Source organism: Hippoglossus hippoglossus, chromosome 4 (genome assembly GCF_009819705.1).
Source record: "Hippoglossus hippoglossus isolate fHipHip1 chromosome 4, fHipHip1.pri, whole genome shotgun sequence".
In the NCBI taxonomy this organism is placed as follows: Eukaryota; Metazoa; Chordata; class Actinopteri; order Pleuronectiformes; family Pleuronectidae; genus Hippoglossus; species Hippoglossus hippoglossus.
The window spans coordinates 17,711,153-17,772,100 of NC_047154.1; the positions used below are offsets into that span (position 1 = coordinate 17,711,153).

Sequence of the window (60,948 nt, forward strand, 5' to 3'; positions counted from 1 at the left end):
GTAAAAAAAAGTCCAGGGAGTTAAGTGAGAAAAGAGGGGCCACGGGATTGTTTAGAGAAGTGATCTGGCAGCAAAAAGCCTCAAATAATCTTAATTTAATCTGCATGGGAAACGTTAGCCGGGTTACGTCTGTACGAATGAGTAAAAGTCGACAAACCTGAAACTGTGGGACGTTTAATAAGACGTTGTGTCCGTTGTGCTGCCGGCCACATGTTAGCTTGATTAACCACACCCAGGAACTCACCCAGTGTTCCTGAAGGCACTGACAGACAGACGCCAACACAAACACATGTACTGGGAAGTCACAGCCGCTCGCACGAATACAGATGCATCATTGTCGCTGCTCTGCTCTCGCAGGTGGAGTGTTGGCATTTAACCAGTCAGCAATGCCCCGCTGAGCAGATTTGCGGTTCATCAGAGGGTCATATCTCTCCCACTCTCTCACTCTCTATTCATTCATTTACTTTGCCCCTAAACAGCAGCATAGACCAAGACTAGGTAATACACTGCCCCCTAATGGAGCATATCTGTCACATAACAAATAACCTGTGTGGGCCCACATCTCTCAGCTAATTTGAACCACTAACCTCTGCGTGAACCCGGTGTCATTCAAAGTTCACGGTGTCTGAGTTAACAGCTAAGCTTCTTTTTATTTTCTAATAATAAAGCTTAGACACATGTCTGATACACCACTGCAGTGGAAAGCTTTTGTTCGTTCTGAGCATCCTATTCATTACTGTGGGCAGCGTTTTCAAGGCTCCCAGCGTGAGCTGCTACTGAGGCTCCACTCACTTTATGGAAAACATGCACAGCACTGACAGAGAATACAAAAAAACATTCTGTATATTTAGAATATTTCTTCTTATTTACTTTTTGTTAAATCTAATTTTCAGCACATCAGATTTTTCAGATGTATTCATGGGCATAAACAATCATGTTTTTGATGAGATCTAGGTTGTTTTCTTAAATATTAACAGTTTTTACCTACTAGTTGATAAATAAGTTAGTAATACTAATAATGTTAATAATGACAAATTCTATTTACATTTTACAATGGTACAATGGTCGCATCTTCTTTAGCAGCAAGTATTGTCAAGGTTAGAAAATGAAGCCTCTGAGTTACTTTATTCTTAAAAGTATTAAATCTATAGTTTGCCTGGGTCATTTCAGGTGTTTTAAAATTTCATTAGCAACAAAAAAAAAGGAGAAGGACCAATATAGCAGGTCTGAATATTAATACTGGTGGTTATATAAGAAGCATATTTCTGTGCAGAAGATTTGGTAAATCTAGCTGTCAGCTTATAACGAACCGGAAAGAAGACTGAACACACTCTTAAGAAAAGTAAATCTCAACATTTATTTTTTCAGATGACACATTTCATACATAAAAGTTAGAAAAGTTGTAAACATGCACTACTTTTTGGGCGTATGTAGAAAACACAAAAAAGGAAACAGTACAATTTTCCAAATAGAAAAAACTAGAGCTAAATTGAAAATATCTTTATATAACCTAGTATAGCTGCTCTTTTCTATTGCTCTTTGAAATCATACAGAGGAAATCTGTTTTTTTTCGTTATTCGACATTTATTAATACTGGATTAACAAAAGGTTATTTAATTCAATTAAAAAAAATGTTTGCTCTAATAATTCTTAAATTTAATGAAATTGTCGATTTCTTTTTTTATAACATAAAATATAACTTCTCATATCACTTGAGTGATGTGACAAACATTCAATTCCATTGTAATTAAATGTGCTTTAGAATATCCAGAATATCTTTGCTTTAGGTTTTTGCCCTCAGTAACGCTTAAAGGTGTAGAAAGATGTCACTTCATTCGATATTAATTCATTCATAATTCATTAGGGGAAATATAAAAGTGAAAAAGAAACTTTTGTAAACTTAAATTATATTAAAATGTGTCTTAATTTGTAGGGTGTCTATTGCTTTTTCATCTAGTGACCTTAAACTATTTTCTGAATATAAAACTGACAAAAAATTACTGTTCCATCTTGTGCTAATATTTGTAAAAGCAGAAATCTAAATATTATTATAGTTTAAACAGTAAAAACAGTAAAATAAAAAGCAAACTAAATTGTAATAGTGGATGTCACATTGTAATCCAGATCTTTTTTTTCTAACACTGTTGACATAAGTGAGCTGACCTGGAAAATAAGTTTTAGTTTTGAATTTTACAGATCAGTTGTTTTAATTGTTTCAATTGTTTTTATTGTTTTATCTTTTTATTTTGTGCAGTCTGCCGTGCTCGACCTACTGGCATTAATTCTGCTGTGTGGCCCTCAGCAAAACAGGCCGGCCTGTTAGTCGATCTCTTCCACATATAAACACGAGCGGCAGCAACATGGCTGTGAGGAAGGGGGATGGAGGGAACACACTGATGAGCATGCTCAGTGGGAGTGTAAACGTGATGCACTGGAAAGACACAGTTATTCAGCACGAGAGAGAGAGAGAGAGAGGGAGAGCGAGAGAGAGAGAGAGAGAGAGAGAGAGAGAGAGAGAGAGAGAGAGAGAGAGAGAGAAAATGGGCCACAGCCTCTGAGTGGCCTCCCTGAAAGCATGTTCACATAACAACTGGTCTGCTTTCGTGGACACTCTTATCTTAATGAGGCCCAATCTTTTGTTTAGCCCACAGCGGATCCACAGATAGGATTGTTTCTAAATAAGCCCCCCCAACCAATGTTCCTCGTGCACCTCCGTTGGCTCACTGCCTGCGCGGCATCGAGCCCGGCGAGGGTCGCCCTCTGCGTCTCAACTCCCGAGACATGATACATCAGTGTCAAAGTTGTCGTATACTCTGGAACTAAAAGCCTGTTAGGAAAGATCACTCCGGTCTTCTTGAGGGATTGACGCAGAGATTTGGCATAACTGTCCCCCTCAGCCACCCCGACGCATATTCAGGAAAAGAGGATAAGACAGTGCTCTGAATATGCTGTGAAAACTCATCGAGCCGGCTCTCCGGGTCGTCTGGGATGTTACGCATAGAGAGGAAGTTGTCAGTTGTTATGTCTGTCTGTTTCCTGGGCTGGAGAAAGTCAGGGACAAGAGGGCTGGAGATCAAGAGCCCAGTAAACGCGGTACAGAATGGCAAAGGTCGGGAAAAGGTCAGGGCTGCTCCGCTGACTTTTATTGTGACTGCAAAGGCCTGGAGGACTTCCTCTGTGAGCGCATGAAAGACGCATTTCCCCATGTATCTAGGGCACGGAGTCATGTATTAAATGTACAGCAAGACCAGTGTCTGCTCATATACGTACTGTATACTGGAAGACTTCCACCTTTACCCCGCTACCCACTGATCTCAGACCACTGTAGTCCACCTCAGTCCCTGTTCTCAATGCTGGCGGCCATTTACAGACAACGACCTGGCGGCAAGAACATGCGGTGAAGAGTCCATTTGTGTGCGGCACCTCAGACCTTTTCTCCCTGGGTGTACAACACTTGATGCTCTGCAGCACTGGTGCCGAAAACTACGCAAAAAGTTAACTAAAGGACATCATGTGCAGAAAGAGAGCAAAGAAAAAGAAACCCTATGAACAGTAAACCGAAGCTTTTTATTTTGTATGAAAAGGGGGAAATTACAGTGAGAGATATTAAAGATTCAGATGTGTCTCGACCGTACTTAACATTTTTCCAACGCCCAGACAGTTTATATTGGTGACTCTCCTGTTCCGGGTCGTTAGACTCAGGGTGCCTGGGAACACTTGACTCTGCAAGACTCCGTTTTCACAACTTCACAGTTAAATGGTCAGACGCTACATATCGTCTCAGTCAAAGCATCACGTTACATTACAGTCAGTATGTATTCATTGAGTTAACACGGATTACTGTGCTGATGAATGGATCTGAAAGTTGCATATACTGTTAGAATAACGACACATCATTAAAAGATATTATAGTTTGTCAAAAGCATAGACTGTGGTAACACTACTTACTAAGTTCTTATATATTGACTGCCACTATAGGAATATTTAATTATATAAGGCTGGGTATGTATACAACCAAAAACAAGTGTATGTACAGTGAGTAGGAAACAATGGAACATGTGTTAAATCCAGTTTCATTACATCTCATTGTGTCACAGCAACTGTTAACTGGATTTCTGTTAAGCAAGTAAATAAGACTTTAAATAAAATGCATTATGGTACAAAACCCTTTTACCACAGATATTACGTCAATGACTCTCAGCTACTGTGAGACATGATACTTTGTGTTAGATTAGAATATATTAAATCTACTTGTAACTTTATTAATTTATTGTTTTATGTAAGTATTTATTTATTCATTATTACAACTACTTAGGTCCCCAAGGATAAGATAGAAATCACATCAGATTTACAAATGTGACCAGTTGTAAAACAAATGTTTTAATTATTTATAGGCACTTGTTTTTTTTTTCAAATACTGGTATTACCAAATCAATATATCAAGATATAACTGTCCGATGCCACCGGGGTCTCCCACACACAGCCAGAGACGAGCGTGCTGCTTTTCAGCATCTTTATTATTTACTTAAACAGGTGAAAACATAAACTTACCACAACCTAACTTGCCAGCACTTTCTGCCAGCGTCCAGCTTTTCAGCTCGGCTCAGTTCAGTCTCTGTCTCTGTCTATGTCCCTGTCTCTGTCTGTCCTTTACGAGCTTCTCTCATGTGTGTCTCAGCCTTTGTGTGTCTCTATCCCACGTGTGTCTCAGCTGTGCCCTGGTTCAATTGTATTATATTATAGTAGTATATTGTACAATATGTATATTTTTGTATTTATAGAATTGATAGGAGTTATGTAAGAGACAGTGATGTTAATCTTTGTAAATTGTGTGTTTGTAATTCCTACATTTTATATAAATATAGATTTCTCAATATGAACTTTACACATCCACAGTAGTATGTACTAAGTAAAACAAAAGGACAGAACAGAACAAAACAAAATATACAGCAATTTACATTTAATCCACATTATTTATGTTGAATAAAAATAAACATTTACATAGTATACATATAATCATAATAATATGACATTTATTTATAATATTTATGTGCCAAAAGCCACTTTTGTATAAACTCAATACTTGTTTTTGATTTTATTGATTTGATAAAGTAGTAGTTATTATTGAGTTGATATAGTATTAGTTCTTATTGAGTTGATATAGTATTAGTTATTGGATATTTTCGATGGCTTTTCCAAATTACAAATGATGACACATTTCTTTGTTTTTGTGTAATAAAGTCAGAGGTTCTGTGGATTTCCAGTGCTTCAGTATCAATTTCTTTAAATCAAGTAATGAAAAATAACAAATCTAAGTCTCCTGTAACCTGTCCTGAAATATAGGAATGGATGGGTTAATTTTAATTTTAGCAGTTCATTTATTGTTTCTGAAGTGAATATAATTTCCTATGAATCACTCTGTTATCCAAATATGTGTTTGAAATAAGTTGCATATAACAATAAAAGTCTTCGAGTTCTCTTTATTATTGTTTTATTTCCATTGATTTCAAATTACAAATTCACAATCATGTAAAGCAGACACTATTATACATAAAATTATAAATATAAATTAAAATATAAATATTGTTTAATTACACTCAAACTTATCAGCAGCATGTGAACAATATATGTATATTTTTGATAAGTAAATATTTAATTTAAAAACATCTTTCACTGTCCGTTCAAATTCATCACAATACAGTGGGACTTCAAATCTCTGCTGTCTCCTGTATGAGGGAAGAGACCCTAAAAGCATTTCTGTTAGGAGGAACTCACTCTGACCTGAGGAACAGATAACCAAAGCGGCTCCTACGGACATTAAAAGTCATTTCAACTGAGGATTGTCAAGATATAAGAGCCCCTATAATCTGCATACAGACCCAGAAGCAAACCAGTAAATGTCTAGATAAAAAAAAAAGTAAGGACGAGAAGATAAATGGGAACTTGGGGCGAAACCAAGAGTGAATGTTTTACAGTCACTGATAAACGCACTTGGAGATACACATGTAAAGCTGAGACATTATAAAGGCTAAGATCGGAATGCAGATTTTAAGAAATTAAGCACAGCACATGAAAGCAAATGAGTCTGTTTAATGAAAACCAGACTCGACAAGGTCGACTCTCAAACTTAATATTATGTAGCTTCATTTATTAATTTATCATTTGAGACCTAATTTGTGTCAAAACTGGTCTTCCAAATTCAATGCTGTGTCTGAGTGAGAAAAATATCATTATTAATTCAGGTAAATGCATAAAATAAACATGATGAAGATTTAAAGCAAATAAACACCTGTTGCTTGATAGTTATAGTCAATGATCATGATAGTTATAACTTGTGTTTTAGCTCCAACATAAATGCTAAGACATAATGTTTCTATGTTTACTATAATTACTGTGCTTGCTTCATGGCAAAATGTATTTATTAGTGATTTCTGTCTTGATCTAGATTTTTATTTTATAAAATATTATTTACTTCCAACCCAGAAAGTCCTTGACAGTTTATTTGCTGCCTCTTCTCACTGGAGTTCAGCCTTAGTTTGTGTTTCTGCCTGGTTCCTCTTCATTTAGTTGATTTGAAAATCAGACATTAATATTTTAATAAAATGCTCAAGTACTACATGTCTGCTCTCAGACAGAAATGGATTTTTTCTCCAGGGCCCTGAGTGGATCAGGATTATTATATATGTACTTTAGAAAAACAGGAGTTCCTCAGGGCTCTACTCCAGGCCCTTTGCACTTGTCAAAATGTATTTTACAAAGTTCTAGTTTGGTATTACTTTATACCAGTTATCATGTGTAACACTCAACACTACATGTGATGTAGCTGATTTGTAAATCTGTTATTTAAAGATTGTAATTGATCGATACTAAGACAATTACACACTTTTAAGTAACTGTATTGGGGAATACAAATAGAAATATTTAGTTAAAAATACAATACCAGGGAAATCAACTTTTAGAACTTCAGTTAGAGAAACTGTGGGACATACAACTGCTTTTAAATGAACAAAAAAGTACATCCAAAGGATCTGTAGTAGAACTGTTGAATTAATTGGATTCATTTGAATTAAAAATGCCAAGATAACTTGACGATATTACAATTTTTAGGCCTTTTAAAAATATCTTCCAGACCTTCAGTATAGCCTATGGAGTCCTGACTGTTTTAACCAGCCCTGCTTTTCCAGACATTACAAATACAGTAAACTACATAATACAGTGTCCAGTCCATTGTCCTTTACTATTTATAAAACATATTTCAATGACCACATGCAGCTGCCCGGTGACTTTTTAAAGAGTACGGATTTGATGTCATGTACTTTCTACGCACTAGTGTGCAGCTGTATCCCCTCGTCACGTGACTACAAAATGATCAGTTGTTCAAGGCCCTTTCATTTATTTTGAAAATCCATTGTTAAGTCAGTTCTAGAAGAACTTGTTTTTCAAAATTGAGGTTTTAGGAAGAGGCTAAAATACCTTAAAGAAAAGGGCAGAGGACTTGGACTACAGAGGATAGAGACTTGATGCATGAATCACGGATAAGGGACAGACAGTGGAACAAGAGTTGGAAAAACAAAGAGCATTAGAGCAGCAGTGTTGTGACAGTCTGCGAAGTAAACAAGAGTGAAGTCATAGATCACCAAACCAAAGGAGACTTCATGGGGAGAATGACTAAATAGTGAAAGTCTCTTATAATCCCTTCTTGTTTGTTTGCGCCCAAAACCATTGCAGTCAATTTCTGACACAACAACATTATAGAGCATGAAAACTGGAGAAAAACGATTAAGTTGAAGTGAAATGGGAAACTGTGGCTGGATTATTGAATCCAGGAGGGTTAGGGGCATTTGTCTGTGGTTAATTTTTTCTTTTGTGAAAGTTTAGAGCGAGGTTACTGAGGGGCCACAGCGGGGTGGTGTTATGCTGTGTAATTGTGTGGTATTTGTCTTGGCACCGCTCCGGTGTGATTGCACTGGTGTTATCTCAGCGCCGCATGAGAGCAACACTCTGCCGTAGTATTCTTTAATTTGACCGGACGTTAATTGGCCTGTTTTGCATAGCGAATGCTCTGCGACGTGACGGCCGTGACGCAGAATGCCCGGTGCCCTCGCACCTCGCTGTAGGTGGACGAAACCGGAGAGGTCGCAGGTGACAGCTGTGGGCGTGCGGCGAGACGGGAGAGGAGTGAAAGAAAAGCAGAGGAGTGGGGGAGTCTCACGGCCGGGTCAGGGGTTCAGAGTTGGAGTTTGTCACCTGCTCGGCTTGGCACGCAATCTTTGCTCTGGAGCAGTAGGACTAAAGCCCCACCGCCCCTGCACCCCCTCTGCTCTGTCTCCCTCTACCTCCCCCTAATTGGATTTAATGAGCGATTTAACAACACAGCACTGCCCGATCAAATCAAACTACTACTGTCTGCCACGCTTAATCCTGGGTCACTGCTTTGTAAAGCCAGCGTGTCCCAGGACGCTCCTTTCTGCGAGGCTCCTCACACCGTCTCCCCCCCCTCCTCCTCCCTCACCCCCCTGTCTGTTTCTCTTACCGCCCACCCTGACGAAACCAGGACAGGCTTGAGAAAGACCCATATCCATAAACTGCACTAAGTAAGTCTTTTCACCAGGCCACTGGTATTTGGAGAAGGACGTCCTTGACTGTCTGTTGCTGAGCAGAGGGTGTGATCACACCTATGGGTCAAAAGGATTCTGATCTCCGACACCTCGATGTCATCTCCAGAAGTTGGAGTTGGTTGGCGACGTGATAGACGAATGGTGACCTTGAGCAAAACGTTTATCCATCTACATGTATAGAAGAAGCTGGAGTCTGTGAGCCTTTACTTAAGTTTTTAATCGAGAAATAGTTTTACGACTTTGGGTTTTTCTTCTGTCGATTATTTATATTCTATAATAGGCAATAAACGGGTGAGCAACGCTTCCTAAAACATGTGAGCTGCCTTCACGTTCCCTGGATGCAATTTCTCACCCGACCAAACGAACTGAGCTGAAGTTAAAAAGTAGAGTTTGTACAAATATATTTGACAGGAATGCACAAAATAATTCACCTTAATGCTATTTTGGTATTCTGAGCCATTTAATAACCTGTCATCTCATCATAGCGTTAACTTTTAGCTGAAGGACTAATAGTCCCTTCACTACACATGAACTTCCTTTACAATTCATGCAGACCAGTGCTGCATTATTGATGGGAGGCAACACACTCACGACTTCTCCAATCAATCTACACTTAAAACTGCATACCCACGCAACGATAAGAAACTTTATTATCAGTGCAGACTTGATGTTGAATGTGACTGAATACGCAACTTGAAGCAAGTTTCACTAGTCTGAAAATTGATTTCTTTTTAATGCCATGGTGGAAATGGATGGAAACCAATGGCTGCCCTGTAGAGGGCCGAATGTGGCCTTAAAATAAATCTGGACTACAGTCATTTGTCGTTGGTTGTTATGAGGAGCACATGCGATCTGAAGTAAAAGGGATAAAAAGGGCAATTGAAGACACATTTATTCGCACATTGATGTTTGAGCTTCAGCACGAAGCATCTAAACACTCTGTCCTCCACATGTTTCCATATTTTCTACTTTCCTCTGACTTTCCTCCTCCAGTCTTAACTTCCAGTAGATCCAGGCTTCTGATTACAGCCCAACCGTGACTCAAACATGACGCCAAAGCTGCAGGTTCTTTTCCTCCTCGTTAAAATTTCTCACATTTATGACATTAAATCAAAAACGGTCGGCTTATGAAACACGCCCAGCACTTGACTGTTTGTGAGATTTTCCCACTCCCACTCTCACAGATGTAGGATTACTTTCTCAGTGGGATGATAAAAGATTTTGGAGTTAAAGCGGTGGAGCCGGGAAGCATCCAGGCATCGCGAAGGACGAAGATGGTGGCAGGCTCACGGCGAAGTCGTGGTTCAGCTGTGAGAGATTTGTCACCGCAGATTGGCAAAGCTGCTTCTCAACTTATAATGCCAAAAGCAGCTTAATTATTAGGTCAAAGGAGAAAGGCCCAGGAGCTCGGAGAGGGAGGGACTTGTTGGGGTTGTTGCGAGGTTCAACATGTCATTATCCCTGCATTTGTTTGGGGGTGTCTTTGCAAACGCACCAAGGTATTATTTTCTGAAAGCGTCCTAATCCGTAACAACTCCTCCACCCCACCACAGACAGCCATGTTATAAATGCAATCATCTACACCTTTCATTTTACACTGTAAAACAAAATAAGTAGTTTTTTGAAGGAAACCTTTTGTTTGTCCTCTTTCTTGGCTCATGTTATTGAAAAATTGTATATGAATATTCTAATATATTTGGAGGAAAACCTTTCTGTATTAAAAAAAACTGTGCTAAAGCAACAGTGTTATTTTTTATTTCATTTTATGAAACAAGGACAGTGCACAAAAACATTAATCACAAAATGAAAAACAGATCATTTCCATCTGCAGTCTTTGGGCAGGTTAAACACCAAATACTAAAACATTCATTCACATACAACACCATCAAAGTCTCTATCACACAAACAGTTATACAGACAAATCTACGAGTGCAGATCAACATATTCTAGCACATTCCTTCAATATATCAGGAAAATTGCAATTCAACACAATAAAAAATCTGAATCTCGATCAGATTAATGTTGACACAGGTTCAAATTAAGATTCTGCACCTGATCTTGTGGGGGGCCTAACCGGAAAACCTTTCTCAAAATTAAAATGTTAAGTTAAATAGGAATGAACTTACAAAGTAATGATTATTTCATCTGCCAATCCAATTTATCGCATGCTTAAATCCAAGTGAAATTTTATCCAGTGCTTAAATTCACATATTCCAGGGTAAATCTTATTGAGTGCTTCAATTTGTAAAGTAGGTGACATTTTATGGGGACGCTTGTAGACGTAATAATTTTCTATAAATATTCCCCCCCCTCAATTAACTGTATTATCAGTGTCTGTGGAAAACCCACCCTGCTGCAATTGTAGTAGATATTTCTAACGACGGAGAAAAGCGACGCTGCAGTTTGTAGTCACAGTCTTTCACAGGTCACGGCCATTCGCACCTCAGACAATCACAGCCACACAGATGATCAGTGGTCAGTCACTTTCATTTTCTTTCAATTACAAAGTTCAATGTGTCAAATTTTCTAGTTATAGTCCAAATTTACAAATCACACTTTGCCTCATAGGGCTAAAGTCATGTTGAGCAAAAAATTTATCTACTTGTTTTACTAGAGTGGCATGGGAAGTACGCAGTTGATGTCTGGCTTAATCATCAAATGAAATGTGTACAGGCCTATATTTCATAAATCGGCTCGTTACACCTATATTGTAGAAATGAAATATAAAATGTCACTGAACTATTTCTTCATTCAGGCGCATCAGAGCTTATAGATTATAAAAGTAAAGCCACAGTGGCCCATATTCTATTTCTGGCATTTCTACATTGTAAGCTAGATTGTGAACACACAGACGCTGAAATCCTGCCGGACAACTACAATATGTCACAAGCAAAATACCAAGGCTGGCATTACTGTTGTCATGTAGCTGGAGTTGACCTTTCAAACCGAGCCATCGGCTGTGACACATAAAACTAGATTTTCAAATGCATCTCGACAAACAGCCATGTTTGCCGGCTCGTCTGTGAGGGAGGAACATTATCTGTGGCTCAGTACCGAAATAAAAGAACATGTTATATCGATTTAAACCTAATACAAGAAGCTCAAATGTTATCTGACGAGGAATTTTATTGTATTTAATTATTCAGAGCTTTTATATGTAAACGTGTCTGAATAAATGTGTACATATATGTAGATGCTAATATTTAAAAGGGACAGGCATCATTTGAATTTTTCATCAAGTTTGTAATTCAAGCAAAAGCAGAGCAGTCTGTTGTGCCTGGGACAACAAACATAAATGAAATCTTCTCACGTAATGAACATTGTTTTCATTATACATTCCCATCTATAAGCTACGCTCCAGTTCATACTGTGCAGCAACATCTGCACGCTCTTCTCTGTGTGATTATAATCGTACTATAGTCGTTATACCTCAATCTTTCATGTCCTCTGTTGTGCACGGAAGATCTGAAGAAGCCACTAAAAGTCAGAGCAATTTATGTTTATTGTGGGAGCCTGTATCGCAAACCGACGCCCTGTTTTCCACTGCAGTAGAACAGAGAAAAATATTCATGTGCATATATTAACTGCTCCTGAGCAATCTACGGTAGAAGCCTCAAGCCGCCTTAATCTCCCTGCCATTGCCCTGTCTCTCTTTTTTATTCTCTTTGCACTCCTCTCTCTCTTTTTTTTCCTGGATGCCGTTCTCATCCGCCCTCCCCGAGTTTGCCCAATTACCCCTCGGTTCAGCGGCAGGGCACTGGGTCATGGCACTGGCTTGATTTCACACTGTTCCTTCTACTGAACGCCACGTCAAGTTAATCAGGGTTAACAATTGCGGCAGTGCCTTGCTGAGCAGGGCTCCCATCGGCTTAGCGTGGCCTGGCTCTGGTGATACAGATGGGCTAGTAATCTGTTCTGGGAGGCAGAGGGGACAGATGAGGGGCGGAGGTACATCGTGGTTTGCTGGGTGGGTGTGGGCGTGTGGGATAGTCCCGGTCAGGACACAATTTAAAACACTGGACTGAGGAAAGTTTGTGATGAAAGTTTAAGATCTGGAGCAGGGCTGCACACAGAGAGGAAGGCCGTTGAACGGGAGTTGCTGGTAACCCCTAGTTTTTGAGAAATACTGTTAGCGTTGTAAAGTGAAATGACAATGAAAGGCAACTGTGCATAATTGTACAACAATGATGTATTTTGTAAGTTCTCACTGTTAAATAGCTCCTGCCTCCCACAACATCTGCTTTTTGGTTCCAGTTACCAACATTCACCTTAAGAATGAGCTACTGTAGATGCCTCAATAACAGACAAGTTTCATGTGACCAACTGTTGGGGTAGACGTGTGGGTATGTATCCATCTATCTATCTAATCTATCTATATTCTATCTATCTATATTTCTTATGTTTGAAATCTATCTATTTATCCCTTATATCCATCTAGAATAGCTGCATCAGAGAAATGGGTAACGGTGCAGTAATGAAAAGCAGAAATCAGTATTCTCTTCCTAGAGTTTGAAACTAATTAACCAGTTTTTGAAGGTGTAAAAAATAAAATAAGAGAGACATAAGGATTTCAGATCTCTGCTGCTCTCATCCCATGGACCACACCAGTCAGGGACTTGAAACAGAACAAGTGCGATGTCAAAAGGTCAAAGAGACCATCAGAATTACAAATCCACACTAAGTGTATGATGTTACGGGATCAAAGTGTCGGGGGGGGAAGAACGCAGTTAGAAGAAGAAGAAAACTTCCTGTGCTGAAGATGGCTGAAGCGTGACCCATCTGGCCAAACAGAACTCTTAGAGCAATAGCAGCTGCCTAGCTTGCACAACACGGCCCAGGGTGCACCCAGCTATAGGCCACGCAGAGTTAATTATTCATTCAGTCAGAAGAGGCATTACACTCTGCTTTCCAGACAGGACCAATGAAGAAGAAGAAAAAAAAACTTTGCTTTTCACACAACCCTGGGCGACAGAAATGGAGCTGAGTCGGCCGTAGGACTTCCGTGTTTTCCAGGAACCAAACAAAACTCCCACTCTTCACTTGACCTTTTCAACTACGAAGAAGCCGGCCTGTAAAGTCTAACTTTGGAGTGTGAGCGTCGGGTGTTTTAACCTTAGTTACCGCAGGTTTTCTGTACCAGTTTACACTTTCACTCCCCCATTATACCACAACTCCAGCACTCTGCTTCTCCCATTTCTTCCAGGAGCGCCTCGCTTTGGAGATGTCGCACCTCTTCGGAGTGACGCATGTATTATTAAAGCGGGACTCGAGTGCGATCCGTGCAGGGACACTCACAGACTTTCACGGGTTTCTGTCACTGCCACCATTTTGATTTTGAGCGTGGCCGTGGCAGTTTTTTGCACAAACATAAGAATTTGTGACACCAGAGCACAAGTTAATATTTCATACGCCCGGCAGCTCAAAAGCTCAGAAGTTCTAACTGAGAGCACTTCTCTCCATTTGTTACCCATCTCCACTCGCTTCATGAAAGTCTTATAATGACCACGTTGATGGTATTATTCTTGAACTGCTAAGTTGTCTCATGAACAGGGGAAGGGTCTTGTAAAGTGCACGAGAAAGGGCAAGAAAAAAGGGAAGGAAATGTGGGAAAAGTGGTGCCTGGTGCTACGGTGTGGCTCTGTCCACACTCCTGATTATAAATATGTATTCAAGGCTGAGCCGCAATGTCCCATAAACCCAAGTGTCGCGGTGCATCATCCAAATTCATCCCTTCGCTACATCCCAGCCCAGAGTGTGAGGGTCAATCTGTGATCAGGCCCCGGGAAACGAGATTGAAGGGAAAACAAAACCAAACAAAAAACATCAAAGTCCCACTGAACTCCACTTGCCCTCGTTGGCCCTTGCAGTCGAACGAAAATACAGTTCACCAAAAGTTCACGTCTGTTATCGTTGGCGATCTTTTTGGCTGTATGTGCCTCGTAACCATATCCCTGTGATTGGCAGTGGAGGAGGAGGAGCGAGCTCACCGAACTTACCCTGACAACTACTGTTAATATGACACACGGCGTGTTCTCCACATCTGACCCTGATATGCAGGGTCGCTGTTCGGTCAGACTGCCGCTGCAGGCCAAGTGCGGTGGATGTGTGTGTGGGTGGGGGTGTGATGAGGGATGAGTGGGCAATCCAGTTAAGAATTAAAAAAAAAAATCTAAACCCCAAAATATCTCTGGTACTGGCTGTGTCATAACGTTTCTGAGTCTGCCCCACCCAACATCAAAACGGGTTCAACGAGAGTTCACTGGGAAGGCTCCGCCCTCTCGCCACTACGTCACCGGTGAGATGGCGTGTTGTCATGGGCGAGAATACCTCGGTAACGCTCTCCCTGCTGGTTCCGTCAGCGAGGCCACAGCGACCCACCGTGGTGCCGCCGCCTCCGCTTGATGAGGCCTGTAAAAATGTGCTGCTTCGAGTAAGCACTTTAAAAAAATACAAATATAATTTTTACAGTCTATCAACTCTAAAAATATTGCATTTCTTGTTGCTATTATTTTTTTTATATGTAAATAATTATTAAATTCAGTTATTTTATCAGCAACTAAAAATATCATATACACAGTGTATGAATGAACTACTTTTTGCCTATTTAATAAAATGTATGTGAATATGAAAATAAGAGTTGTGTTTTTGAAAATTATACTTTTGGAATATGATGTTGCAAACACTTCGAATTTTAGAGATTTTTTAATTATTAATTTAAGTCAAACGTATTCGGTTACAAGCTGACAATATTTTCCAAAGGGAATTATTTAAACTTGCTTATAAAAATGGTTTACAGTAAATACAAACAAAGGAGTTTGTCATAAGAATATTTTTATACTATTTCATTTTAAAATGATAAAATTTCTGTTACATTTATATAATTTAGTTAAATAATAGAAATTAAACAAGTTAAAACCATCTCTGGTCAAAACAACCATTGTACTCGGTCATGTTGACGGACTGAATGGTTCCAGAAACAACAACAAGGCCAGTGTTTGATTACTTTACTTTAGTACTTTTTAATTTGTATTTAAATACAAAAGAAACGACCCCTAAGATTTTCCAAATACCATTTTGTTTTGAAATAATACAAAAAATATAAAATTGTGCTAAATTATGAGTGCAGATAAGCTCTGAACTATCCTTGAAATGATTTATTAAAAATAATATCAAATATGTTGTGCATGGTTACTGAAAATAAATCATCAAATATGAACAAATATGAAAAAAATAAATTATTTTTAAAAAACTAATTAAAAAATAAATTGGATGAAGTAATTGGATAAAATTTGTTTGATGACTAAAACAGGCACACTTTATTTTATCTATTTAGAGCTTTATTTATGGATATCAAAAACACCAAGTATTTTATTTAATATAGAGCAATCAACACAATAAAGTATTAATTAAATATTTCTTTGACGGTTTTATAAAAAATGTTTTGACACATATTTGACTGAAAAAATTATAAAAAATGTAAAGAGGTAGTGTGAACATTTCATGATGGAAACATGTCAGATACCAATAAAACACCCAAATAATCAAATTTTAACATTTTTTATTGATTTTATTATAATACAATTATATACAAGTATCGTTATTAATATAGTATTTTTTTGATTTGATTTTGTAATTACACAAACTCAGTTTCCACAGAGAAAAACCAAACACACAAGCCAGTGAAATATGATGAAAGTTTGTTTTTGTAAAGACACGAGGAATAGGAAAGTTAATGTACATGTTAGGTGGCCATAAAAAACTTAATAAGAAATATGTGACAAATAAAGAAATAAATACTCACATTTTTGTGAATATAAAAGCTAAAAAGAATTATCAAGGTGTACAAAACAAAATACAGTGATTGACGCATTTGTTTTCCTCTCCAAAAACTAAAAGACTATTTTTACGCAACAAAAGGTGCCAATAAAGATTTTTTTCCCCCAAGTGTGTTTTTGGTAAAAGTGCGCAAACTAAATAACAAGAATCTTGATTTATCACATCGGACTCATTAGTTATGGGAAACACATACAGTGGATTGAAACAAAGACTAAGAGCGCCCACCCGTGTTAACAATATGTACTACACCCCAAACAAATAAATCACAGATTTGTATTTGCCCTGCTCAGCTCTTTTCAAAGAAGAAAACCTGTTTTACTATTTAACAACCTTTATCATTTTAAGAGCCACTTTCAATTAAGTTTGAAATGAATATCTGTATATGGTTTGTATATAAATGGTAGAAGGTCCCATTATTTGTAGATTTAATTTACTAATAGATATAAATGTAACATCACTTACTGTGATCAATTTTTGACACTAAGGACTACAACTAACTCAACTTTTCCCTGAGTCCAGTTGTGCATCAAAGCTTCGAAACAGCATGTTTCATCATCACCACACTGGTAAAAGTATATTAATTTAATTATGTGTGTTAGTCATTCTTGTTACAGAAGATTGTATGCAACACATTGCTCCAATGGATAGGTCACTCTGAAAATGAAATAATAAATACAACCTGCAAAGAAAATTCTGAGTCTTTTGTAAATATTTTAGGTGATTTCAAGCAGATAAACATATCACACGTAGATGAAATGGACGTAGATTGAAATATTTCATCAAAGTGAAACCATTTTTAAAGTCTCTGTTAAAGTAAAACTCTAGTTCAAACCTTTAAAATTTCACTTTCCAGTCAACTTTTACAGAAACTCGAAAGAAACTACTACAGAAACACTGCTTATTTTATTTCCAATGTCTGTTTTTCCAAAATATAAAGTAACGATTAAATTAATAAAGTAATAAGATATATATTGCAACACAAGGTCAGTCAACTAAACCCAGAAACATTTAGCATGTGAAATTAATTTAACAGTAATTTAACAGTTAAAACATAATTTTGGATTCTGCAGAATCCTAAAGGACTTCCGAGGCTTGCATATGTGGTGTACTGTGACGCTATATTTTCCATGGGAAATATATAAATGTATATAAATATAAAACAGTACTTTCATCGCCTCCACACACAAAGTCCAGGTGGTGACACGTGCTGTTGGGTGTGTGCCAAGAAATACAGGATAAGATGCAGGAAGAGGGGATATACAATACTAGTGGTATTTTACCCCGTCTTGTACAAATCATATTTTACATATTGAAAAAATATATTATTGTTTTTTACGAATGGTGATACAAAGTCCTGAGCACTGCATTCGTTATCATTTGCAAACAGCTACCTTCCATGTTGATTGTCCCTGTTGGATACGCACCGCTGGTCTGGGCCGTCAGCTTCCTCCCTCAGCAGCAGGTTCAACCATACGGTCGAATGAGAACGCCAGCATAATCTGCGTTTCAAATATTAGATCAGAATTAATACAATGCAAAATGTCATGAGCTGGTTTTTGAATATCCCTCCCCCAAAGTTTATCTACAGATTGAATCAAAGGTTTATTTTCCTCCTTGACTTTGAGGTTTTAACGAAGAAAACACAAAGAGGAGAAACTGAGGAAAAATACTAAAATAAATAGTCAAACCACGATTTTTGCAAAGGCATTTCACACAGTCAGCTGCAACAGTCTCAACCTCTTTTTATATTAATACACGAAGGCAAAGCCACTTAAAAAAATACAGAAAAATGGACAAAGCCCATTTCTATCAATTTGGTGAAGTGAATCCTCAAAAATGAAATACTTTGTGAACACTAGATGTTCACGGAGTTCCTGTTGGACTCAATTTAGCAGAAAAGAACTGCCGAGGGAACTTTTTGTACCAGTCCAGCTTTTCTCCTCTTATTCTCAGTGACAGTGGAAGCATTTGGTTGTCGGGCTGTGGTTTCACCCCTCACGCTTCATTACAAGCTTTACAAGCATTTTGTTATGGCTTGTTTGTCTCACTAATCGAGAGGGAAGCTGCTGGCCATAAAATGTCAACCTTCATCTCCTGATCCTAACTTTAAGCCCCCTTCTGTGGTTTGTTGTGTTTCTTATTTGTTCCAATTAGAGTCTCAGCCATTGTTGTTCAGAAAAGGAACAAGATGCAAGTTTACACAGATTATGGTGCTCGGCCGACATAGTGCACATGGGCAATGAGGGCAAATCTATGAGCGCTTGCAATTTTTATTCATGCGCCCATAAACAAAGAGTCGGCTTGAAATAGGGTCGATGGTGAATCATCTAACTTCTCAGTGAGTCATATCACTTGTACCATCAATGAAAATTAATGAATCTACTGGAGAACAGAATTTAGGCAAATTAATGATCCCTTTGTATGTTAAATTTGTTTGTTATAAAATAAAAAAGGTTTTCAGATAAATTTCAGGAAAAAACTAAATCTAAGAATCTGAACAGTATTCGATTGGGTCGAATTTGTGCACAGAAATAATGTCAGAACTGCAAAAACTGAGTGGAGATTAATTTCATTTAACTTTTACATGTTTAAAATATGAGAAATTCCCCCAAAACAGTAACAACCATGATTCTCCGTCTCATCTACGTTCACTCACCGTCAGCAGCACCAGCAGTGCCATCATCACCCCCAACATGATATAAATGTTCTCGGTGAGGCCACCAGCCCACAGAGGGCCCAGGATGGTGGCTAGACCTCCCACTGAGCGACGCACTCCCTGACAGAAACCTGCAATCACCCACACGAGACACAAATCCTCACAAACTGTACACACATTAAGGACACGCACACTAAGAACACAGTGTAAGGGACTTTTTTAAAGTTACATGTTGAAATGTCAGTGTCCAGTGACACCAGATTTAAACACCTCGAACGAGCTAGAAATAACAAAGGGACAAAAAAAAAGAAAATCAATGTTGCATTGCTTCTTCTAGATGGCGCTGTTTCTCACCTTGTGTTTTCTCACAGGTGATTTTGGAGAAGAGGGAAACCTGGGCCACAGCTACGAATGGCAAACCCAGAACCTGCAGAAACACCCCGATGATGAACTCAGTCAGCGGCCAAGGATAACTCCCTACAGAAAACAAGAAAAACGGTTAATTAAGAATAATACCTACTCAACTGGCGGTGATTTTGATCTACTCAGTCTCTGATCTACTCAGTCTATGGTGTACCCGGATTTACAGGTTTTTCATTTAAGTCTGTATATGTGCCTAATGGAAAGGTCAGTGAATCATTTGGCAGCTGGCAGCATCATTTACTGCGGCTAAAGATTTGGAATGTGCAACAACTATGCTGGGTTTGTGCAAATTCTGTGCCGTCTGACCTAGTGGGGTCGCCAGGAAGATGAGGCACCAGACGCCAGAGATGTTGCAGATGGCCAAACCCACGGCCAGGACCACCCGCTCCCCAACACGCCGGCTCAGCCAGCGCACAAAGAAGAAGCCAGCGATCACCTCCACGCCACAGAGGCAGTACATCACACTGTTCTCCAGCTCCCCGTAGCCAAAGTACTTCTGAGTCAGTGGAGTCACCATCGTCTGAGGAGGGAATGGTGAACATGTCACTGTCAATTTTAACTCATGGTGCAGCAGAGGTTCTATTGTTTTATTTCAATTAGTCGATATCTCATCAAAGATATTGGACATTGCTGCACGAGATAAAAAAAAGGTGAAATCTGTCCACAGAAATATAAAGGGAACATAAATGAGTTTTATCTCTCTCTCTGTGTGTGTGTGTGTGTGTGTGTGTGTGTGTGTGTGTGTGTGTGTGTGTGTGTGTGTGTGTGTGTGTGTGTGTGTGTGTGTGTGTGTGTGTGTGTGTGTGTGTGTCTTTGCTGCACCTCCAGCGCTGTCTGATTGAAGAGGGTGATGAACTGAGCAGCCAACAGCACAACCACCTCTTCTCTCAGGAACTCTGCAGAGAAACGAGGAGAAATTCAGAGAGAGATGGAGAGAAGAGTTTTAAGGACCAACCACAAAGTCAGAGCTGAGAGAGAGAACATGGAGCTAAACAAGTGATAAATTATGTTTTGTGCAGGGTACAAGGTGAATTATACAGTAGAGCCTGAACGATATGGATTTTTGAGGGCTGATGCGGATAATGGTATTAGGGAGTAAAAGATTCCCAATACCAATAAATCATCTGCTATATTTGTATTAAAAAATGTCTTATGTCAAAGAAATATTATTGATATTTTACAGTTTAAACATTAACTTTATTATTAATATTTTTTAAGAAAAGCACCACACAAACAAATGTATTGAATTTGAATTAAAAAAATATATTCTTTCTCTGGAATTCAAATATAAATGCATATTTGTTTATTCTGTGAAATACATTTTAATTTCGGTAAACATAAATGCCAATTATTTCATGTGTGTGACAGGCTCAAATCAGTTGGGCTCCATCTACTGGTAGACTCACATACTTACACACCATATGAATCAAAATATTAATAAATGGATAGAATCTGTCAGCCATCTGGCATGGAGGGGAAATTCACCCAGAAACCTAAAACTGCACAGGATGTATTTGAAAGTGGTTAAATTGCAAACACATTGTAAATTATATGGTCTGCAGTGAGGAGTTCAAGCTTGTGAACAAATTGGTTTGATCCTCTCAGAGGAAAATATGTGCAATTTATCTACTTTGACGTTCTATAAACTGGCAGGATGCCAAATCCAATCTCACACAGATACAGTCACACGGCCACCCACCTCGAGAGATGCTGAATTCCTTGATGGGGCTGGAGGAGTCTCGGGTCTCTGATGGCGGGTGGTGAGGGAGGAGGGGAGACATGGACTCAGCGTGGAGTTAGAGGCAGCAGAGACGTTGTTTCTCTTGTGGTTGGGTGGCACCACTGAGCCGTTAGGAACCCACCAGCTCCTGGGACGTCATTAAGGGCTTTACCTCATCGTTGTCCTCCTCCTCGTCTTCCGTGAGCCCTGGCTCGCTCTCCTGGTCCCCGCTCTTGCTTGTTGTTGAACCTTCCTGTGCTTTCTTTCTCTCCAGAGGTGGCAGGTCCGAGTACATGAAGAGCACCACCAGCTGAAGGAGGATCCACATCAAGCACATGAACAGCTGCAGGAGGCGGAACGTGAGTGTTAGCTCTTCTTTGGTTTGGGGAAAAAGAAAATGCCACGAAGGTCAAACTATTATATGTTGGTCCTTACCCCAGGTGAAGTATATTTTAAACTACAAAAGGTCCCAGTTGGAAATCACACAGCCTCAGGAAGATGTTAAATGCTGGACCTGCGTCAACGGACAAAGACAAAATGGACAGGCTTTTAGGATGCTTGTGATATTGAATGCGTTTAAGAATGCAAATACAATCCATTATACATCATAAAAATCTCAAATGATCAGCAGGGAGCAGAGGAGCACTGACCAATCAGAAGGCCGGCCTGTCGACACGCCATCACAGCAGCGAATACTGTGGCCCGGTCGTCTGGAGCCGTGCTCCTGGTCAGGAAGCCGAAGATAGATGAGCCAGCACCTGTGCCGATGCCTGAAGAAAAGAAAATCATTATAACTGGAGCTCTGCTCATTAGTGAGAGGGAAATATACATCCTGATTATATACTTTATACCAGAATATCTTTAAAACTACACAAGAGCAGCTAAAGGTTAACTCCAGGCTCCAGATAATAAGGCCCTTTTTAAACATGGTTTTATTTACCTATGATGTTGGGTGTAAATGATTAATAGTGGGTGTCATTGTGGTGCAGTGGTTGGTACTGTCGCCTCAGCAAGAAGGAGTTTGCATGGGGTTTCCTCCGGGTACACCGACTACCTCCCACAGTCCAACCACATGCAGTTAGGGGTAAATTAGAAACATGTGTTACACTGAGTGTGAATGGTTGTTCGTCAGCCCTGCGACACGCTGGTGACCCGTGTATGTGCCAGGATTGGCGTTGTACTTTCAAGCAAGAGCAGTGTTTACCCGGCAACCACAACATGGCGCTGCAATGTAATCCAAATTCAGAAATACCTCTATTAAAATAATAACGATAAAAAAATGGACCCATGACAACATTATACCAGGTATACTGTTCTTGCTCAATAGTGGACTGATCAATCATTTGCATCCAAAAGCATCAGACAATTACGCCCAGTTTACAAAATAATCGCTACTACAATATATTTGAGAGTTCAGTATTTATCATTTATAAAAACAGGTAAGAAAAAGAATCGTACTTGAAAACCAGAATCTGGTAGTAGACTCACCTGCTACCAATCTGCTTGACAGTAAGAGCCACTTGGAGTAGCCCATGAAGTACATGAAATTACCTGGAGAGTGGAAACAAGTGGGAAAGTAAGGTCAGTGCTCATACACATAATATTTCACATAGGTACTTCAAATGGAGTTTGATACGGGATGTGTCAAGTGCATGCTTTGTTTTGAACTCTGAGGAAAACATCAACAGGACGAAGTGAGTGTTAGCTACAACTGTGGAGGTGTAAGTAAAGAGAACACGAGTGGAGGAGGAGGAGGGACAAACCGATTATCTCAAAGAGGTTGGCGAACAAGATGATCTTCTTGGTGGCTTGTGTTTTGTCGGACCAGTGGCCGAACAGCGGCCCCGACAGGAGGCCACTCAGGCTGAATGCCGACAGGGCCAGACCCAGGAAGTAAGGCGCTGCATCTAGAGTCTGCAGGTACCTCCATATTGTGGGAAGAATCACAGCTGAGGAGACAGAAGACAGGGACACTCAAATAAATGCTAAAGTCACTCAAACTTGAGGCAAAAAAACACTTTTCTTTTGTTTAATACATTTAACATTATAGTCTGTAAGCATAAGAACTATCATCTTATCTGCTGGTGAAAAGATAAGCTGTCACATGTATTAGCTATCTCCTATTGAAAGAGATGCCATGGTTGTATTACAATGTTCGTATAATTCACAATACTACTCCCTGCCGTGCAGTGTTGTCCTAATGCAGTAACAGTTAGTTCCAGAAACTGCAGGAAAGCTGTTACTCATTTTCTTAATCCCTGAGAAGGCATGTTTTCTACTAATTGAATCAGTGGTCTCACACCAGTCGAGGCTCCCACAAACTGTTTATACAACGTTTCGGTCACAGGCGCCTCTTCCTTTCTTCCTACCTTTGTACTTTGTAAGGTTTGTCCTGGATTTGATCGAAATAGAAATATGGAGGTGATTTAAAACTTTTAAAACTTTTTGTATGTCTTGAATGAAAACCTAAAAATAAGGTGAGATGAGGGTGAAACAAGGCGTTAGATGACGTCTGTCTGAAATCTTCACCACCAGGAGAACTGCCTGAACACACTGCAATGTTCAACTTGAGCTGCAGTCGTAGCATTGCCGTTCGAAGCTTCCAGCCTTGGCGTCACAGAGACAAAGACTAGTGCTTATCCAGTACAATCCAAATGAAATTTGTGGGTCAGAAGACACACAATGCTAGGCAAAAATTCCAGAGAGGAAATAACTTTTCTTGTTGTCTGAGGGAATTCCCACAGTTGCACTCTTGCTTCTTTGTCCCATGTTTCTAGGAAACATGAAAAACCCCTGTGTACTGTAATATAATCGAGTAGTTCTGCAAATAATACTGTTTCTCTTAATAGAAAGTACTAGGTATTGACTTAACTCTTTGCAAAAAGGGGATGTGGTGCTGTTCTATGGGACTTCATTTGATCATAAGGCGTCTCCTGTGGATGTGCTAATCCATACAGTCTGTTAGTGAGAAGCTCCTTTCAAAATAAAGCCTCAATATATATTAACACGAGTCAAACACAAATTAAGTTGTAGTTTCAACAATAAATAACATGTGTTGTGCTATAAGCAGCATCTATAGCAGGATTTTTTTCATTTATTCTATAACATATTGCAAACCGGATTATTGCTAATGTGTAAAGGGAAACCCCCACCATGGTTTAGAATAAGTCTACCAGAGCAGGTTTCAGGTGAGCACACTGTGACCGGTTTGTTGTGTTTCTAACCTTCAGTCACACAAATTACACAAGAGAGGTCTATAATAATGTGACTGTGTGTGTGGGGGGGGGGGGGGGGTGTTTAAACAGCCTGATCATACAGCCTCACATGTCTGTTTTAAAACATGTATTCAAAACAGATGAACAGAGACTTAAACGGTTAAATTACAAAACCTCCCCCCTAGACTCAAGGTGTGCCAGGGAGATGGACATTAATTAACCACTAATCAAACATCACGTCCTGTGTCGTTCTGCGCCACCGCAGCCTGACATGTGTGTTTATGTTGACGGGGGGGGGGGGGGGGGGGGGGGGGGGGGGGGGGGGGGGGGGGGGGGGGGGGGGGGGGGGGGGGGGGGGGGGGGGGGGGGGGGGGGGGGGGGGGGGGGGGGGGGGGGGGGGGGGGGGGGGGGGGGGGGGGGGGGGGGGGGGGGGGGGGGGGGGGACAGACAATCGAACCCTACCATACTCCACACCGCTCAGCAGGAACAGCAGCCCTATGCTGCAGAAGGTCAGCCTCCGTTTCCGTCGCTCGTCCTCTGCCGCTACGATGTCCGAGCCGCGTCTGAGCTCGATCATCCTGTGGACACGCGCGTAATGCTCAGTGCGCTGCTGCCAATTAGAGCCCGGGGAGAGGAGCGCTGCTGCGAGCCGGGGACATGCTCCGCACGGGGGGGACCCGGGTTCTTCTGTTCCTCCAAAACCAGCACCGACCTGAAACCCGGCGGAAGTTTGTGTCTGTGACGCGCCGCAGGGAGAGGTTTAAAGGTGGGGGAACCGGGGAACCGACAACCAACCACACGGCCCGGTGGTGTGATCCTGCGCACTGCAACTACATCACTTCCGGTAGAGTCCAAATGCAACCTGACCCACTGACAAGCACTGAGCCTGGATCAGTTTCCTCTCTTCTCCTTCTTCTACATTGTATGAATATATAGATACATGTTTTAAATAAACTACATGTATACAGTTTTATATCTACATGCTGATTTCTCTGTATATATGTTCTAGTATGTACTGTTCATTTATATTTTTGTTCAATATAAATATTATAAATAAATATTATATTAATAATAAATATATAAATGACACAAAAAAAACTGCACTGAGCCCCAATCAGTCCTCCATGGATTTGACGCAGTAGATTAATTAATTTTTTTTTTAAATACCTAACTTACACCAAACAAAAGCAGCTTTCATGTGTCATTTTGAACAGATCTCATTTGATTTCCACAGCAACATGAATGTAAATCATTGAAAGACAGACTGGAAATAGCCAGTGGTGTTGCAAAGTAATTCTTTAGTAAATAGATCAATAGAAGGACTTAGTTATTTTCATTAAATGTTTTGTTTTGTCAAAGTCAAAAGAAAGAAATAAGATTAAAATGTACACGTAAATAGTTTCAAAGATATATACCTGCACATGGAGTTACAGTGAACACTTCAACAACTATGAGATCCAACACTGATGCCTGGAAATCCTTCGGTCACATGTCACAGGAGATCAAACAATCTTTTTTGAGTGTGACCCAACTAATCAGATTCTGATCCATTTTCTGTTGGATTCACATCTGTCTCTGGGGCCACACACTGAAATACACCGACCTCATCGTCATGTTCATGAAACCAGTTTGACTTTTGCTCTGGGACACACTGCATTATCATGTTGGAAGTACCCTTGAGAAGATGGTGAATTGTGGCCCTGAAGCGATGCACAATACTAAGAACAACAATAATCAGCAATAGCATAAAATACAGCTCTGGTTGCAAAGTATAAAAAAGAACAACAGAAGCTTATACATATTAACATGTTAATACAATAAAGATATTAAAACAATAGAATCTTCAAAATTATGATTGTCAGAATTTGGGCCTCAGTACCAATCAATCATAGTTTGAATCTATCCACAGTGTTATCGTGGATGTGATGTGTAATTTGACTTGGTATCATATCTGAGTTTATTCTACAGAACCACTAAATTCAAATGTACTTCCCGATCCGGTACACATCAGGCGACTGCGTGAGTCACTGGCAGTGTGTTCCTCACCGTCCTGTGACAACCATTACCACTGACACTGAGGAGCCTGTGTCGCACACACAAGCGGCCTCTTCTCCCATAATTCAATTTCAACTTCCTGAGTGTCCACACTTTAGTTTGCTGCCTTCCAAGCAAATATAGAACAGTTGACTGTGGCATCCTGGTGAGTAATGTCCCAACTGGGAGCTGGGAGCACATTAATTAGATTTCCCAAAAATACTTGCCAGAGCTTCAAGTCAACATCTCAAGTTCAAATTGTTTCAGTGCTGAGAGGCTGTTTGGTCTAAGGATTGTTCATGAATGGAAAGCAATGCACCCATAGTCCTTCACCAGGTACGTATGGTCAACTGTGCCATTGTAGAAGAAAATACGTATACTTATTTTTCTCTTGAGATTTTCTTTCCGCATCCAGATCAAGTTCCTTCATTTCTACATGACATCAAGCTCGTGTTGAATCAATAACTAACAGAACACATCCGTAAATTACCCTGTCGGGGACTTCCTATATGTTGTATTCACATTTTGCTGTCACGCAGACCTCTTAAATAGTCCAACCCACAACCTTGATTGTTCTACTTGCCTTGCTGTGATTTTCTGTCTTCATTATGCAGTGAATAAAAATAAAACTTGGACCTGAATTAAATTGTATTTTTCCGCACTTTCTTTCTTTAAATATAAATTGTAAAAAGGTGAATGTGGACAATTTCAATTGTTCTGAACTGGAGTATAGGTTGAACACCTGCAGTGAGTGAACCATAAACTGTACACAGTCTGTGGAACTGACTTAGAAAAACAACAAAAAACTACTGCATATGTTGCACAATATAAAATAATTAGCTTCTAACTTCATAAAGCTTTTCTGGCTGTCGTGCTTATCAGAACTGTATTTACTATAAATGTCAAAGTATTACATTAATTGGCTCTGGCTCAGAAGGTAAAGCGGGTCATCCACTAACCACAAGGTCAGTGGTTCAATCCCCAGCTCCTCAAGTCTGCATTCTAAAGTGTCCTTGGGTGAGACACAGAACTGTAACTTGGCCCTGACGGCTGTGCTGCTCAGACAGTGTGATAGAAAAAGCCCAACATATACAAGTGCTGTATCAACTTGTACTTTAAAGTGTTTTGAGTGGCTGAGACCAGAAAAGTGTTGTATAAAAAGAGACCTTTTACCACTTATGTTCAGAACACTGTATATTTGATGTTCAAGTTAGTTCAAGTATCCTAGTAAGTCATGACAGTGTGACAGTAAGCCAGCAAGACCCAGAGACTGATCGTAAGAATCACTTTGTATAAAAGAAATCTTTATTTACATGTTGCCAGCAGATGGAGGTTGCAGTACTTTTTAAGTGTCACAGTCTTTAGTCTGACGTCCATCTCCTTGGAAAAAACATTTCTTATCTATGAGAATAAAAAAATGAAATATTTTCTCTACAGCCGCCACGTGTTCTGTCAGCGAGCTCCTCTCGGAGACGACCGTGTGCTTCAGACTCAGGAATATGAATGTTTTCAGTCTGCAGCTCAGACTGACAGGTTGTCGGAGGACCAGGGGTTAGGTGGGTGAGCAGAGTTGGGGTTTAGAAGGCCAGTTTCTTCATGAGCAGGTAAACCCTGGCGTCCACCTCGAAGCCGTGAAGGTTGTTGGCATCTCCCTGCAGCCTCATGAGGAGGCCACCGTACGACACATAGGCCGATCTGAAAGAAGGAGCATGTCCATGGATTCAAATGACAGATACGACAAATGTCATTATCCCAAAGGGTTACATGTGCATACATTGCCCTTAACCTTCCATTACTAGTCAACAAATAGGGTAATAATTGCTTATACAACACCTGTATATCTTTCTTTAGGAAAAGAATAAACAGCATATGAAAATGGAAACTGAAAAGGCAATTTTTAAAGTTATGAATCTTAAATTTATGGTATTTTAGTGTAGTTACAGTAATAAAATGAACATGTTACTGTAGTTATATATATGCACATCACCATGTAGAGGGTGCAAAGCTGCTTGATATCAAATAAGGGCAAGTAACACTTCACATAAAAATAATAAATAAAAATGACAGATACCTAATCACATAAATGCTAAATTCATTAGTCAGTCACTGCTAATTGTTATGTGTAATTATACTAATGGTGTTTTTGGCTACCCTATAAACAGTATAGTATCACTCACAGGCGTGTTGCTGCTTCTGTCGAAGTCTCGTCGCCTTCGATCTTGTAAACCTTCCCGTACATCACATAATCAAACTGGTCCGCTCTGCAAATTTAAACAAGAGAAAGCTTAATTATAAATCAGCCAACAAAACCTGCATACATCAGGGGAGTGATACACTTAGAACACAAGGACAAATGTTATTGGATCATGTAAAATAAAGTTTTCACAAAACATGTGACGGCACCAATATATGAGAAGCAGGTGTCGTACCTGGACGGCCGGTCATCCTGAGGATTATACTCTCCATCATCTGGGGTTCCATCTTCATATAACGTACTGGCAATAACCAGTCGGAACTTATCACCTTAATGAAATGGAAACAAATGACTGGGTTACTATCATATCATTGTGCACTTGGACACTTTGGGTGTGTGGTGAGTTTGTCATTTATTATTATTTGTTCCCTTATTTAATGGTTCTCTCATAGCTATAGGTTTTATTAGTTTACTTTGGTTGGAAGAGGAATATTGCACAGCTTTCTTGAAGGAAAGCCAGAGCTTACAAACAAAAATCAACTGTTGTGGGATCCAGCGAATATAACCAAAAGGTTAATGTGACCAACCATCTGGCTTTACTTTGAAAAGTTTGTAAAAAGTTTGTTGTGGCCATACAGTGTAAACAGGATAGTTTTACATTATATCCACAAAATGAACTTTTTAATGGCTTCAAGTCCTGGACGTCAACTTAACAAAGAACAAACGTTTTCCTTCTTACCAAGATCAACAGGATAGATCTGAATGTTCACATCCAAGATGAGGTCCATCTTGAAAGATTCACTTTCACAATGAAGACGAGACACTGTAGAAAATAGAAACAACCACGGCAGAGATTATCTCATAAGACATTTTAGATTGAAGGACACCACACTATAATATCTGAAACTGAATAAAAGTGAATACTTTATGAATGGGAAATACATGAACATAACTAAAGAAAGAAGCATGATCCACAGCGAACGATTCAAATGTAAAAAACTGAGGCTGCATAAATGAAGGAGTAAACAATATCAGTATGAATTTGGAATTGTGTCTTTAGAACCTGATTAAAGTCAGTATTCACTCCCGTTTTATCTCTGTTTGTATTTGCATTGACAATAAAGAATTGGGGTTTTTAGCTTGATAGGTGCTAGACTTCATGATTTTGTAGATTTTTCTTAAGAGACGTGTCCACGATTAATTCATCATCTTCAGAAATACATTACTAAAGACCAGAGACTATTACAGCATACAAGCACTTGGACGTTGGCTTTCACATATACAGGACTGTCTCAGAAAATTAGAATATTGTGATAAAGTTCTTTATTTTCTGTAATGTAATTAAAAAAACAAAAATGTCATGCATTCTGGATTCATTACAAATCAACTGAAATATTGCAAGCCTTTTATTCTTTTAATATTGCTGATTATGGCTTACAGCTTAAGAAAACTCAAAAATCCTATCTCAAAAAATTAGAATATTTCCTCAGACCAAGTAAAAAAAAGATTTATAACAGCAAAACAAAATCAAACATTTGAAAATGTCCATTAATGCACTCAGTACTTGGTTGGGAATCCTTTTGCACGGATTACTGCATCAATGCGGCGTGGCATGGAGGCAATCAGCCTGTGGCATTGCTTAGGGTTTATGGATGCCCAGGATGCTTCAATAGCGGCCTTTAGCTCATTTGCATTGTTGGGTCTGGTGTCTTTCAGCTTCTTCTTCATAATACCCCACAAATTCTCTATGGGGTTCAGGTCAGGGGAATTGGCAGGCCAATCGAGGACAGTAATGCCATGGTCAGTACACCAGTTACTGGTGGTTTTGGCACTGTGGGCAGGTGCCAGATCATGCTGGAAAATGAAATCCTCATCTCCATAGAGCTTTTCAGCAGACGGAAGCATGTAGTGCTCTAAAATCTCTTGGTACACAGCTGCATTTACTCTGGACTTGATGAAACACAGTGGACCAACACCAGCAGCTGACATGGCTCCCCAAACCATCACTGACTGTGGGAACTTCACACTGGATTTCAAGCAACTTGGATTTTGCTCCTCTCCAGCCTTTCTCCAGACTCTGGCGCCTTGACTTCCAAATGAAATACAACACTTGCTTTCGTCTGAAAAGAGGACTTTGGACCACTCTGCAACTGTCCAGTGCTTCTTTTCCATAGCCCAAGTCAGACGCTTCTTCCGTTGTCTTGAGTTCAGAAGTGGCTTGACCATGGGAATACGGCTATTGTAGCCCATTTCCCGGACACGTCTGTGAACAGTGGCTTTTGATACCTGGACTCCAGCTTCAGTCCACTGTCTTTGAAGCTCCCCCAAATTCTGGAAGCGACCCTTCTTCACAATGCTGTTAAGGCTGCGGTCATCTCTCTTGGTTGTGCAGCGTTTCCTGCCACATTTCCCCCTTCCAACAGACTTTTTGTGGATGTGCTTTGAAACTGCACTCTGTGAACAGCTTGCTCTTTGAGAAATTTCTTTTTGTGTCTTACCCTCCTGATGGAGGGTGTCAATGATGGTCCTCTGGACAGCAGTCAGATCAGCAGTCTTCCCCATACTTGTGATTTAGTTTACTGAACCAAGCTGAGTGTTTTTCAAGGCTCAGGAAACCCTTGCAGGTGTTTCGAGTTAATTAGACGATTCAAGTGATTAGTTGAATACCCTACTAGTATACTTTTTCATGATATTCTAATATTTAGAGATAGGATATTTGAGTTTTCTTAAGCTGTAAGCCATAATCAGCAATATTAAAAGAATAAAAGGCTTGCAATATTTCAGTTGATTTGTAATGAATCCAGAATGCATGACATTTTTGTTTTTTTAAATTGCATTACAGAAAATAAAGAACTTTATCACAATATTCTAATTTTCTGAGACAGTCCTGTAAACACAGCTTCTTCAAACTTGTTTATATACACACATTTCATACACACCTCTGTCAAACTTCTTGCCATCTGGGTCGATGTCTTTTACATCAAAGATGTCCTCAAACAGAATTCCAGCCATCTCTGTTACAGTCTATGAACTGGGAAAGAAAACAGAAAAAAATATACAATTATGTCATTTTTGATGGGACAATAAAAAAGTAAACAAGATCATGACATGCCTCGGATACATTTGCCTTCAATGAAAAGTGCTACTATTTCATCTTGTGATGGAGACTTTATGATTTTACAAAGATTAATAAGAAATCTGCAGCTTTCATTACGTCTGTCATTTAAAAAAAACTATAAACATCTATAACGGCAAAATGAATATAGTGTCATTATAGTGCTATGATTAACATACAAAAGGAAGATCCTTTCATGCTACACAGATACACAATTATTACCAAAATAAAACGATTTATGGACTTAGCACTTGAATATCTATAAGCCACTCTATAAAATGCATTTGTCGGAACAGTCAAACACTATAGCAAATATGACTTCTACTAATGATTTAAATCGTCCACAATACATTGGACAGTTGACAGTGATCTCCTAGACCAGACCCTGATCATTTACTAACACTAGAAAACATGTGTATATAAACCAAAGAACTGAATGAGATGAAGCTACTTTAGAACAGAGGCTGTTCACTCCCACTGAGGAACAACACGAGCATAAACACATAAATAAATGACGGACAACACAAACAAACACACGCTGCGCCAATCACACAAAGTTACTGCTTCTGATTCTTAGACTTTATTATAAGGAGGTGTCTGCAGCTCAGGCTAGCTGTTAGCTTTAGCATGTTGTCCCCCACACTTCCTGAAACTTACCTGGAAAAAGACGCAGCTCTGGTTTTACGCTTCACACACACCGACTCGTCACAGTCAGTCGATTGCTCTCTGTTGTTGCGATGCTGGAAAACTTATTGGACTTGATTTTCATTCATTACAACGTGAACCGCGCCGTGCCGCGCAGGAACAATGTGCGCGACCTGTGACGTGTAAACTGCTTCCGGGTCAATATGACGCTTCTGTGACTATTGTTGATTATATGATTGAATTGGTTATGTGGTGAATTGTGGTCATATAAAACAGAACACAAGCAATTTAGTGAACATGGTAAATGTTATTTTTACCATCGCTATGTCGATTTCATTGCTGAGCGCTGGAAACAAATCGTTACGTTTGTACTAAGCCAATAAATAATGAGGGGACAATTTACCTGAAGGCCCGTGTGACTTTTATACAAATATCACAACTCTATCTTGTTGGTTTATCGGAGAAACACGTGGGACCCATAGTCTGTATAGAAGGTGGGACCAAACGATAAGGGGTGGGCGGCGTTGTCGTCATTTACGACACTCGCCTCCACTTTCCGGCAGCCATTGCCCCGCTCATTTGGTTGCTAGGTGTCCTCGCGTCCTGTTTGTGTACGGTTGCTAGCTAAAGGCTAGCGGCCAACACTGAGAGACAGCGAGCTCAAATCGTGGCAGCTCGGAGAGGCACTTCCGGTGGCAGCAGAAACTGCCACTGATTTGTGAAGGCAGTTGCCACGATATGAGGCAGCTGTCTGTTGGCAGTTGTCTGTTTGGGGGCAACTACCGCTGTTTGTGACTTATTCCCTGAGATGTATACGTGGTGTATGAATGTTTATCAGCGTGTGATTCTTCTGAGCACCAAGAATAATTGATCTGTTTTCTCCACTTGTATTGTCAAACATGCTCGTTTATATCTGGGTGATGTAATCAGTTTCTGATGCCAACGGGAATGTGTGTCTTTCTGTGTAATGTAAGAGTTGAGCTGTTGTCAAAACGATGTACAACAACCTGGTCCTACACGAATGTGGTAGGACTTGGCAGTGATGTCAGTGGAACATGATGCTTAATGAAACTGGAACACTGCTTTCTCTTCAATGAGTTACATAAAAAGACTCAAATTTGCTATGACTTTACTCCTCTGTCTGAAATGATGATGGTGAGAAGCTGTTATTAATGTATCATCAGCCAATTAATGTCCGTGCCTTGTCAACCGCAAAGATTTTTTAATATTAAAGTCACTTTAACCGAGTCCTTACTACAATACCGTTGCTATCTTGACACATGTAAAACCTGCTGTTTGTGTCTGTTATTGCAGCTCTGTAGCCCTTTTTAAGGTCCCATTATTTACATTTACCTTAATATGTCATTACAAGAGACAATGCTATAATTTAATGCTTTAATTTAGTTATTATGATCTCCATTTGCACAAATTACTCAAAGATAAAAGCCATTATTTACACATTTTGAAAGTCTATCTGTCATCAGAGAAAAAAAAAATATTTTTCAAGTTGTACTTGGTAACCTTGGTGACGATGTACTTGAAATTACTGGTTAGCCAGGAAAGTATAAATCACAGTTCCCCAAACACCCAAACACTTGTTGCAACAGTGGCAGATGCCAAACAGTGTGGCATCAAAGACAGCTGCCTTCAACCAGTGCGGCATCTAAGGCCTTTACGGCCAGTGGCAGTTTCTGTTGACACCGGAAGTGCCTCCACGAGCTACCGCTGCCACGAATCGAGCTTGTCCTCACTGAGCCTGTAAACCTGGACGAAAATGGAGTGTGTGTGTCTCAGTTAGGAATTAACGCGATGTAAGTCTTTATGAAGAAGTTATAGACGAGCGACAGAGGTGAGGATGATATTTCTATATAATGTTAACGGTAAGGTATCTATGTGATTAGCTTGTACGCATGTAGCTACTAGCTCGCTGTGTCCCCTCAGGTCGGTGTTATTACTGGAGTTGACTGTTCGAGAGGATGTGGACATCCAAAGAGACGCTCACCGGAGGCACAGATGCAGCAGCTGTGTTTTCTGTGAGCGTCCTGCAGAGCCTGCGGGGGGACAGGACAGCACATGGCCCCTGTTAGCAGTCAAGTTAGAGAGAGTGGAGCACACAATGGGCTTGATCACAAATTGGACTGTGCAACTTCTCACCTCTGTCAACCGGTGAACCCTCAAAACCATGAGCCCTGTAGCTCCTGTCCACACCGAAACTCTCTGGTTACTCCTGCAATAACTGTGATTTTATTTGTTGCACATCTTATATTCATCTTTATTTATTTTAGTCATGTTCCTAACTTTACCTTTTCAACAACTATTTCAATTGTGCATGCTTGTCTCTTTTGTCGTCTTTTGTATTTAGTCTTTTGTTCTTCGCTCTATGTGCAAATGCCTCTGACATGCTGATGTAACACAATAATTCCACAATTTGACATCAATAAAGTACATCTATCCATCTATCCATCTATCTATCTATCAAAGTGCATTTGTGTAAACTTATTATTATACTTTGTGTTTCACATACTAAAACTCAGGTAAAGCTGAAACACAAAGGTCTTAATGCACCATTAATCTTCCTAACCACACAACACACATGTGACATTTCGAGTCTGTGTTTTTAAGGTTTTGAGCTGTCACATGAGTTCACGGGAGGCAGCCAAGATGGGGGACCTCTTGGCAACTGAAACAGATCTTCTTGGGATGATTAAGGAGGTAAATACAATCTAATAGTATTAATACACCAGGAGTAATGCATAGGCCAGAGTGAGCATCAACAGACATAAAATTCCACAAGATGCACACATTTTCCTCAAAGGTTCAGTGTGTAGACTTTAGTGACATCTAGTGGAGAAGTTTCATGTTGCAGCTGAATACCCCTCACCTCACCCTCCCCTTCCAGACAGGACAGAGAACCTGTGGTAGACTTCAGTCGTTGTAAAAACTCAAAAGGTGTTTAGTTTGTCCTACTGTAAAAAACATGGGCGGCCTTCGTAGAGAGGACCCGCTCCCGATGTAAATATAAAGTATTTAAATATAAAGGGCCTGTTCTAGGGTAAAGAAAACAACAACTTGTACAATTCAGAGGATCACACACCAGTGAAAACATCACTAGGATTATTTTATATTCAATTTCTGCCAATAGATCCCTTTCACCTAAATCTTACGCACTTTGTTTAATTTGTAAGATTTGAAACAGCGATCCATTCCGCACTGGTTAAGGTGGAGTTAATGCAACTTGGGCTTGTTATGTGTCTTTTTTTATTTCTAGTACCTTAAGTTTGAGGAATTTGAAGAGACTATTCAAAGTTTCGACAAGGACTGCAAAAGCAAAGGAAAGCTCATCTCCCAGCCTCAAGGAAGCACTCAAAGAGACTCAAAGATTCGGGCCATTCAGGTAAATGATTCAATTCTCAGAACCTGTTGTTTCCTCTGGTTGGTCGATTATTTGTGGAGGTGACACTTGGAGCAGGAAGGTTGTGAAAATTTTTCCCCAAACTGCTAATTATTAACATGCAGGAAATGAAGCTGAAATATTATACTATGTTTTTAATTCAGTTTTATGAAACTCAGCAGCTAATTATTTTTAGTAATTTTACGTCTTATCGCTAAATATTGGGCTTTTTTTTGTCTTCAATTCTTATTGTGTCATTTGTATATCAAATAATAACAAAACAAAGCAACATTTTCTAGCTGATGGATGACATCTTTCCAGCTTTGTGGTTTTCTCCCTCAACCCATTCCTTTTCTTGACTGTGGCTTTTCTAGAAAGACCTCCTTTGCTCTTTTGATGATGGAGATCAACAAGTGTTCTTCGCACTGTGGACTGAGAACATTCCCTCTGAGGTAAAAGACACAGATGCTGAGGCCCTGAGGCTGGAGTTCTACCTGAACATCCATTTCTCCATCTACCCTCTGAGGACGCACCCTCTTCAACATGTATGTAAATCCAATCCTTTTGTCGAAATGATCTTATAACAAGTTTAAATTATTTTGGATTAGATTATCTGCAGACAAAATCTAACTGCCCTGGAGCTACATGTGTAGTATTTCACCCTGTCCACTAAGCTGTGCTGCAGGCTTCTCTGTATGTTCTATCTAATGTTGTTGCACTAGTAAGTAATGAGCTGTACTGCTGTGATATGCCTTTCATTGTGTAGTCAGCAGCTTCCTTGCTTTTTGTTGGTTGCAGAGAAAGTGAGATAATCATACCTGAAGAGAAGCATTACTGAAATATTTTGTTGGGCAAAATAAGATAAACCCATTAACTTGATTTCCTAAATCTGTCTCCAGGACAGAGCCGAGTTTGAGAAGAGGATTTCCCTCCTCAGAAAGTACCTGGAGACTCGAGGAGCAGCGCTGAGTCAGGCCGCAGAGTTTCTGCCTTACTATGCCTTGCCCTACGTTCCCAACCCCACCGCCCACCCCTCCTTCAAATATCTTTTCCATGTGAGCAGTTGATTATTAAACATTATCCAGTTAGTTATTGACAATTAGTTTTCACATTTGCAACATTACTGCTCAGTAAATGATCCTAACTGCATTTGTGTTCAGGATTCCTGGATACCACAGTTGAAGGATAAGCTGGAGCAATTTCTGACGGCGACACTGAAGCCGACCATCATCCCAAGGTTGCTGGATTTATATGTATCCTTTATCATGGAACACTGACAAGTCACTGCTGAGAAAATCATCCGAGTGGGTGACTTTATATTTAGGTTTCTAGACAAAGTAACACCATCATTTTGCTTCGGTGTCTTTGCGGCTTACAGTGACTTGATATGAATTGCAGTCACGTAAATGTAACAGTGTCAAAACCTCTCTTCATTACTAATGACTTAAACTTTCACCACAGCTTAATAGTTAGTTAAAGAAAAAATTCCAGTTAATGAGGCGCTCAATTCAACTTCTGACACGGTCATTGATTTGGTTCCTTGGCAGTGGTGTCCTGCTAAATCGCCAGTTTCGTAACTCCCCGGAACACCTGACAGCCCTCACAGAGGTGGCTTACAAAGCAGCACAACATTAAGTCAAAGTTGTATTGACTCTTCAAAAGGACAAAAAAAGGTCTTTAAAATAATAAATCAGCTGGTGGGGATAAACACAACCGAACCTAGAGGGGAAAAACTCAGGGATTTAACACAGGCCAAGAACAGAGTGTTTTCCATCCCTTCTCACGGCTGAAATCTCAAATAAACAGCCTTTCTGTAGGTGACAAAAGAATTCATTCAAATTCACTGTTGCTGATCTGGTTGTAGTATCCTGCACTCAAATCCTGCCTGATTTGCAGTTATAAATGGCTATATCTGAGCATGGCAGGACCTAATCTGGCACTCACTCACCCTAACCCCTTCACAGTAGAAGGGCAAGAACTGTTGCTTTTACTGGGCACTCATCAGATCAAACTTCCTCCTGGCACATTCAGGAAACTAAACCCTTCCCTTTCTGGCAGACAATTAAAGCATAAATCACATCACAGCCATCATTTTAAGAACTGATACCAAAAAAATAATCGAACTAGTTTGTACATATATAAAGAGTGAGGTTATTTAACATAATCCTTCAATGTGCAAACTCTTCGACAGGCAGCACTTTTGGCAGCTGGTAAATTCTTGCACAGGAAATGAACTGTGGGTGAAGTGGGTGCACGCGGATGATTGAAATGCATGTGAGGAATCAACTCAGTCGTAAACTGGCTGCATACATGCACGCTGAATGACAGCTGTGTTTGCCTTGGGAGTTTTGTCTGTGGGATGTTATAAGAAATAGAACAAGCCTTCCCTCTAAAACAAACAAGTAATATCCTATATCAACACTTGTATCTCTTCAATATTTGAGTGATATTACCGTAATTCTAAACGAATTGTTTCCGTGACGAAGTGTCAAACAGGACGTATCATATACCGTCTTTGTCTTACGTCAATCCTATTCTTGACTTACACAGGTTCATTGTACATGTGTAGCTCTTGATGGGAGAGGTGAGGAAAGATACACATTAGAAATGTTTGACTAATGTTCAGTTGAGTTTTAATGTGTATTCTTTAACATCACCATGCATAAGGAGGGCGGAAAGAGTACAAAAGGTAAATATCCATCTCAATTTTTCATTTTGCAGTGTATTGCAAATACTATATCTGATCCTCCACCATGTTGAACTTGAGAGACACCAAAAGCAGACTGCCTATACAACAAACATTATTAATTGAGTCAATGATTTCTTGAGGAAGAGCCGTAACTGTTGCCTTTCATTTCACTCTCTAATCCATATTCTGGAAAGGAACAAAGGTGCTCACCTCTCTGAAATCTGAACACCACACATAACATTTATAGATTAATATTCCAGGGTAAAGAGAACTCTCCCTACCCAAAAAGACAAAGATGTATTTCATGGCTTTCATTACGTACATCTCCCAATACCGATAAGCGCCAGAGCTGATTCAAATCTGTGGGTACTGCAGAGTCATTTGACCTGGGAATGAATGTCGATTGAATCCATTCCATTGCAGACAAAAGCCGGATGTCAGGGGGAGTCATTGGGTTTTTTGATCTGGTGGAAAAGGCGCTCTAGTTGATTTATATAATGCACATTTCCAATTTTTTATTTTGGTAATTGATTGAAACTGTGATTAAAGAAGATTTGTCCTGAAGATAAATTCTGTCAGTTTTATAGTTGGTTGTAGACAAAGTGGATAAACGTTGATAATTACTCTGACACTTTTTGCTGCACAAAGACATATCACTTGAATGTATTTTATTTCTGTGTTTGTTTTTTCTGCAATCTGTTGTCTCCCTGTGTGTTTGTGAAGAGACCATGCAGCAGTTACAGCTCCAGCTCATTGAATCAGACCGGCGCATCGCCAGCTGTGTGCGGAAGTTCAACAAGATGCAGTCCGACTACCGCAACCTGGTTGGAATCACTGCTGAGCTGGTCGACTCTTTGGTGGCCACCGTCAGCGGAAAATTGGTAGTTCAGCTCGACTGTGGGCCAACAAACACACATTCTAACACACGAGCCACAGACACACACTAATGAGCAAATGAATGGCATACACACGCAAACACTAGACAGATACTTTAGTTAGGCTTTTTCTCATATATGCACTGTGCATACATACATGTTTGTAGTTTACATGACAACTGTTTTTACACACATTATGTATTTACATGACACGTGTGTTATAAAAAAACAAGCTTGCGCTTGCTTCCTCTTCCAACAAAGCTCAAGGGGCACTCTGTGTGTTTGCAGATCTCCCCCGAGTACTTGCAGAGTGTGTGTGTTCGTCTGCTCAACAACCAGATGAGGCAGAGCGTGGTGCAGAGCACGGACTTCACCAGACCCGGCACTGTGAGTGAGCGCATACAGCCTCTGTTTTCCCTCCTTCTCCCTCACACCTCACTGGTAGAAACCAAACAATGTCAATAAAAATGGGCGACGAGACTCTCCACCTCCTCCAGAAAACAAGCCAAATTATCTTGGATATGAATGCAGCCTTTTCTGATGATCACATCAGATTCTGCACTGTAGCCATCAGGGGATGGAGCAGTGTGTTGATGTCCCGCCAATGCTTGCTGTCGACCAAACGACATTAGCTGTCAAGCATGATGTTTCACCCTGTTAAATTTAAAACCAATCTTACTGTAAATATGAACACACGAATATAAAATGACAGAAACCGTCTTTGAGAAAAATATTTTGACATGTCCTTTCCAGCAACTGAGAGCAGGCATGGTTTATGACCTGTCTGTCTTTATCTACAGTCTATGGGTAGAACTAGGCCCCCAAGGTGGAACGGTTTCATCACATTCTTACAGGAGCAGTTAAAGCTACTCCCAGGGGCCGTACGTCACAGATACTTGAGTTGTGTTTGAAGAGGAATTTCAAAAGATGTTTTTAAAAGGAGTTGTCTCGCTGTCATAAAGTTTCCCTTTGCCCTCTGTACATTGTGCTGCTGTGTAGTAATCCCACCACGTAGTAATCCTGCAGTTTAATTCCTGGAAGAAGACGACTGGATCCTGGTTTAGTTGGAGGACCTGCTGCAAAATTTTAAAGACGCAAATCTGAACAATTCCAAACACGAGTCTTTTGAAGTTCGACCATTTTTAAAATGTTACTTTAATTCTAATGGTTAGAATGAAAATGAACCTTTTGGTCGATTGCAATCCGAAACCATCTGGTGGAGCAGCAATATTTAAAGTAAACAGTAATATAGCAAATGAAAAAATAGCATATTTCCGTTGCTGTTTTTCAATACTGTTAAAACTGTGGCTGATATGACACAGATGCACAAAAAGCGGACCCCCAATTGAAACCAAACTTTCCACTCTGACACCTCAACAATCACACGTCCTGTCAGTGGCCGTCATCGTGCTGTTGAACTCTGGCTTGTGAAATTCTCTCTGTTTTGAACTGAACATCTTCTTTCTGTGTGTTTGTGCGTGTGTGATGCTTTTTGTCCACAAAGGGATATTACTCTATGAGTCCCTATGATGATGGCTATGTAAGTTTCATATGTTTTCATCTTTACTCCCTGTCATCGCTCGGGTCCCCACCTCTCGTCCTGCTTGTGCCCCGAAGTGTCTCCTCCACCTCCTCCTCTCCTCGTCTTCATGTCTGCCTCCCTCATCCTGTACTTATACATTTCTTTGCCTGCCTTTCTAGTCAGTCTATATCCCTCACCATCTTCCTCTGGTCCTTACTACATATGCTGACCTTGTTTAACGGGATGTATGCCTTTGTTGTAAAAATGACAGCTGTTGTCGAATCACCAGTTAAGCCGTCACTTTAACAAGGTGCCTCGTCATTACATTCACTTGTTACCAAAGGTCATTGTTAAGTCACCTTATCGGCGACCAGTCGTCCTCTTTAAGCCAAATGTTCTCAGGTTCAGTTTTCTCCCCTCACTGTTTGTTTAAAGGTTCAGTTTTTGTGAGAACTTAGAAACTGTTACAGAACCACAAGGGCCAACACAAGGTGAAGCCACTTCTCTCACGCTCAGGTTGACAGACAGGGTGGATTAAATTACATTCATTTGAAAAGACAACAATAACACTGTGGTGTGTTGTGGTGGTTTATATCAGGCACTTGGGTTCAACATATGATAATGTTAATTGGTATATGACTGATTTATGGTCCTTGTCCTGTCTACTAACATGGAGGAGGAGGTGCGGCCACCAGCCACCAGGTGGGGATTTTAGACGCTTGGGCTCTAATATTCATTTTGATAACTGTCCTGAAAGTGTTATATGAGAACAAAAAGAGCTTTTGCAAACACAATTTATTAGTTGATATTAATTAGCTCTTGATTGCTGAGAGACAGTTGGACACATTGAATGAACATTTCTGGGAACCTGAATATAATGTGTCCCAGTTGTAGCTGAGAGGTGAGTCATTACCACATTTATTCTCCAATAGGCAAGCCACCGTTCCTCTTATCGCAACATAAAACCATAACTGGCCATAATTGTCAGATTCTATTTTGAAGTGTCACAAATCTTTTTTGACACTCATGCTAGAGTTTATCAGGCTGAAGGGAATAAAGCTGCATGAGAGCAGGGAGCCGAGCCGCCTACTTAGACAATTACACTAACAATAGGTGGCCTTCCGTTGTCCCCGTGGTCATAAAGGAGTAAATAGTGAGAGGACATGCTTAAGAGCTAAGCAGGGTAAAGTCACTTCTTGTGTAAATCGTGCATTGTCAGAGAATTCAGGTCAAGCCTTTGCTTTGTGTCAGTGGCTGAAATCTGAGATGTGACCTTAAAAATCAATGTTTTACCCAAAACATTTCAAATCCTCCTGAAATTGAACTGATTTAGGTTGTACATTTGAGTGCTTTTCTTGTTTAAAAAAGCACAGATAAAAGAGAATAATTCTATTTCTGCACTATGTATCTGTGATAAACTTAATTTGGAGACCATTCTGCTGCAGTGTCAGATATTCCAGGGAAACTCATACCTTTTGTCCCCAGGCATTCTTCAGGGCAGCTACATTTTTTTTGTCGAGGAAAGAATCCTTGTTTCAGTGTTCTCCTCCACTTCCATATTACCTGTTGCACAGCAAAGAAAAAATGTGTCTAGACCACCCGAGACCTCAACAGACATAGATCGCTCCCCTGACCTTTCACTGCTTCAGGTTGGATTTCAGGCCTCAAAATTCCTCTTTCAATCCTAAAAAACAGTGGTGATTGGTCGTCATTCACAGGCACACACACACACAAACCCCCCACCACAATAATATACTCGCCAGCGTTTAGTTTTTTCCTGAAATAACTACATACAGCTTTGCAGTACAAGTGAACTGAGGTGTTACAAAAGAAGGGATCACTGTTTTCCACTAACCCGTCCTCTGTGGCAGTTCTTATCTATCAAGTTATCACCTTCTTGTCACTGATTGCATGGGCGATGTTGCCAAACAGTACAACACTGTGTGCCTGGGGATTCAGCATGTACCAAGAGCATGAACGCATGAAAAAAAAAACTAAACACAAATGACTTATTTAGACAGAAGCTAACTTCATTGTTTTACATGGAAAACACAACTGGGTGAGTCGAGCTACCAAAGGGACGTCATGATATAACATGGGTTTTATTTCCCATTTTTTTTAAAGTTCAAAAGTGGTAAATGTAGTTTGAAATAATGAAATACTACAATACATCCTGCTCCTCATTGTCCTTTTCCTCCATTTTCCCCTCTACCCCGCAGGCCTCCTCAATGCTCCGAGCATCCATCGCTCCACAGTAAGTGTTCAAATTGATGGGCTTTTTTTCTGTATCCAGTTTCTTGATAAAACATGAATGACATGTCTTTCATTTTTCATGAATGTCCAGGAGATCCAAGGAGGGGCAGATATTCCCCTCTCTTGACTACGAGAAGCTGAAGAAAGACCTGGTTGAAGGTGCAGACAGACTCCAGTCTCTGCTGCTTCAGGCCCTGCGCTGGGTGAGGATTCAGAATCCGATTTGTCGTACTGCATGTGTCACACATTCACAGTCTTTTATCTGTAATATCTTCAACCTCTGCTCCTGGTCAAACACTGATGGACGAATGTGGTATGTGTTAGGGAAGAACCCATTAAATCTTTGTGCAGACCTGAATCAGGGGGTGGATCCAGGAACTTTTTTCCTCACTTTTTTTTTTGAAAACATTGTGAGATAGGGTGTTTTAACATTTTCAAAGTTTCCTAGGGAATAATAAATGTCTCTTAATGGAAAACATTGGCCATGTTTAGTGGACTGACATCTCTGAGTGTGGGAAATTTGGTGCAACGTGATTGAATTGAAAGCCCAAAGTTATTCAGGATGGATTTAAAAAATGTCTTTCAACATGTTTGGGGAGGGGTCCTCTGCAGTTAGCGTGACAGGATCAGAATCGGCTTTATTGGCCAAGTATGTAAACACACAAGCAATTTGACTCCAGTTAAACAAATGTAATTCTAGTATTTGAAATCGTAGCAAGCAGAGACTCATGGAAGACTTAATGAATCATCCTTGGTCTTTCAAGATATACAATATATTATCCACTGAACTACAGGTAGTAACCCAAACGCTAGTGGGTTACAGCAGGTGTAGGTGTGATATTGTCCTACTATTTTCAAAGGTAGTTTCCTTAGAGCATTGTGGGGAGAAGAATAGAATAAGTTAAGGAGAGTAGAGGCACATTCACAGTCAGTTTGCGAGTCCAGACTTGATTGTTGAGTCGGTTTCTCACGTTTTTTTCAGAGGCTGACTCGCTCGCTACATAATGAACAGAGAGAATCCGTGCTTCAGGCCTATATCAGCAATGATCTGCTGGAATGCTACAGCACTAAAAAGGTGGGACCTAAAGCTTTTAATCTAATGACATTGTGTGGTGTTTTTCATATTCTTTATAGTAGTGTATGTTTTTTGTGTCTAATGTATACAAATCTATTTCTTTAGCACATTTCTCCTAAATGACTTTGGATCTAAGATAAAAGTTTTCTTGCTATTTAGATGTTTGTGACAGAAAACAGAAAAAATAATGGAAACAGCTATTAAAACAGAAGAAAGATATTCTGGTCATAAAACAGAGGGGAATAAAATGAAGTTACATACAAGAACAAAAATTATTTAAAAAAAGGTTTTAAGAAGAGATTTAAGGATGTTGCCTGTCTGATCTCAACAGTTGCCTGTCTGATCTCAACAGGTGAACTGTTCCATAGTTAGGGTGCAACCATCAGAGCCAAAGTAAAAAAATAACTTCTCGTCCACCGACCACATTGTCTAATTAATCCCATGACTCTAATTTCATGCCGATCTGATCTGGTGAATTGGCACATTTTCTTGGTGCACACCACGACACGCCACAACGTGTGGGTGACGAGCAAACTGCATATAGCATCTCAGATATCACCCACATCCTTCTGGGATACTGTACAAGTGATACTGTATTTTATTACTTTAAACTCTGATGTATACGATTGAAAATAACTTAAGAAGGAAGAATGGTATAAACTTGTAAAAACACCGACCAGTGGCTGTTGTGTGATCGTTGTGATCATCCACCACAGATGGCAAGATCAAGCTCTTTCTAATTCTTTACAAAAATCTGTAAAATGTATATTTACTAGAAAATAAAATGTATTTGCTGAAAATGATTGTTAAGAGCACTGAACTCATAGGACATGAAATTGCTTTGACAGTAGTTTACCACCATGTACAAATATTTGATATTACAACAATCAATCGTTTGATTACATTTCTCAAACCAGTGTTTGCACAGATTTACAGGCTGTGACTTTCCTAGTTGATGTTTTGACAACCAGTTTAGCAAAATATGATTGATTTAAGAATCTAATGAAAACATTTTCGTTATCTTATTGGAGATTTAAGTAAAATGTTCCCAGCCACAGATTGAGTCGCATTCTTGAGCAAATTGTCTATTTTACTTTTAAAAAAAGGCCAGAATACAAAACATAATATAAAAATGTTCACCCTCTCAAAAGGTTTTAAGAATCACTTAGAATCTCACGTTCTTCTTCTTCTTACACACTTTATTGTTTTTTCCCTTTCACGTTCCCCTCACCTAGCCTTTAGCCCCGGGGCCTTGTGTTCAAGATAATCCCTTTAACACAGAGTAACTGATCCTCACCTCACACATGGTTTTTTTTGCCTATGTCCCTGCCACGGTGCTCCAAGCCACCTAGAATCGTTTACTGCAGAGAGACACAATAACAGTGTTCGAGTGTCACTGTCTTGTAATCAAATCACAACCGACCACACAACTTATGTAGAAATAGTTCTATGTGATCACAGCTTTGCATTAGCTTTAGTAATTTTCCGCTTTCCAAATGTCCCTCCATCTGTCATCTGTCTGCTATAATGTCCTTATGTGGAAAAAAATAGATACATAAACAGATACGTAATTCACTTTAATAAACCTGCTGAGATACAAAGGAGGAGAGATTGGCATTTGGCAGAAGTTGTGACATTATTGTTCTTCAATATATGAATAAATTGTTACTATGTCTTTAAACTTTGGGCCTCACCTTAAACTACCCCACATTCTGTGTCTCCATAGAAAACCGTGGTCCATTTATTGAGGTCAAAGAACGAGATTGTCCGGCAATACATGGCTCGTCTCATCAATGCATTCGCCTCCCTAGCAGAGGGTAAGTGCTCCGCTGCCATTACATTTGGTTAAGCATCATTTTTTCTTTTGTAAGATAAGTCGGTGTCTGAAATGGATGCATTGGAAGATGTATAGATTCTTGGTCTGACCTGGCCGACCTGGCTTTTATCTCAAAGCCATTAATGATTCTCTGCAACACAATTTCAGTAGCTGATGAGGAAATCTTGTAAAGAGACAATGTTGTAAAGACAAGTATCATTTGTGTTGAGACATAACTTTAGTTTTTACAGCCAGCAGTTAACATTTACTGTCAACAACAAGGACAAGTTGAAGTGGTTGCTCAGGAAACATGTGAAACTGCTAAATTATGGACTCCTTCGAGCTATATTCCTTCTCAGTAACTAATGGAGGTTGACATGGTAGAAATATCTGCTTTTGGTTTTGTTAAGGTGATAATTCTAGTGTGTTGTCGAGAGTGCAACCGATTTATCATTCGGGCACTAAAGATCGGCCGATATGAGCCTTACACAGACATCGGTATAATGTGGATTCATATTTTTCTTAATTCAAGTTCGACATATTTGGTTGTATTTGTAGTTATTTATGATAAGTTTATAGTTTAACTGAGAAATATCAAGCATCAGCTACATGTCTTTGTCACGAGGGTTTTAATAATGTCTTCTTAACAATTTTTTATATGTTTACCAGCATCAGATATATTTTACTCCCTAATATTGGAACCCAAAATTACCACCAACTTTTCAGTGTTGAGTCATGCTGTTTATTTATATTATATATATATATATATATATATATATATACACTACCGTTCAAAAGTTTGGGGTCACTTAGAAATGTCCTTATTTTTCAAAGAAAAGCACTGTTTTTTTCAATGAAGATAACATTAAATTAATCAGAAATACACTCTATACATTGTTAATGTGGTAAATGACTATTCTAGGTGGAAACGTCTGGTTTTTAATGAAATATCTACATAGCTGTATAGAGGCCCATTTCCAGCAACTATCACTCCAGTGTTCTAATGGTACATTGTGTTTGCTAATCGCCTTAGAAGACTAATGGATGATTAGAAAACCCTTGAAAACCCTTGTGCAATTATGTATAAACTGTTTTGCTGGTGAGAGAAGCTATAAAACTGGCCTTCCTTTGAGCTAGTTGAGTATCTGGAGCATCACATTTGTGGGTTCGATTATACTCTCAAATGGCCAGAAAAAGAGAACTTTCATGTGAAACTCGCCAGTCTATTCTTGTTCTTAGAAAGGAAGGCTATTCCATGCGAGGAATTGCGAAGAAACTGAAAATTTCCTACAACGGTGTATACTACTCCCTTCAGAGAACAGCACAAACGGGCTGTAACCAGAGTAGAAAGAGAAGTGGGAGGCCCCGGTGCACAACTCAGCAAGAAGACAAGTATATTAGAGTCTCTAGTTTGAGAAATAGACGCCTCACAGGTCCTCAACTGGCAGCTCCTTTAAATGGTACCCGCAAAACGCCAGTGTCAACGTCTACAGTGAAGAGGCGACTCCGGGATGCTGGCCTTCTAGGCAGAGTGGCAAAGAAAAAGCCATATCTGAGACTGGCCAATAAAAAGAAAAGATTGATATGGGCAAAAGAACACAGACATTGGACAGAGGAATATTGGAAAAAAGTGTTATGGACAGACGAATCAAAGTTTGAGGTGTTTGGATCACACAGAAGAACATTTGTGAGACGCAGAACAGGTGAAAAGATGCTGGAAGAGTGCCTGACACCATCTGTCAAGCATGGTGGAGGTAATGTGATGGTCTGGGGCTGCTTTGGTGCTGGTAAAGTGGGAGATTTGTACAAGGTAAAAGGGATTTTAAATAAGGAAGGCTATCACTCCATTTTGCAACGCCATGCCATACCCTGTGGACAGCGCTTGATTGGAGCCAATTTCCTCCTACAACAGGACAATGACCCAAAGCACACCTCCAAATTATGCAAGAAACTATTTAGGGAAGAAGCAGGCAGCTGGTATGCTGTCTGTAATGGAGTGGCCAGCGCAGTCACCAGATCTCAACCCCATTGAGCTGTTGTGGGAGCAGCTTGACTGTATGGTACGCAAGAAGTGCCCATCAAGCCAATCCAACTTGTGGGAGGTGCTTAAGGAAGCGTGGGGTGAAATTTCTACAGATTACCTCAACAAATTAAACAGCTAGAATGCCAAAGGTCTGCAATGCTGCAATTGCCTGCAAATGGAGCATTCTTTGACGAAAGCAAAGTTTGAAGAACAAAATTAATATTTCAAATAAAAATCATTATTTCTAACCTTGTCAATGTCTTGACTATATTTTCTATTCATTTTGCAACTCATTTGATAAATAAAAGTGTGAGTTTTCATGGAAAACACGAAATTGTCTGGGTGACCCCAAACTTTTGAACGGTAGTGTATATATATGTGTTTTAATTTTATATTGTCTACTGAAGCATTACAATAAACTAGTCCTTGTCTTACCTTTGGATTATAATCTCATTTTGATGTGTACAGGTCGGGTTTACCTCTCCCAAATCCCCACTCTTCTGAAACTTCTGACAGAGATTTTCAAGCAGGAGGAGAAAGACTCCCTAGTGAGAGAGATCGTGCTCATTGCCCTGGAGAAACTCACCCTCAGGTATGTATTGCAGTTCCTTACATGGTAACCAGTCATCACCTCATCTCAGTCTAAGGTCAAATTTTAAACTTAACCAGTGAGGAAGAAGTCTTAATGAGAAGTTGACATAATTTGAATTTATTTCACTTAGGGTCAATTGAAATCCTCTTTTAATTGAATTGCATGTTTGGACACTTCATAGAGCAAAGATAAAGTGGCTTTTCCTCCTCAAAATGGTAATTTCGAATTATTTTGACTTGTAGTTTGACAAGAGTCATAATAAACCTACAGTAACATGCCATTAGGAACCTTACAGTGTTATCTTGAAATCAAATGCTTTTAAAATCTATAATGTTAAATTTAAACAGCAAAATGTGTTCATTTAATACTTCATCTCTCAAAATGAGATGAGACAGAAAATCACACATTTAAAACTATTAACCTAAATTCTTGTTCTGTTAAGGAACACATATATCTTTGTTTTAATTCATTTTACGAATATAGGAGAAGATGGTGAATATCCCTTGTGCATAATCATGTCTTTGTAGGAGGAGCCTGCAGATGGCCATGATTGCAGACAATCTGATTGGCTGGCTGGTGGATGAGCTGCAGGACCCAGACTGCCTGAATGACGTTAACCTGGAGTTCAGTGCAGCTCTGCTTATGAACCTGTGTCTGCACACAAAAGGTGAGGATGAGACTCCAAACCCTACTGAGAAGTCCTCCCCCCCAGTACTGTATCTTATATAACATTGATCTAAATTATAAACGGTTTAGTTTCATTCACTTTTAACAGTAGCTCATTTTGGGTAATGCACACAAGGTGAGATGCAGGCCAATTAAAGGGGTAGTTAATTATTTGGGAACTGTTGCTTGCGTCTGAGTATTTTCCAGAAATACTCAAAAATTAGATATAACATGTTCATTTGCGAGATTTAGAGATGCTGGAAATTTTGTATAGCCTTTTGACAGAGCCAGACTCCTGTTTCCCTTTGTTTCCAGTCGATAGGCTATGGTAAGCTAAGCTTATCAACTTCTGGCTGTAGCCTAATATTTACAATGCCTATCGGCATCACCAGAAAGAGTAAATATGTGTACAATTGGCACAACCTTAATCCAACATACTATTCTTTATACAGTATTTGGATGGCAATGCAGTACTATATTCCAAGGTTTCATGAAATGCGTTTTAATAGCCATTATGTCATAAATCAATTTGATGTCTTTCAAAGCACCATAATAGTCTCTCTATCTAACTTTGATCCTTGTCTCTGTTGCCCCGGGGTCTGCTTTCTATAAAATACACAGTGAGATAGTGAAACATTTCATGTTTGAGTGGTTTTACTATTTTTACGCACAGAAAGAAAAAACTACTTGGCTGGAGGGATTCATTAATTATTAATCCGAGTGAAAGGAGATCATAACTTAAATCAGATTTTATTGGACAAGCAGGAAGACTTCTGGTGGTTAAATTGAATCGTGTGTGTGTGTGTGTGTGTGTGTGTGTGTGTGTGTGTGTGTGTGTGTGTGTGTGTGTGTGTGTGTGTGTGTGTGTGTGTGTGTGTGTGTGTGTGTGTTGTGTGTGTGTGTGTGTGTGTGTGTGTGTGTGTGTGTGATGTTTGTACAGGAAAAAAGAAGTGTGCAGAGAACGCCAAGCATGTGCTGAAGGTTCTAACTGACCTCCTCGGACATGAGAACCAAAGGGTGATGCACACATGTCTCATTGTTTGCACATAGATGTGGTACAACCACCATGTACACAACAGGCACACACATTCACAGAGGGTGTAAAACATGGATACAACAAACACAAGCCTAAAAACACATTTGCATACACATATTGAGACAACAACAGAGTTAATGTTTCTACAGGATTCACAGAATACACACAAAAACATAAATTGTTTTACCGGTAGCATTGTTGAATGCATATGTCTGTACCACTCTAGACCATAAAGATAGATGTCACTTTGCCTTCCTCAGATTCAACAATATGTGAACGGAGCCCTGTACAGCATCCTGTCCATTCCCTCTTTGAGACAGGCAGCCAGAGAGATGGTGAGATAGCACAGAAACAGACGCAGTTTGTGTTTGGCTCCACGTTTGTCTTCCCTCATGTCATCACACAGCCGGTGTTTGGAGGGGAAACAACAGGTGTTCACAGTCATGAGATACAGTCACCGTACCCTGACACTGCTGGGTTTTTACTCGTGATCAATCAAAAATGAACTCACTTGCCTGGTTTTACAATGATCACGTTTGCCCACAGCTCAATGTAATCAGAGTGTGTATTCTCTGAACATTCAGTCACTGATCTTGAATTTGGAAGCTAAGTAGAAAACCAGCCCTTGCATTTTGTCTTTGTGACGCGTTTCCCTCACGTGAGCAGAGTGTCGAGGAGATTCTTCGCTGCTACAGCAAAGGGGAGAACCCAGTCCTAAACAGACAGATTGAATTCATCATCAAACAACTGAACTCAGGTGAGTGAGGTCTATTCTTATATATAAATAAATATATATTTTATTAATATATTATGTATTATAATTTACACTATATGTGCCTTTTGGAATTGTATTGCTATGAGAGGCAGTGAATGAAAATGACTGTTTTGGGGAATTCTACTGACTGGTCTCTGGCTATGTTCCAACCAGCTGAGGAAGAGGGGCCAGAATCAGACGACGAAGAGGAAGAGGACGAAAATGATGTAAGTCCACCTCTCAACCCATTACACACTGATAAGCTGGTGCTTTACACCATCATAGCGAAAGTCCATTATTATGTTATTCAGCAGAACCATAGGAATATGTTTCCACTGAAAAATCAAAAGATTGAGGAAGAGAGAAAAAGACGGTGAGAGGAATCGCGACAATAAGAGAACACCTCGTATTTTGACACCTTTCCCAAACCTGTAGATGGCAATCTCAGCATGACACAGATATTGGGTGTCACCCGTGTGTGTGTGTGTGTGTGTGTGTGTGTGTGTGTGTGTGTGTGTGTGTGTGTGTGTGTGTGTGTGTGTGTGTGTGTGTGTGTGTGTGTGTGTGTGTGTGTGTGTGTGTGTGTGTGTGTGTGTGTGTGTGTGTGTGTGTGTGTGTGTGTGTGTGTCAGTGTCAGTGTCAGGGGTGATGATCCTGGCAGGTTAGGTGAGAATGTGGGTTATCAAGATAAGGTATGTAAGTTACAGAAATGGCTCTAAAGGGTCCCAGTGGTATAGACCACAATGTTCTCTTGTTGGTACCTTGAGTCAGTGCCAAGCATTGTTTATGTGTTTAAACAGCTTTGTAGACTCACATCAATGTTATTGAGAACAAGTTAATTTGAACCATTGTGGAGTAACCTTGTTGGTCAAAGCACCTCAGGGGCTTTAACGTTTTGGTGTTTAACAATAGGTGGCTTCTCATGAAAGATTTAGAAACAAGCCAGAGGCCATTGTGTTGGCTGGGCTGATTCCCGTATTAGATTATATACTGTCAACAAATCTAGATATAAAACAAATCTGAATAATTGACACTGCTCAAATTAAGATGTCTTTTAAGACCTTTATGTTTCATATGTTCCCGAAAAACACTGTATGTCCTCCACAAATCACATCATTTTAACTGCTTCATTATTTTATCCTGTGACAGGAAGATATATTGGAGACCTATTGCGACATAGAGGAAGTTCTCCAACCGCAGCCCAGGGAACTGTCTGGAGAGAGTCTGCTCACCACCGAGTACCTGGGAGTAAGTTATTATATATATTCATATACAGTATGTGTTTATATGCACTGTATGTAAAACTCAACTAAAGATGTCAATGGTAGCTACGCACAGATAATGTTGAACCCTCAATTAACATCAGTAACTCACAACAGTTTCTGACTAAAGGCCGACGGTCTGCTGACAAACCCACTGCACAATACTTATTGTTAGAGTTTGGATATTGTGTCTGCTACACAATTCCTGCTTGTACATCAGACAAGGGGAACTGAAAGGGTTTGTACTGTTCATATCACTGTGCTGCTAAATACTAGCGTGGACGATATCATCAGCATATAAAATGTCTTATATCTTATATCAACGTGAGGATGTGAGGAATATGTGAACTAGACCATTTCATTTTCTTAAGGAAAGAATAATACTTTGCATGTTCTATTACACCTGAGGATTGTGGGTAGTGCAGTACTTCTCCTTGACATCATAAATAAAACATATAAACTACTTGTGTCCAGCGCATGACATAGTGCTTTCTCACATCATGATACCGCAGGGTCAAACCTGCGTTGCTGCTACGTTACTAATCCTGTGTTCGTTATGTGTAGATCATGACCAACATGGCCAAAGTGAAGAGGAAGTCCATCCCTATGACGCAGCCAAGTGCTGACGAACCACTACAGCGCCCAGTCACACCAAGTTCTCATCGTAATGTCAACGCCGCGTAAGTTAAACACACACACAGTTCAAGTCAGGCTGCATCCACTCTAATGCTGCAGACCTTGTTGTATTTGTTAACAGCTGTTGTGCAGTTCAATTCTGTATTTCACAATGATACAACTGCTTACATGTGTAAGAAATGAGCTATTATTTGAGTAAATGCTTACAACGGCACACGCATGCCTTCCTGTTCACATCGCCACGTGCAGGCCCAGTGGTCGCGTGATAGCAATCTCAGGCGTGTTAGTGTGGAAAGGGATTCAAATGATGCGGAGCTAAAACGTCTGTGTAGACAGAGATCGTGTTAGTTTGAAAAACACAAAAACATAGTAGTGTGGATTTAGCTGTAGTCTTTACTCCCAAGCTGACATGTTTAGCATCTGTAGGTGTTAGAGAGGTGATAGAGACAGGAAGTGTATGGATAATGTTTGACTTCTGGCTTCAAGTTAATTATACATATTATATTTGACCACACAACTCTATATTTATGAAGAAACCAGAGAGTGGCCGCGTTTTTCTCGAGGCTTTATCGGCTTCCAACAGCAACAAATAGATCGTGATCGTTCTGCCTTTTGTTCGGCCACATGGATAATAAAGTTAAACTAGTGCAGTAGGTCACAGCAAGAAAGGGTTCAAATACGTTTTGGCATTGATTGACCACAAAGCCTGATGGAATTGTTCGGGTGAAGGACCAAGTCAGCAGGACGAGACAGGAACTGGGATTGCTTTGTCGTGAAAGGCAGATCATTGTCAATACAAACTGTAAGTGTAGACAGCACGGATAAAAGAGAGCGTATTATTTTAGCGTAATGGATATGACAGCAATGAGGGATCAGTGTCCTACACATGACCTCGCCCACGAGATAAGACATCAACTCACAGCAGGTAATTGATACACTGGTTTTATAACCTGCTGGCAATATTTATCTTTATTGATTTTTATATTTAAAACATTGAGCCGATAACATACTTCATGATTTCGCAAGATTTTGCACAAAAAGTGCAGCATCGCAGCACCACAATCCTAAATTACGGAAGTTAATCATGCTAAGATATTGCGCAAATTGAGCCGAGTTATTGCACAGGGAAAATGAAAGATCTTACAGGACCTGAGTCATGTTGTTTGTGTTTGTGTGTCATGTGTAGTGACTATCGAGCTGGTAGTCCGTGGTGTGGGGTCAGCAGGGACAGCGAAAACCCTCTGAGTCGACAGAAGAGCGAGGAAGGAAGCCTTGTACCCTCCAGATTCAACTCCAGACCTCCTACGCGCTCCGGCAGTCGCCCCAGCACTTCTGACTCCCTACGTCACAGCATCGGTGGGTAGATGTGGCTCTGTCTTTGCATCGTGTCCTTCCTCATTTGGTTTTGAACATTTCAAAGGAGCCGGATTTCAAAGTGAGGTTAAATAATGCAGCTATGACCATGTCTAAAAGTTGTGGCTGTTCATCAGATGTTCTCAGTCAGATATCTCGTACTTCCTACATCGTGCAGTTAAAATCAGCGGCCTACCGTGTTTACTTTCCCTTCCACCTGTTGCTCTTTATTTAGTTTGTATTGGATTTATTTGATGAAATGCCAAGTGTAGGGAAACTTCCTCAGAGAGCACAAGGGATAAGGACTCAGCAAAATGGCTTTCCATAAAAACAAACGTCAGCGTGGCATCAAGTTTTTTCGCTGATGTGTGAGCTGCTGTTTTGAGCTTTGGTTAAATTTGAGGTCCAACCGATTTGGTATCAATCCAAAATGAGTGTGATGATGTTCTAATGTTTCCCCCCTCTCACTTGCAAAAACGCAAACCCTCAGACTCGCAGTGTGGCCGGCTGTCCCAGGACTCAGAGCTGGACGGACCGTACGAAGGACAGGCCACAAAAGGACGCTCCCAGGAGGAACCCAATGGAGACTTTTCCAGGTAAAGTGACACACAAACGTTAACTGAACACACATGCATAGTGAGACTGTTTGTGTGGTAATGGCCGAAACAGTCTCGATGTGCTCTGCAAGAAGCTACATTTGATTATAATGTCTTAGAATAGTTTGACACTGTCGTCCAATGGTTTCCCAACACAGAAGTTGGAAACTGAGGCCTCCTGCTTCACTGTTCAGAAAACACCCACAACTTTGAATGTTAAGAGCAATAAACATTGTCATTAGCCGTCGTAACGGACATCAGCTCAGTGACTGATGCAAATAAAAACAAACAACCTATCTCAGCCGAGGCTCCCGTAAAAAAAAAACCTGAGGTGTGTGTGTGTGTGTGTGTGTGTGTGTGTGTGTGTGTGTGTGTGTGTGTGTGTGTGTGTGTGTGTGTGTGTGTGTGTGTGTGTGTGTGTGTGTGTGTGTGTGTGTGTGTGTGTGTGTGTGTGTGTGTGTGTGTGTGTGTGTGTGTGTGGAGACTTGGCGAGAGTGTTGTTTGACACCGATCGGTGACTCAGCACTGCCAAGCTGCCCTGTGAGGCTGTGACATGCGTTTAAACGAGGACCCACAAAGAGACCTATTCAGCAGAACCTACCCCTGTTTCTCCTCTCCTTAAAATCCCTGGAGAACTTGACTACTGAATCCCACCCAGCAGTAATGAGTCCCAGGAAACCACTTCAGTTGTCCCCCCCACCCCCACCCCCTTCCCCCAGGAACGTAAAACACCTCTACAATACAGCCTTGCTGAGTCCGACTCCAGTCGCCTCATTTCACCCCAGTTTGGAGACGGAGATTTGTATAGTGGGAAGACAGGGATTTCAGGATAGTCATTGATGTTTAGGGGAATAGAATCTTGGCAACACAGCGAGTTGGCAATGATTGAAGGGGCAGATGTCTGTCGGCCTTTTGTTTTGAGGTTAATGAACATATTTTGTTCTTTTCTAGCACATTCACTTCCACAAAGTAACACGTTGGGTGTCCAGGCTGGTTTCCATCCAGACGTCACATTTAGAAACTGGAGTCTTGTCACCATGTTGCTCTTGCGGTGGCTGAATTTATGAGAAGGAATTGATTGGTTGAAAGCGATGTTTACCTCCACCGAGGAGGTTTTGTTGCACCTTAGTAAATCTTTTATCGTTTTGATCTCCGCCAAGGAGGTTATGTGTTCAACCATGTCTGTTTCCTTGTTGGTTGGTATTTAAGCAAGATTACACAGATGGATTACCACTAAATAACCAGCTACCACCAACTTGGTGGAAGGATGGGCATCATTACGAGATGGGCCTTTTTGCAATTTCTCCGGGAATAATTCTGGACCTTGATGAAAAACATTTTGGTATATTTAGGGTCCAAATCGCTGCAGCTTGATTGAATTGAAGGGGACTATCGGGCCTCGGTGGAGGTCTGCGCTCTAATGTCGGCCATTCTAGTTCAGAAATACATACATGCTGCCTCTCAACATTTAAACATTTTATTTGTACTTCAGTATATTTGAAAACATAAACGCATCATGTGAATTTACAATATTATAGAAATGCAACACATAATAAGTCTGCACCTTTAGAATGTGGATGATGTGGATGACTCTGCTAGTAGCTGCCCCTACTTGGTATTACAGGGCCATCGATATCATAGTCTGGCTCTGGGGCTATTGACTGAAACAAGAGAAACTGATTGTGTCAAGTGTCAAAAGCAAGAAGCATGTGCAAGATCTGTGTTGTACCCAGGGCATCCACGACCTCTGTGCTGTGACACCGTCTGTGGAATAAGATCTGCAGAAATGTGAGCTGTAAACGTTATGAAGCCTAAATCATCATTTATTTCCTCTCTATCTTACTCTTCTTTGTCTGTCAACAGTACGAATTTTATCACTGGGTTTACAAGCAGGCACGAAATTGCCCGGTCAAGCACGGAGGGCGGCCTGAACGGCGTTCAACGGCACCCAGACCTGGCCCCTCAGTTTTCCCAGCCAGGAACCGCCAGCTCAGCGGAAGGAGGCGGACCGCACAGTGGAAGTAAGTGAGGCGGCCTGCGTTGGTGAATATCGGCTCCAGTTGGTTTCTGTGTCTGACGCTCACACTGAAAAATAACTTTGGAAGTTTTTTGCAGAAAATCAAGTTAGCTAACTCCCAGTTGTAATTCAAGATGAGCTAAGCAGAGAAGACATGAGAAGGTTTTCTGTAACTGCCCATCAAACCCCTGTCACATTTTAAAGCATGAAACTTGAACTCGTCCACCATCAGGTAGATAATGTGAAGGGAATGTGTCTCCCACCTATTTTACATCCCTGTAATATCCTAATTGTCCTGCTTCATCACAAACCTGTTCTACCAGAACAGTTCACTGCAGTTCTGAATTCAAAAGCAGATTCCTCAATAGAACTGACAGAGGATAAATGATCACAGATCCCTTCAGTTTCTGCCCTCCTCATTGCTTTGACTTTCTCCTTTACAATCCCAGAAGAATATGAAACATGCAGCATGATGAGTCACAGAAATGGAGCCGAGGCAGACTGTAGATGCAGGAATGGACATTTTTATGTGGCGTGAGCAGATACGTTGATAGTTTAGGCCGCAGGACTTTGTCAGACGTCTATGAATCCTGATGGCTCTAAGAAGACCAGGAAAAGTTTAAGCTATAGATATTTGTGGTGGTTATATTCATTCGAGGTTAGAAAAAGTATCAAGTAAGTGAATGAGAATTCATTTTTAGTCTGCTAAAATCCATTCAAGACACGTGGCAATTTCAACCATCACTCAATGCTTGCATTTAACAAAAAAAAATCATCTTTTACAAAATATAAAAAGCTAATTGTTAGAGTCAGCCCAACATGACCGTGTCTCACATTTATCTGCTGTCAGCTTCACATCCTAGATACAGAAGTTGAGTCACTGCAGGGAGGACTGCCTGGTCGGTTGCTCTGGTGCTCTTAGTCGGGTGATAACATCTCCCGATGCTCTCATGCGTCTGAATTGAATTTGATGAGCGATTACCTCCGGCTCTTACGCTGGCTGCTCTTACCAGAAAGCCTGTAATAGTGGCTAATGGTCACTCCGAGCCACCACATCCTCGTCCTGTGTGCGTTGTACTCTTGAGGTCTGGCAAGTGTCAGGCATCTATTGACTCAGAGGGAAGTCACTTAATTGTTGCCCCGCTCAAAGGGGCAATAAGTATTGTTTGTTGTACCGTGGTACAACAAACAAAATCAAACTCACTTTTACTGTGAGCTTCCAAAGCTTTTGCTGGCACGCACCTGTATTTGTTTTTCCTTCGGCTGCATACTATGGGCTCTAACTATGGCCGAGATATAACTTGAAACTGTAAATCAGCCTTTTTTAACCTGTAAAATGAATGTGCATGAGAAATGGAAGTCTCTACATGTGTGGAAAAGAGTTGTTTTTGTTTAAGTCTCTGTGTAACCACAGCACTGATGTAATTAGTTTAAGTAAACATGATTTTACAAGCTCAAAAATCTTTTTAAATGCACTTGAATGCAGCCTCTGCCGACTGTCAGGGGTCATTATGCGTAATATTTGTTGCTCGGCGGCGTCTTGCTGCAGAGAGGAAACATCTAAACGCGGAGGCAAGATCCCCTCGAGGCCCGTGTTTGGCGAGAGCGCGTCTGCTGTGACTGACAGAGACGCTCCTTTTCACCGAGGAGAGATAGAGGAGGCGTTTGTGTAGCTGACGGGGGGCCACCCACGCAGCCAGCACAAACAAGGAGGGGAACTGCTGCTGCCCTGTCGTGTAGAGAGGATGGAAAGAGAAAGAGAAAGAGAACGACAACACTGAGCTCACGTGACGACAGCCCGGTGTTGTTTGGAGGTTTAGAAGGTGGAGGAAGTGCGGCAGGATCTTTGAGCACCGTCCCTCTGCTCCTGAGTGATAAATGTGATGAGGAAACCAGATTTTTCTTTTTCCTCAGATAAGTAGGGAAGCTTAGAAACAAATTGGAATCAAACCTCCAGGGCACGGTTATGATGTTCGGCAGCTAAACATTTAAAATCGAAACAGTTTGCGTATTCATAGATTCTTTTAAGGGCTTTTAACAAAGCAATTGAATTTTGATGTGGAAAAACATACGCAAATAATGATTCCAAGATGTGTTTCCTTTTAGATGCCTTAAAACATATGAGAAAGAAATTATCTTTTCACTGATATGTTGAAATCTTGACTCTCCTGTACTTTCTCTTCTTCTCTCCTTTAATCCCCCCCACATCCCTCCCTCCCCCGCCTCGCTCTTCCTCCAGGCAGCCAGTCAAACAGGAGGTGAAGAGGGAGCTGTCACCGGGGAGTAGCGCTATCTCCCCACGAGCATCGGGCTTCCTGTAACACCATACCCCCAGGTTGCGATCAGGGTCAGAGCTACAGAGATGTTCGAGGATCGGCAGCGAGGGTGGAGAAGGAGGAGGAGAAGGAGGAGGAGGGGCTGGAACAATGTGAAGGATTGTGGCTCTGCATTTTCCTCCTCCCTCGTCTTTAGCGCAGACTTCCTTCTGTAACATGATATGCAGCCGGGCAATAATCACAACCCCCAGCCGTGCAGCACTGTTCACCTTGTAGCCCGAGCTAACCTCCCAGTTCCTCCACTCCCTCGTCCAGGCGGTAGTTGTCACACCTAAATATTGCCACCGATGGATAACTCCAACCCAATAATGTCACTTGACTTAATCAGAGTTTGGTTTTTGGATGTTTCTAACGACTTTAGGATGTTTCAAAATCTTTCTATGACTTTCAAAAAGTTGAATTATTTAAGAACAGCCACAGCTGTTTTCTTTGAATCGATTGTACACCTATGGGGGAAAAAAACACCTCATTAGTAAATGTCTCATCTTGATTCTACAAATTTATAATCATCTGAATTTCCATCATGTTCTGTATGAATTGACTGTGATGAAAACATATCCATCCACTTGTATAGATAAATGCGTCGGCTTTACTTCATTTGTAAAACACATCATATCAGGGTAGCTCTTGTTTAATTTATGCTCCAGAAATGTTTACAGAACGAGATCAGGTCCTCACATATCTTGTCAGGCTAGTGCATATTTTAAATGATAATAGAAACGGCTTGTTATTGTTGATATACAGAAAACTACCACCTATACAACATCTGACAAAAAAACTGAAATAATGTAAATGTCCTAAATCCAGTTTTGCAGGTGTCTTGATGTATATTTATGTTAACTACTATATGTCTTTGTGCATTTGCATTGAAAGAAAATTATTTTGATATGTTGTCGGTGGTTTTAAATAAATGTGTCATGTCACCTCAGTTCAGATGTGTAATCTATATGCATTACATGTACTCAGTAACCTTTGTAGAAGCAGCCTTTGATCTGTCTGGCAGCTTCCATCTGCAGTTCAGTCTTTAATCATAAATCACTTCGTCTATATAATCCCTGTCAGAGAGTCGTTGGCCTGTTGTGATTCCACAATGTTTGTCCTCCTCCTGCCTGGAGGAACAAACTAATTCAACTCACCAAGGTGCCTCACAGCAGGAGTACGTCTGCTCTCGTGTTTTGAGTTGTAAACTGAAAGCTACAGCACCCTGGCCAACTCACTGAGGCAGCTGCACCCGTGGGGACGCTTTAAAGTCCTTGTTACAGATTTAGTTAATAATTATCATTGGCGTTTCTGCCTCATACGTACACTCTGTTTACTCCTGCACTGTGGTGCTTCGTGTAGTGGCTGATCTGACAGAGAGTGGACCGTGGCACTGGGTTACAACAGGGATACGTGATATAGGTATATGGGTTTTATTTGGGACCCTACAGCAGAAGAAACAAAGCCCTTCTCTGTTTTAAAATCCTGAATCTGTGATCAGACTCAAGTCATGTAAAGTTTGGATGTAGAACTCTGTGTGTGTGTGTGTGTGTGTGTGTGTGTGTGTGTGTGTGTGTGTGTGTGTGTGTGTGTGTGTGTGTGTGTGGTTTTAGGGTTAGAG

At 40.4% G+C, this 60,948-nt stretch overlaps 3 protein-coding genes and 1 long non-coding RNA gene across 7 annotated transcripts; 1 reads left to right on the forward strand and 3 right to left on the reverse strand.

The window, feature by feature from the left end:
- Positions 1–4,679: 4,679 nt before the first annotated feature.
- Positions 4,680–16,904, reverse strand: LOC117760386. Its single transcript, XR_004613668.1, has 3 exons — positions 16,420–16,904; positions 8,931–8,937; positions 4,680–4,689 (listed from the first exon to the last, which is right to left on the reverse strand). It is a non-coding gene; the product is annotated as an uncharacterized LOC117760386 (long non-coding RNA).
- A 313-nt stretch (positions 16,905–17,217) lies between these two features.
- mfsd8l1 (major facilitator superfamily domain containing 8-like 1) lies at positions 17,218–25,284 on the reverse strand. The gene is given in 13 exon segments (XM_034583369.1): positions 17,218–17,953; positions 19,111–19,241; positions 19,465–19,587; positions 19,840–20,053; positions 20,356–20,427; positions 21,233–21,385; positions 21,387–21,596; positions 21,689–21,708; positions 21,711–21,767; positions 21,904–22,023; positions 22,742–22,804; positions 23,017–23,202; positions 24,931–25,284. Coding segments are annotated over 13 exon segments (1,524 nt in total). The 5' UTR covers positions 25,046–25,284; the 3' UTR covers positions 17,218–17,893.
- A 2,495-nt stretch (positions 25,285–27,779) lies between these two features.
- polr2h (info polymerase (RNA) II (DNA directed) polypeptide H) lies at positions 27,780–32,955 on the reverse strand. The gene is made up of 6 exons (XM_034583368.1): positions 32,469–32,955; positions 31,636–31,727; positions 29,436–29,519; positions 28,932–29,025; positions 28,680–28,763; positions 27,780–28,197 (listed from the first exon to the last, which is right to left on the reverse strand). Exons 2-6 carry the CDS (start codon positions 31,706–31,708, stop codon positions 28,080–28,082), a joined length of 453 nt encoding a protein of 150 aa, XP_034439259.1. The 5' UTR covers positions 31,709–31,727; positions 32,469–32,955; the 3' UTR covers positions 27,780–28,079.
- Positions 32,956–34,102: 1,147 nt separating this feature from the next.
- LOC117760341 (lisH domain-containing protein ARMC9) lies at positions 34,103–60,276 on the forward strand. Of its 4 annotated transcripts, none has more exons than XM_034583293.1 (26): positions 34,103–34,305; positions 35,079–35,168; positions 35,725–35,850; positions 36,222–36,392; positions 36,747–36,902; positions 37,008–37,100; positions 38,515–38,536; positions 39,260–39,417; positions 39,700–39,798; positions 40,916–40,951; positions 43,153–43,187; positions 43,278–43,389; positions 44,169–44,261; positions 45,988–46,078; positions 48,569–48,692; positions 49,220–49,359; positions 50,299–50,375; positions 50,655–50,729; positions 51,061–51,151; positions 51,323–51,375; positions 52,298–52,396; positions 52,975–53,090; positions 54,233–54,402; positions 54,890–54,995; positions 56,859–57,016; positions 59,252–60,276. In XM_034583293.1, exons 2-26 carry the CDS (start codon positions 35,094–35,096, stop codon positions 59,272–59,274), a joined length of 2,499 nt encoding a protein of 832 aa, XP_034439184.1. In that variant the 5' UTR covers positions 34,103–34,305; positions 35,079–35,093; the 3' UTR covers positions 59,275–60,276. The 4 variants fall into 4 exon arrangements, with proteins under 4 accessions (XP_034439184.1, XP_034439186.1, XP_034439183.1 ...); XM_034583292.1 differs by having other exon boundaries at positions 34,163–34,305; positions 38,512–38,536; XM_034583295.1 differs by lacking the exon at positions 40,916–40,951 and having other exon boundaries at positions 34,156–34,305.
- The last annotated feature ends 672 nt before the right edge of the window (positions 60,277–60,948 follow it).

Excerpts from the sequence above, each read along its gene's own strand:
- polr2h (XM_034583368.1), bottom strand. The coding sequence starts at position 31,708 with ATGGCTGGAATTCTGTTTGAGGACATCTTTGATGTAAAAGACATCGAC. Across the intron at positions 29,520-31,635 it reads TGGCAAGAAGTTTGACAGAG|TGTCTCGTCTTCATTGTGAA; the intron begins GTGTGTATGAAA and ends TATTTTCTACAG. Across the intron at positions 29,026-29,435 it reads GATCTATCCTGTTGATCTTG|GTGATAAGTTCCGACTGGTT; the intron begins GTAAGAAGGAAA and ends CATTTCATTAAG.
- LOC117760341 (XM_034583292.1), top strand. The coding sequence starts at position 35,094 with ATGAGTTCACGGGAGGCAGCCAAGATGGGGGACCTCTTGGCAACTGAA. Across the intron at positions 39,799-40,915 it reads ACTTCACCAGACCCGGCACT|GGATATTACTCTATGAGTCC; the intron begins GTGAGTGAGCGC and ends TTGTCCACAAAG. Across the intron at positions 54,403-54,889 it reads CTCCCTACGTCACAGCATCG|ACTCGCAGTGTGGCCGGCTG; the intron begins GTGGGTAGATGT and ends GCAAACCCTCAG.